Source organism: Papaver somniferum, chromosome 11, assembly GCF_003573695.1.
Source record: "Papaver somniferum cultivar HN1 chromosome 11, ASM357369v1, whole genome shotgun sequence".
NCBI lineage: Eukaryota > Viridiplantae > Streptophyta > Magnoliopsida > Ranunculales > Papaveraceae > Papaver > Papaver somniferum.
Genome location: NC_039368.1, coordinates 4271479 through 4343567, shown reverse-complemented (window position 1 = coordinate 4343567; position 72089 = coordinate 4271479). Strand labels below are relative to the sequence as shown.

The window sequence follows — 72089 nt, the reverse complement described above, 5'->3', positions numbered from 1 at the left end:
CCATTCTTTGCGGCTTCCTTGCGTAATTCCTCCCGGCTTTTCACTACTTTTCTGCTCTATTCCGCTCCGCAATTCATCCAGACTTTATTTATTACCTAAAAATGCAAAATTAAGTAAGAAAAATATTTATTCTTGAAAACAATGAAAATACAGAATATGGGATAAAATGTAGAATTAATGCACAAAAGATGAGTTAAAATGCCAACAAAAAGGGATAAATATATACAATATTAGGCACTCATCAAATACCCCCAAACCTGAATTTTACTTGTCCTCAAGTAAAACAAAACTAAGGAAATCCTAACTATACCACTGTCGCTGGTCTCTCGAATGCATTTAGCGTATGCACTAAGCCTTTTAAACCACTAAGTGTCCCTAGTGGACGAGTTAAGTCTCGTGAAGGTTTGCTTAGAACGTACCTACAAAGTTCTAGGTCAAAATATAAGCTCAGATTCCATCAAATGTGACATGTGCAAAACAGTTAAAGCTCACAACAAAATGGAGATGTCAATCTAGCTATCGAAGGCACAATCCTAGCACTGATAACAAAAATGACATGTGATAAGAGTGTAAAGTGTATCTACACATGTGTAAAGAAAGATCTGAAGTTATGACTACTAATCACCAAGAGATAGTTTCTCAGGCTAAGAACTGAGGTCGAAATCTAGCTAGCTGTCCGGACTTTACGAGAATTGTGAATGAGTTGGAGGTATTTCACAATTACTCGCGTTGTACATCAATGGCATACACCCTTCCTTGCTTACTACAATGAAACAACAAAATGACTATTTACATGACTCTTATTTACATTGACTATTCTCTTTTTATTTTTGGAACAAGAGATGATGGAATTGATAAATACTTGATTTTTTTTGTATTTTTCTGATATATTTTTCTCTCTTTTTTTTTTTTTTTTTTTTTTTTTTTTTTGAACAAGGAAACACTTTTGATACATAACAAAAGGAAACAAAAGATTACATGACACTTTGCAAGAGGTAGCCCTTTTTGATGCACCCAGTTAAATTCGATGGTTGTCTTTCTTAATGTAACCTCCACCTTCTATCCCAACCAACCAAAGAACAAGCTAGTCAAGTTTCGTTCAGTATTCTAAAGTGATTGGCAATCGTAACTTCCTATCAAACACCTTGAAGATCGAGGCCATACATGTATTGGTAGATCGTGCGCGTGCAAATTTCTTATCACTATGTGAATTGTGCTAGAATCAGGGTGCCTAAATATCTAGACTAAGACTCCTAATAATACATATTTGCACAAGAGTCAACATTTCAAGGTAAATGAGCTCCATTTTTATGATTTTTTTTTTAATTTTTTAATTTTTTTAATTTTTAATTTTTTTTTTTTTCAAAAAGAAGGAGTTCGTTTTCAATTATGGCATATTATCGGTATCTACTCTATACCCCCAAACCTAAACTAAACATTGTCCTCAATGTTTCAAAATATGGAAAGAATTAAAACAATATATGAAGAGGAACATGCTGAGTAGAGTAAAAGGAGAGAGAATACCCGATTGTACGGCGAAAGCTCGATTAAAACTCCGTTATTCAAGGCAAAAATCCATCATATTAGGAGTCACAATGGATGAGCACAATAATACAAAAGGAAATTTAACTAACACATTATCTACAAGAAAATTTGGTTTTTAATGGGATTGGACTTTTTGGAAAAAATTTGGTTTTGTTGGGAACATTTGGTTTTGATGGGAAAACGAAAATTTTGGTTTTTAGGGAAAGATTTGGAAAACTTTTTGGTTATTTAGGGAAAGAGTGGACCAGTTTAGTCCACATAGACTGGGTCCTCCAGGTTGGTTGTTTCAATGTCGGGTGGAAATGGCTCAAGGAATGGCTTTAATCTCTGCCCGTTGACTTTGAAAACGTTCTTGTTGGAGACATCCTCCAGCTCTACAGCTCCATGAGGAAAAACTGTGCGTACTAGGTACGGACCCTTCCATCTGGAACGCAGTTTTCCTGGAAAAAGATGTAATCGGGAGTCATACAGCAAGACTTTCTGACCAGGAGTGAAGGATTTGCGCAGAATACGCTTATCATGAAACATCTTCATCTTCTGCTTATATAACTTGGCACTATCATAAGCCTCATTTCTCAATTCTTCCAACTCGTTGAGTTGAAGTTTCCGTTGAATTCCAGCTTCGTCCAGAGAGAAGTTCAGTTGCTTTGATTGCCCAATAGCACGATGTTCTAATTCCACAGGTAGATGACATGGCTTTCCATACACTAGACGATAGGGGACATGCCAATTGGTGTCTTATAAGCTGTTCTATAGGCCCACAAGCATCATTCAACTCAATGACCAATCTTTCCTGGACGGGTTGACCGTCTTCTCCAGAATGTGCTTAATCTCCCTATTAGACACTTCCACTTGTCCACTAGTCTGAGGGTGGTACGGAGTAGCAACCTTGTGAGTTATGCCATACTTGCGTACTAAAGACTCAAAGTACTTGTTACGAAAATGTGAACCGCCGTCACTGATGATAGCTCTAGGGGTACCAAAACGTGCAAATATGTTTTCCTTTAGAAATGAAAGTACCACCTTGTGGTCATTTGTTCTGGTTGCTATGGCTTCTACCCACTTAGAAACGTAATCAACTGCGACTAGGATGTACAACTTGCTGTCAGACATGGGAAATGGACCCATGAAGTCTATCCCCCAAACATCAAAAATCTCCACAATCAAAATGGGGTTCAATGGCATCATGTTTCTCCTCGAAATGCTTCCTAGCTTTTGACAGCGTTCACAAGCAACACAATAATCATGGCAATCCTTGAACAATGATGGCCAATAGAATCCACACTGCAAGATCTTTGCAGCGGTTTTCTTGGCACTGAAATGGCCTCCACATGCTTGGTCATGACAGAAAGATATCACATCTTTCTGTTCAGTGTTGGGGACACATCTCCTAATGATTTGGTCTGGGCAGTACTTAAACAAATATGGGTCATCCCAAAGGAAATGTTTGACTTCAGCCAGGAATTTAGAGCGGTCTTGTCTCGACCAACGTGAGGGCATCCTACCTGTAGCGAGGTAGTTAACAATATCAGCAAACCAAGGAAGGTCTGAGATAGACATCAGCTGTTCATCTGGGAATGATTCTCTAATCAGCTCACATTCATCAATAGACTCTAAAGTTAATCTAGACAAATGATCAGCAACCACATTCTCACAACCTTTCTTATCACGGATTTCGAGATCGAATTCCTGTAATAAGAGTATCCATCGAATAAGGCGAGCTTTAGCATCCTTCTTGGAAAGAAGATACTTCAAAGCCGCATGGTCTGTGTATATGATGATCTTAGACCCTATCAGATAAGATCTAAACTTGTCTAATGCGAAAACGACGGCAAGCAATTCCTTCTCGGTAGTTGAATAATTGAGTTGGGCATCATTAAGGGTTTTGCTAGCATAGTATATCACATATGGTAGTCTATCAACTCGCTGTCCTAAAACAGCACCAACAGCATAATCAGAGGCATCACACATAAGTTCGAACGGAAGCTTCCAATCGGGTGGTCGGACTATAGGAGCGGTGGTGAGAAGGGTTTTTAATTCCTCCCATGCCTTCACACAAGCAGCATCGAAATTGAAGGCAACATCTTTGGAGAGAAGACTGCACAGAGGTCTGGAGATTTTGCTGAAATCTTTGATGAATCGCCGGTAAAAACCAGCATGACCTAGAAATGATCTGATCTCCTTCACAGAGCAAGGTTGTGGTAGATGTTGAATGAGGTCAACTTTAGCTTTATCCACTTCAATTCCTTTTTCTGAGATGATGTGTCCTAGAACTATTCCTGAATTCACCATAAAATGGCATTTTTCCCAATTTAGAACAAGGTTCTTTTCTTTACATCTGGATATCACGAGGGCAAGATGCTTCAAACATTCGTCAAACGAGGAACCAAAAACAGAGAAATCATCCATAAAGATCTCGAGAAAACTATCTATCATGTCAGAAAAAATGCTCATCATGCAACGCTGAAAAGTAGCAGGTGCATTACACAACCCTAAGGCATACGTCTATAAGCCAAACTCCCAAATGGACACGTGAATGTAGTTTTTTCCTGATCTTCCGGAGCAATGTGAATTTGGTTATAACCGGAAAGGCATCTAGAAAACAGTAGTGAATGTGTCCAGACACACGTTCTCATTTGGTCAATGAAAGGGAGCGGGAAGTGATCCTTCCTTGTTACTGTGTTCAACTTCCTGTAGTCGATGCAGACTCGCCATCCTGTGGTTGTACGAGTAGGGACTAATTCATTTTTGTCGTTCTGAACTACAGTAATGCCTGACTTCTGACACAACTTGAATGGGACTAACCCATTTGCTATCGGGAATTGGGTATATGATACCCGCATCAAGTAGTTTCAGGATCTCTCCTTTGACTACATCTCTCATGTTAGGATTAAGTCTCCTTTGCATTTCCCTAGATGGTTTGGCATTCTCTTCAAGGTTAATGTGGTGCATGCAAATGGTGGGACTAATTCCTTTGAGATCTGAGATGGTCCATCCTAAGGCCTCCTTGTGTTCCTTAAGTACTTCTAAAGCTTACTTTCCTGTTCCGTGTCTAAACATGAAGAATAATGACAGGTAAAGTATCAGAAGAACCTAGGAATGCGTACTTCAACGTACTAGGCAATGTTTTCAATTCAAGCTTGGGTGGCTCAACAATGGATGGAATAAGCTTGGAATCAAAGAGTAAGGGTGGTTCCACTTCATATTTCCTTTCAGTGACGTCCATTTGAGGTACAAATTCGAGCAGAGATAGGACGTCACTACAGTATGCATCATCATAGGAATCTGGGTTAAAGTTCTCCATACATGCTTGAAAGGGGTCGACGGATAGAATGTTAGTCAACGAATCTTGCATTAATCCTTCAATCATATTAACTTCATGCACATCATCATCATCAAGATTCACAGGTTGTTGACTAATATCGAACACATTCAATTCTACTAACGTCATGTTACCAAAAGACAGTTTTAAACACTCCATTCCGACAGTTGATGATCGCGTTGGACGTAGCCAAGAAAGGACGTCCTAAGATGACAGGAATGTGACAGTCTGGGTTTTGTACAGGTGAGTGTCTAAGACAATGAAGTCTACGGGAAAATAGAATTTGTCAACCTTGATCAAAACGTCTTCGAACACTCCACGAGGAATCTTGACAGATCGGTCTGCCAGTTGTAGAGTGATAGATGTTGGTTTCAACTCCCCAAGACCTAACTGCTCATAAACAGAATATGGCAGTAGGTTAACACTTGCACCTAGGTCTAATAACGCTTTATTGACCGTGTGTTCTCCTATAGTGCAAGAAATTGTTGGACATCCTGGATCCCTAAACTTGGGTGGAGTTTTGTTCAGAATGATGGAACTCACCTGCTCAGCTAAGAAAGCACGTTTTTGCACATTGAGCTTGCGCTTTTGAGTACACAAGTCTTTGAGGAATTTGGCATAAGCAGGGATTTGCTTGATTGCTTCAAGAAAAGGAATGTTGATGTTGACTCTTTTGAACAGATCTAACATCTCATTGTAATGGGTACTTTTCTGTTGATAGATCAATCTTTGAGGAAATGGGGAAACAGGAGAATGAGTTGGCAAAGGGACATTCACAGCAGTAGAATTGTCAGATTTTCCAACTTGCTCAGGTTCTTTGGTTTTCTGGGGTTGTGGAGACAACGTGGAATTCGTATCAGATTCATTAGGTTCGCCCACGTTGTTCTCGATGACTTTACCACTTCGGAGGGTGGTAATGGCATGGACTTGATCAGGTGAGGTTTCAGTGCAGGATGTTGTGCCTGTTTGAAATATCCTCTTTGGATTTTGTTGGGGTTGGCTCGGAAGTTTACCCTTTTCTCTCTCACACATTTGATCCATCTTTTGATCTAGATTTTTCTGACTCTGCATCAAACTCTGAAACATTTCCTCTAGGGTGGATAATCTCTTGTCGGTATTGTGTTGAGAATATGATTGTTGTTGAGAGTTTGATTGTTGTTGAGGGTTTCTCGGGTGTTGATAACCTTGATTGTTCTGATATCCCTGATTGTTTTGATAGCTCTGATTGGGTTGAGATGGTCCTCCTTGAGTGGGTCCTTTTGACCATGAAAAGTTAGGGTGTTTCTCCATCCTGGATTGTAGGTCTGTGAATAAGGGTTATGCTCTGGTTTTTGAAACATGGCATGTGCCTGTTCAAGCCTAGACTCATAAGAGATTTTCTGTGAATGAGTAATTTAATTAATATTTCTCAAATATATTAATCTAAAAAGTTAGGGTTTTGTGTTAATTTAATTTCAGAAGATATGAAATGATAACTATGCTCAAATTGGTAAATTTCTTAACCTTAATTGTGTTTTTGATTGTAATTGATTTCAAATTTGTTCAAATCTTAATTACAATCTCAGATGCACATGTATATTAATGTTTATATATTTACTATGATTAAAATGATCTTGAGTTCGTCATGTCATGATTTCGCCTAGTTTCAAACTAAGATGAACTTGGTCATCATGTTTTAAATGTGCATATTGATTTATTTTATTTTGGAAATGTAGAGATAGCATATTTTAGAATGACGTGGATTTTGATACTTGAATTGATTGATTTTGCGTTCATGTAATTTGATGTAATTAACTAAGTGATTTTCCTATGTTATCTTTAATTCCTTATTCCTTATGATTGATGAATTTAAATCTAACTGATGAAACCAGTTTCATTTAGGTTTAATTTTTAGTGTATCTTGTTTTAGCACGTTTAAACTAGGATGAAATCAGTTTCATCTAGCTTTAGTATAGTAAAACTAGGAAGAAACTAGTTTGATTTATGTTTGAATTGTGGTGTATATTGTTTTAGCATATCCAGGTTTAATATTGCATAAACTAAGATTAAACCAGCTTCATTTAGGTTTAATTTTTAGTGTATATATTTTTAGCACGTTTAAACAACAATGAAACCAGTTTCATCCAGGATTAATATATTATAAATTAGGATGAAACCAGTTTCATTTATGTATAATTTGTATTGCACATTGTTTCAGCACGTTTTGACTAGGATGAAATTGGTTTCATCCAGGTTTAATATGTGAGTGCATGTTTTTGACTAAATATTATTTTGCGATTTAATGTGTGAGTACTTGTTTTTAACCAAATATTTTTTTTAGGTTTTTATGAGGATAGAAATGGAGATGTTGTTGTAATAGGTGATGGCAAGGTTGGAAAGCTGCAGAACATGGTATGAGAGAAATTGCAGCTGAGATCGCAAGTAGTTGTTCAATGAGATAATGATGCAAACAGTATGAGTTGCAGAGCTGCAGGACATGGTGCTATGTAGGAAAGTGAGTTTGATATGGAATGCCTATAGGTTGTATAAAGCACAGTGGCTTGTGGCAGAGATGGTATTGCTTGAAATGTATGCAATGATATTGATGAATGCTAGGATGTATATATGGAAATGTGCAGGGAAGCAGCTCAGATAAAAGTTTCAACATGTGTTCTAGTTTAATGAATTTTAGTAATCTTGATGTAGTTTAAGCTTAACTTTTTTGTTTGTAAAACTTTTTTTGCATAGATATATGAATGCATATATCTTAATTGCAAATCAATTAAATATGAAATGTTTTTACTTAAACTAGACTGTACTATGAGTCGTCAGTAATTTTAGTAATCTTGTCTTAGAATATGCAGGATGAAACCAGGTACATCTTAGCAGATTTTTTTTTTTTGCAGAATGTACATGATGAAACTGGTTTCATCCTGGAAAAAACATGTTTTTGTAAGTTTCTGCAGGATGAAGATGTTTTTCTTTTTCAGAATATGCAGGATGAAATCGGTTTCACCCTGGCCAAAAAATCTATTTTTTCAAAATATACAGGATGAAACTGGTTTAATCCAAGTCTAATCTTTCTTATACCATGAATTCATTCAAGCTTTTACCATAAAATTGAAAGACATCTATATTTAAGAAACTAACAAAAGTCATTAAGATACACTTTTTTGAATGTGTCAAATAAACAAAAGTTGCAGTACTGACATACAAATTAATATACTCATAAACTTCAAAAAAAAGTCTCTCGTGATTTCTTAATGCACTTCATACACAACCATCGAACCATAGTTATGGTGTAGTCGAGAAGCTGCAACTGTTCATGTTGTTTTGCTTCTTGAACTCGAACAAAACCTCACATACTCAGCCCATTTTGCTGTCAAAATACATTCCACAAACACAAGATCTAAACCTTTTCAGTTGTTTAAACACCACAGACCAATTAGCCGCAACATATGGTGCACTCATCTACAGTTACCCTGTTAATTCAGGAATTTTCTCAAACACTTGCAGGGTGTTACTCTAGTATCGGTGAGATAACTTCTCTGCTGATTTTTATGCTCAACACAACACCTTCCCTGAAATTATTACAATTCAATTCTAACACAACCATTCACAAATCACTAGCCCATTCGGTGATAATCAATTTCATTCATCTTCTCCCGTTGACGACATCAACCACAATACCCATCAGCTCACATCAAAAACCATATATTACATTGAATCAAGAAACACTTGGTCCATTTTCTCTCTTCCAATTCATCTATATCTTTATGGAAACGAGTCCTTCCATGAACTGGTTTCTTCCAATCCAAACTTAAAATCAAACAAAATCTGAATTGGAAAAATCAGTTTTGATTAGATCGAACAAAATCAGGCTACGCATCGGAATCAATTCAAATCAGGCTTAACTATTGAACCAGAGATTAGATAAGAGTTTGATAGTAAATAAAGCGTATATTGGATCGAAAGATTGAATCAACAAACACAAAAACCCGTTACAATAATTAAAACTTCAAACTTACTGATTTGTTGATATGAGATGATTTTTGAAAGTAGAATATTCTAAACTTCGATTCCACAATCGTTAATCACCATCATTGCCCAGTTTGAAAGAGAATTTTCACCTTCGGTGCCTTCGGTGTGAATCGTTTCTGTTGACAGTATCAAAAATGAGGAAAAATTTCAGAAAAAAATCGTTTATAAACGATAAGGGTACTGTAGTCAAAAATGTTTTTTCTATTCAATTTTTTCTAGGTGAAACAGCCAAATTGGCTAATTGAATAGTATATTTCTGATTTTTGGCTATATAAACAGTACCAAAAGCTAGAAATCTATTTCACCCAGGAATTGTTGGTTTTGGTCTTTTTAACCAATTTTGTGATATTTCTTTTACGGAAAATGGGTCATTTGTCCAAATATTTTTAAATCACGGTTCAAATGGACGAGTAAAAAATAGTTTGAGTGAAATGGCCAAAAAAATAATAGTAAGGATGAAATTGGTTTCATCCTAGCTTAAATTTAAAAAATAGCAAGGATGAAACTGGATACATTCTGTGTAAATTAAAAATAAGAAAAAATATTTGAAAATGGGTACGATGAAACTGGTTACATCCTGCCTATTTTTACATTTTTGTCAATTTAAACAGTATCAAAATCTAACTGTCCATTTCACCCAGAAATTGTTGATTTTGGTCTTTTTAACTAATTTTGTGTTTCTTTTTTCCTTTTCTTGTTTAAACTTTTGAAAATTTCCATTTTTAAGAGTGAAAATATATATTTCATAGTCATGTCAATTTAATATCACGGATGATAATGAATTTTTAGCTAATTGTGTTTTGATAATATGTTCCATTTACACTTCATCTACATTCCTATCAAGAGTTTTGCTAATTTTTTTACGACCAAATTTTGTTTTTTCGAAGTTTAATTGGAGAATTACTCAATAAATAACTCACACATCAATCAACCGTGCCCAGGTTACTCCCACTGGCAGAACTTGTTTAAGTGCAGACTTGGTATAGTTTTTCCCATTTTTCACCATCAGTAAAAACCATAGAACTGCCTTGATTTTGCTCCATTTTGCCGGATGGGTTAAATGAAAACCAAACAAAGCTGGGGTATAAAAAAGTGGTAATGAAAATTACATGCTCATGTAGGAATCTGCTGGAGTTTTTTGCTGCAAAATTAAGGTGCTTAAGCACAAATTCAATCCTAGATTTTATTGATGCATATTTCAGAACTTCCAGAAATGAAAAACACATAGAGATGCATAGTAAAAGATGGAACAAACAGCTGAGTTCTAGTCCAAAGAACAGAATATAAACAAACAACCTGCTGAGGATGTAGGGACAAAATATCACACAACACATTTTGTTAGTGCACGAGATTCATTTCATTTCCTTAGCATGCGAGAAGATAGATTATAAGTGTGCAAAAGCATCGCACGTCGGATCCGAAATAAAAGGCTTTGTTAATTGTATCCCATTACATGTTAGCTGTCATCCACTATGTAAGCGCCTATATAAAGAAAAAGGAAGGAGAGAGAAGGAGGGACATATTTTGTAGAGAGACACATTTTTGTAGAGAGACTTTATTTTCATTATCATCTTCTTCCCCAAAAACTAGATTTAGAGAGCTCAAAATACCCATTAATGGGGATTCTAAATGTAACATTCATGTAATTACAACAATCACTAGTGAAGAACCATGGATGTAGATCACAATGATCGAACCATGTAAAAATCTTTGTGTCCATCTTTACAATTTTATCACTCTTATAATCATTTTTATGTTTAGATCTGAAAATTATTAAGGGGTGTTAGTTGTGGGATTTCCTGCAACTACATAGGCTCTTGGAAAACTTGGTATCTCTCCCATAACTTCTTTTTCACTTTTCGCATTTACATAGCGTAACTCAGAATCGCAACGAACACCCATCATTTGGAAAGCTTCTGCATTCTTCAAAATCTGTTTCACCCACCTCAGGATTCCCAACAAATTGCTGAAAGCTAACTGATTTAAGGTGTTGTCTTAGACTGGAGAAATGGGGGATCTCACCGGCTTGTTTGTTTAGTGACTGTAGACTCGGTGAACTGATATTGAGAATGTGGTTGGGGGTTAGAATTGCTTCTCGATTCAGGAAAAGCAGAATTGACTGAGATTCTCATGCGTAAAGAATCCATATGTGTTTTGTTCAAGTTGATGAAGTAATCATGTTTATCACTCGTAAAAACGTTCCACATTCGAATTAATGGCAACCCACTGAAGAAGCTTGAGCCTAGTGAGTTGCATATGGTATGAATGGAGGAATTCTCCAACGTAATGACCAATAGATGGAGTTTAAGCTTTTGCTACTAAATTGAGCATGCCCATCCTTTCAAGTATATTATCCAGTCTAAGACAACACATGGCCTGGAGAGAACTTTGATCCCCTATGACTGTGGACACACGAACTACGCGGGGTCCGAATGCCCACAATCAATCGTTAAAGTCTAAAGAGATTACGATGATGATACCCTGATGTGGATTCATTGGCTCAAAACCCACGGGTTTATCATGGCCTCCTCCAACTTCCCCGTGCGTAGCGATTATGCATGGGGTACAAATATAAAAGGAAAACAACATATATAAGCAGATACATGCGGAACTAAATGAATGTAAAGTGCTGAAATGTAAATAAGACCAAGGTTTACGTGGTTCAGCACTAAGGCCTACGTCCACGGGGTTTGTTGTTCTACTATATTATTCACGGTTACACGAATAGTTGAATGACTTTGGGTTTACATATTTTTCTCCACTATGGGATTAACTTACCTTTGCTATTCTCTCTCTCTCTCTCCTGATGTTTTTTCGATCCCCCTCCCTCTTTGTGGAGATTGGGTATTTATAAGGTTGGAATGTGGGACCCATCTCTGAAGACCGTTGGAACCTTATCTTCTCGTGTCCTTGCGTCCATCACGCGGAGGTCTGCGTTTCCCCCTCGATCCCGCGGAGGCATCTTCGCTCGTTCCATAGGTCGGTCGACACGTGCACTGCTCAGAGTGTTTAATGCGGGTGGTTGAGGGGTCTGCTCGTGTCAGACAAGTGTCTTCTGCCCTGTCAGTCCGTGTCAGCTGACTTTCTCTCCACCGTTGATCTTAGCTCCTCTTCTGGGGATGAGATAAAGCAACTCCTAGGGGTTTATTTGGTGCTTCGCGACGCATCGTGTTTTGATGTCTTGGCTTGCATGCTTTCCACGTACCTTTCTGTATACACGTGTTCGATAGTGAGATATATGTGTACACAATTTGCCCCTTTTCTTCGGGCTTAACTGACTAATGGGTGCCTTGAAGAAAAACTATCGTCGCACATTCTTCTCACTCCTAATAACTTCTCCTAGATACTTGGGCACGTCTTTTATTCGTGCATTAACTGCTTATGTAACGGGCACGTTTTCCTATTTCTCCCTTAATTTCCTCTTTTCTTTCGGGTATTTTAAGGATAGAGAGGAAATTTAATTTCATTCTTCCTAAACACTCTCTCAGTTCATTCTTCCTTTAAATTTCCTGCCTGCCTTCATTAAACCTGTGACCTTAAATTCTTTGTCAGTCTTCATTGCACCTGTGATCTTAAATTCTGTCAGTCTTTATTGCACCTGGGATCTTCCCCTGTTCGTTTCTTCTACTTGCTGTTTTTGCCGGTGAGTTTTTCTTTTCTTGATTTCACTATTTTATGCCGGTGAGTTTTTCTTTTCTTGATTTCACTGTTTTATGCCGTGTTGATTTGTGAATTTTCTGCTATTGTTGTTCCTTGTTTGTGATGAAGAACTTTTTCTGATGATTGCATACTAGTTTGCCCCTGTTCTTCATCTTAAATTAAGGCAGCCATTACTTCGAGGGTGGAGTATTGAGATTGTATCCTAATTTTAGGGTTGCTATATTATCGTGGTTGTATTGCTATGAATGTGTTTTTTGATTTTTGGTTATCGTGTGTAACTTGTTCTTGATTTTATTCTTTCCGCAGCCATGTCTGACCGTCTGCGGCCTTCTTATGAGACTCCTGATTCTAGGTTGTCGAGATCTCCTCAGCGTCGAGAGTCTCAAGATAATGTTCGTCGGAGTCGAGTTTCTTCCGGAGCGAGAGCCTCGTCTTCTCCGGAAGAGATTCCTCCGATAATTCCGTCTGGTTCACGGAGAGTCTTTAATCACTCAATGGTGCGTCCTCGTGAAGATACTCGGAGTACGCAGGCTCCTCCCCGCGCTGTTGCTTTTGACGTTCCTCCTTTACGTTCGTTAGTGCCCGAGCATCATCTACGGTCTTCTCCAACTTTTAAAGGGAAGAATACAAAGGGCGTAGCTCCTAGGGCTGAATCTTCAAAGAATCCCCCCGTGAAGAGAAAAGCGTCTGAAGCGTTTGTTAGTTCGTCCGGCCCCGCCGAGGAGGATGAGGCTGATCCCTTGATACGCAGTGTTTCTGTTAGCAGGAGAAAAGTAACCTTCAAGCATATCGATCTTGAAATATTCAAGGAGAAGCATGAGCTCCAAGCCTTCGGGGTTCGTTTCTATGCCCCCGAGGATGATATTACGTATGAGCTGATCTCTAAGTACGAATTCGATGAATTTCACTTGTTAACGACGGTTGGGTCCTTCGAGGCTGGTCTGATGCTGCCGTTGTACAAATCGGGTGATTCCTTATACTACGACGTGCTCGCTAGTCGTGAGGGTTCTTCCACAAATACTCATATCCGTTCCGTATCCCAACTATCGGGGAATTATCTCCGCGCCCTGAAGGAATGCTATCTGCGGAGTAAGGGGGAAACGTCGATGACCTGCTACGTCCCCAATCCCTTGGAGAAGGAATGGTACACTCCTGAGAATTTCAATAACTCCTTCGGTGATTACGTCAATAGCAGGAATCGCAAGCCGTGGAGTGTCAGCCTTCGGAATCTTCCTGCTCCTCGAGGCGAGATTCGTCTGTTAAATGAGGTCAGCGATGCCAAGCTGAAGTATGTTCCTGGCACGGAGGCGTCCAGTCGTCGGAAACTCTTCCCCGCGCGAGAAAGGATCAAGCGCGATCATGACTACGAGTGGCACGCCAACCGAGAATAGTAAGCCGCGCGAATCTCCTCCCGCTCGCTATGGAGATTTCTGCCCCTGGCGTCTGAACTTTGCGGGCATGAATTTTCCTTATGCACTGGATGTCGTAGAGGGAGACGAGGAACATGGTTCCGGTGCTATACTCTCATCGAAGAATATCTCAGCTGCTCAGGTACGCAGATTCTAGCTGTGTTTCGTTTTTATAACTTCCATCGGACGGGAAGAATAATTCCTTTGTGGTGTCGGTTTCAGGTATTGAAGAAGAAAAAGATTAGGCCGAAGCAGTCTTCTACTATGGTGGTGGGCGAGGTTGAGGCCCAAGAAGAAGTTACTAGTCCCGTGAACGAAGAGTTTGCTGAGGACGAGATTACAGATGGGGAGGAACGTACTGGTACCTCCCCTATCAATGTCGAAGAAGAGGTCTTCGCTGGTCACGCCGGTGATGGAGGAAGGAACAAGGGTGTAGTGGCGGATGATGTTGTCATCGAGGATGTTTCCGTCCCTGCTGGTGATGTCATGGATACCCTTCCCACTTCTCAAGAATTTTCTTTCGCTCGGATGTATTCCACGGGGGAGTTCTTTGACGAAGCCCTCGATTTTCCCGAGGACTTCTCTTTACTTTCCCCTAATGACGATTGGGATGTTCTTGGTGGTGATGGTAATGGTGATGCTGCTGTAGAAGGTGTTGGTGTGGAGGAGCCTGTTGTGCATGTAGGCGCGGAAGAGCATGCCAACGTTCATGCTGAGGGGGTCGAGTCGGAGAAAGGAAAATTTGTTGTTGACGCGCCCGCCGATAGTCTTCCCCAGTCGCCGATGTCTGAGGGTGAGGATGCCATCATGAGTTGGTTTAAGGAGAAGAATCTTCTGTTTGTCTCTCATCCTGCTCCTGTGGTTGTTGGGGAAAAGGAATCAACCGCGTATACCCGTCGCATGATGGATATGTCTTCGGAGGCGCAAGTGTCTGAAGCCTGGGGAAAAAGGTTGACCGTTCCCGAAGCTACCCTCGTGCCGGAGCCTCCTACTTCTGTTGCCGATATGATGGCTATTGCCGAAGGGTATCAATATGGCTTCCCGCAACAGCGTGTGCTGGAGGTAAATTTTCGTACATGCTTGTACGTGAGAATAGGACGCTTCGGTTGAATAATGTTTTGTCATTTTGATGTGTAGATGATGAGGAGCGAGCATTGCAACCACGTGCTGTATCAGTTCTTTAAAGCAAAATCTCTGAAGCTCGAGGCTAAGCTTCGTCATCGGGAAAAGGAATTATCTGCGGCTGAGGTGGAAATAGAAGAGCTGAAGAAAAGCCTTAAGGAGAAAGAAAACTGGGTGAAGCAGAGGCTGATCTTCGTTCAGAACTTATTGCAGTGCGCGCTGAGTTAGAGCAAACTCGTAGCCAAGTTTCCACTTTCACAGGTTTGGTTCTTTTCCCTCGCCGTATGTCGTCATTCTTTTATCTCTTAGTTGTTCTGTCTGAGTCTCCCCACCCTATGTCCAGTGGGTGGCATCCCCGAGCTGATATGGCTTCGAAACGAAAGAGCTCGGCAAAAATCTCGTATTAGAGATTTGGTTGAGAAGATTAAGAGTGAGGCTAGAAATGGGATGCTCGGGCTGAGTATGGCGCGCGCGGCATGTTCAGATGGTCGACATGCAAAATCTGTACAACCATGATCGTGCTTTATTTAATGGCACACTGCTGTGGACCAGTGATAATCTGCGGGAAGCCCGCGAGCGACTTCCTTGTTGGAATCTAGGATTCAGCTATTGGAAGAAGAATTACAGACGGCGCGATCCATTCCTCTTTCAGGGGTCCAAGATAATATGCTTGGTCTTGCCAGGAACGAGATGATGCTCGTGCTGAAGTCTACGCTCTCAGCAATGCTCTTTCCGCGTCTCGTGCCGATGTAGCCGTCTTGCTGAGTCTGAGAGGAATCTTGAAGTGTGCATGTACAGACTCAGCAAAGGGGTCTCAGAGATAAATAAAGAGGTCGACCACCTTCGTCATATGGACTCGATGAAGCAGGTAGAATTAGATGCCTGTCAATTTACTCTCACCAACCTTCAACTAGACTATAAGAAATTATCCGCGGAATATGATCATCTTGATGAAGCGCGAGATGCGGTTGTTAATGAGTATGAAGAGGCTTCGGCTTGTGTCGAAGGTATAATCCCAATTCATCGAGTGTGATCTTGTTTTTTTCTACGCTAACTCCGTGGTGTTGTCTTTTTCAGGCTCGAGGACGCCTTCGCGTCACAAATGAAAAACTTGAAAAGGCTCAATCTTCCTTAGCACAGCAAAGGAACAAACCAATCACTTCAAGAATTTAGCAGCCACCCGCGAGGAGGCCGTTGGTGCTGCTTCCAGAGAAGTGAATCGGCTATCTTCGTTATTATCCCAAGCCCAACAGCGGACAACAGTTATTAAACATAAGGCTCGTTGTCAATTGGCTGAGGAGACGAACAAGATGCTGGAGAGGATAGAACTTGGCCTAAGGAATGAACATGGTCTCGTGAAGAACTATCCTCGTCGTCCCGTTCCTGCTGCATTGCCCAGCTCCTCGGGCCCCTCTTCTGGTGGGAGCGTCCCATCAAGTCTTCGGAATAATCCTGACGACGGGACCGCCACCTAGGTAGAGATCGCAGCGTTCTGTAGGGTCCGCGGCATAATTGTGCTTTTTGTAACATGTAAAAGGAATGTTTTTTGATTGTGTATCCTTGGCTTTGGCCGTTCACTTCTTGTAATCACCCTTTATGAAATGAATCCTCTTCTTGATATACCTACAATGTTTTTGTATTTTAAGTTTGTGAAAAATCAAAACAAAAGTTTTTAAGTGTTTTTGAGTGCGATACGAAGGAAGGTACCTTCGTGATCGTCTTGAGACCTGTCACCCCGCCGCTGGCAATCCTGGGCCAGAGGATTCCCAGACGGTGGGGGCCGGGGAACGTTCTAGGATATGGGTTAAAATATGTACGCACCCATTCCGTCGACCCGTTGCCTTAAGATTGGTTGGGTATCTCTTTCTGCTGGGTGCCTTCCCCCTGGTCCTACACTTATGGACACTGATGGGGGAGCCCTGAGAGATTGTAGATTAACTACTTTCCCCAATATTGTAGGTAGATTCCACAGACTTGATAATTTGAAAGCTTGTTTATTGATAAGTTGAGGTCTGCAATTCCTCTTCCAGAGATAGAAACATGTGGGCGGTCAGGCTCCTTTCTTCTTCTGGTACACTCCCAGCAGATTCAAATCTGCGTTGCTTCTATGGGAAGTATGGTTTGAGCCATTTAGCATTCCAAGGATGCCGGAGGACCTCACCTTTTAGATTACGAAGGTAGTAAACCATTACCCGCAATGTCGTGGATCATAAACGGTCCTCCCCATGTAGGTGCTAACTTTCCCCATTTCTTTTCTTGCTGATATCGTGGGATTGTTCTCAACACATACTGTCCCTCTACAAAATTTCGTAGCTTTACCTTTTTGTTGTACTCCCTTGCTAGTCTTCGTTGATAATTTTCCATCTTTTGCAATGCTACTTCCCTTCTTCCTTCCAAGTCGTCCAACCTTTCTAACATCATATCTGTTGTGAGGTTTTTCTCCCAGCTTCGGTCTTCGTGGTTGGCATGAGGATTTCCGTAGGTATGACTGCTTCAGCTCCATAAGTAAGAAGAAACGGGGATTCCCCGGTAGCGGACTTCGTGTTGTCCTGTATGCCCATAAGACATTGTGCAGTTGTTCGCACCATCTTCCCTTATGCTCGTCTAATTGTTTTTTGAGTATAAGGGCGAGGGTCTTGTTGGTAGCTTCCGCTTGTCCGTTGCTTTGAGGGTATAAGGGGGTGGACTTGTTCTTTCTTATTTTAAAGGTGTCGAAGAGCATGTCTATATTTTTTCCCTGTAATTGCTTGCCGTTATCAGATACAATTTCAGCAGGTATACCAAATCTGCAAATGATGTTCTGGAATATGAAAGTGAACACATCCGCGTCTCTGATCCTGGCCAAGGCCTTAGCCTCCACCCATTTACTGAAGTAGTCCGTGGCTACTATCAAAAATCGTCTCTTCCTGATCCTTCGATGAAAGGCCCGACGATGTCTACTCCCCATTTTGCAAATGGCCACGGGCTATCGACAGAGTTTAACATTGTTGCCGGCGCGTGGATTTTTTTCGCGAAGCGCTGACATTCTTCGCATCGTCGGGACATCCTCGCAGCATCTTGTATCATGGTCGGCCAGTAATATCCTTGCGTTTTTGCCTTGTCAGCTAGTGATCTCATACCGCTATGATTCCCTGCGTCACCATAATGGATATCATTTAGAATTCGATGCCCTTCTTTCCGGGACAAGCAGCGTAGTAATGGTCCGAGGAAGGATTTTCTATACAGGACCCCCTCCCGAAGATCGTATCTTCCCACTTTGGAGAGCGTCTTTCTAGCTTGCTTCCGATCCGCAGGTAGGCTTCCTTTGTCGAGGAAGGCATGTATTGTCACCCTCCAGTCATCTTCGTTGCTGAAATCTTCGTCTTGATTTGCTTTGACAAGATGTTCTTCATCAAAGTCGTTATGGATGTCTTCTCCTACTGGTCTTCGATATATTCTTCCATCGTATCTTGATTGGTAGCGAAGGAGAATTGAGATGCAATCGAAGGCTCGTATACCCTTGCTATTTTAATACCTTCGGCATTTTTATCCCTCAATGGATGATATGTATGCTAGGGCATCCGCATGCCTGAGGTCCCTTCTGCATAAGTGCCGGAACTTAATGTTCGGGATTTGTGATGCCAATGTTTGGACCAATGCCATGTAAGCTGAAAGGGTGTCATCGTACACATTATATCGAGCCCATTTGCCGTATGACCAAGCGAATCACTTGTCAGCCTTACATCGGTTACCCCCATCTCTATTATTATACGTAGGGCATGTACGACAGCTTCGTATTCAACAATGTTATTGGTATGCTCTTTGAATTCCAATCTAAGTGCCTGTATGATCCTTTCTCCAGTTGGGGTGATAATGACAATACCTATTCCTGCCCTTCCTTATTTTTAGATCCGTCGACGAAGACTTCCCATTGTCTATGACTCGCAGGTTCGAGGATATCCATTGGATCCTTGATTGCTTCCTCGGCTTCTGGTATTCCCTTGATCTCTTCGTCGTTGTCTAGAGGGAGGTCTGCTAAGAAATCTGCCAGAACTTGGGACTTCTGAGAATGTTGAATTTCATGAATGATGTTGAATTGGTCCAGATGGGTGTTCCATTTGGCTATTCGGCCCACTTTTCCCGTGCTTTTGAGGACTGCTTCCAATGGTGCTTTGCATGGTACCCTGACGAAGTGAGTTAGGAAGTAGGTTCTCAGTTTTTGGGTAGCCCATACCAGTGCGAGGATGAGTTGTTCAATCTTAGTATAATTTCTTTCCGCGGATTGAGTGTCTTGCTGACGTAATAGATAGGCTGTTCTATCTTTGTATTGGTTTTGACTAATACCGCGCTGACTGCGTCCTCCGTTGCTGCTATGTACAGTGCCAAAACTTCATCAGGGTCTGGCTTCTGCAGGATAGGGATTGAAGCTAGATGTTCTTTGATCTTTTGGAATGCTTCCTCGCATCGGCGGTCCATTCGAACCTGCTCCCTTTTTAAGAATATTGAAGAAATGTTTGCACTTGTCCGAAGACCGTGCAATAAATCTGCCCAACGCTGCTATGGACCCATTGAGCTTCTGCACTTCCTTTAGATTCTTTGGTGACGGCATCTCTACTATGGCTTGAATCTTAGCTGGGTCTACCTCGATGCCCCTTTTCGTCACCAGATACCGAGGAACTTCCCCGAGGTGACACCGAAAGTACATTTCTCCGGATTTACTTTCATGTGATGCTGTCTCATTGCATTGAAATATTCCTCAGGTCCTGGTGGTGATTTTTACGCAGCTTGCTTTTGACGAGCATGTCGTCCACGTAGACTTCTAGGGTTCCTCCAATCCATGGTTTGAAGATAGCATCGACCATCCTTTGGTATGTTGCCCCTGCGTTTCGGAGCCCGAAAGGCATTCTGGTATAGCAATAAAGGCCATGTGGTGTATAGAATGCTGTGTGTGTGCTGATCTTCTTCTGCCAGGGCTACTTGGTTGTAACCAGAGTCCGTCCATAAACGACAGCTCTCGTACCTTCAACTGCTTCAACCAGTTGATCTATGCTCGGCAGGGGATAGCTGTCCTTTGGACAGCCTTGTTGAGATTAGTAAAGTCGATGCATATTCTAACCCCTCCATTTTTCTTAGGAACAATGACCATGTTGGATCCAGGTAGGATACTTGACTTCCTTGATAAATCCTGCGTCTAGTAGCTTCCGAAGTTCTGTTTCTACCGCCTCATGATATTCTGGAGCCACTTTTCGTATTTTCTGCCTGAACGGGGTGTGCCCTGTTTGATGCGTAGTTCATGTTGGATTACTTTTGGGTCAATCCCCGGCATATCTCCTAACTTCCAGGCGAACACATCCGCATATTCCTTAAGTAATTTGGTTAAGGAATGTTCTCTCCCTTCGCCCATGATGGTCCCGATTTTGACCATCTTCGGGTCTTCTTCCGTTCCTATGTTGATTTCCTTATGGGTTCCACTGGTGTGAACATAGGCTTGGGTTTCCGAGGACTGGGGCGCTCTTTAATTGCTATTTGCGTGTTTCTCTGCTCTTTTGATTGTTGAGGTACTTGTTTCCGAGCCTCGGACATTACCCTCTTTCGTCAAGCCTTTTCCTGTGTTTCCTTAAGGAATAGTTACGGCTTTCTCTTTCGTGGTTTCTTGATTTCTTACTCTTCGGATTTTTCGCTGTTCTTCTTGCTCGTTGTTGATATGATCCTGAGTGGCCTGGCATTCTCGTGTAGCGATTCGATCTCCCTTGATCTCCATATTCCCTCAGGTGTTGGAAATCTGAGGTACTGGTGGTATGTTGCCGCAACTCCTTTGAGCTTGTGTACCCATGTCGTCCAATAATGGCGTTGTAGGGGGAAGGGGTATCCACCACACTGAATCGGGTATCCAGTTTCATGGGCCCTGCGTTAACCTGTAACACAATGTCTCCCAAGGGCTTCGTGGCCGCTCCATTGAATCCGTAGATGGTGTGATAAGAGGTCATCAACTGTTCATCATGGAGCTTCATCCGTTGAATGCGTCATAGAATAGGACATTCACAGAGCTTCCCCCGTCTATGAGGATCTTTTTGAGGTTACATCCAGCTATGGTAATGTTAGGACCAAGGGATCGTTATGGTCTTCCATATCTTCTTCGATATCCTCGGCATCGAAGATGACAGGAATTCCATCCATTTTCATGTTCGTCCACTGTTCCCATCGACCTTATATAACTCGCAGCGATCTTCGAATTGCTTCCGTAACCTTTTTCCAATCTGTGCTGTGAGAGGGTCCTGTGGCTTCGGAACACGAGATGGTGTTGATTGTTCGGTTTTCTTCCGGAAGTTGGACTGGTTTGGTTCGTTTGGATCTGTCCTCGGTAACCTCCTTCCGTATGTAATGTTTGAGCTCTCCCGCATCAATTAATTTTTGGATCATTATTTTAAGGTTCTTGCATTTTTCGGTCTGGTGTCCGTTGAAACAGTGATACTCACAGTAATCTTTAGACTTCTCGGATCTCGGGGGCTGCTTTCCCTTAGACCATGGCCATTCTAAGTTTTCCCTCCCTTTGATCTCCGCAGGATACGAGCATAGCTAGCGTTGAGTTTCGTGTAAACTTGGTCTTCGAATTTTCGGTCGCCTGTTCTTCGTTCATCCCTCCGTTCCTTTCTATCTTCGTGAGGTCTCTCATCTGAGCAACCCCTTTTGGCCCCATTGGTTTGTTCTGCTGAATTGGTGCGGTGAGACCTCTGCGGATATGCCCTCGGGTTTTCCCGTTGAATTTCTTCAAGTCGAGCGTGCTTCTCGATAATTATTCGGAGATCGCCTTCTGTCTTGGGCACGCTCCCGTGAATTTCAACAAATAGGGGACTCATTCGGTCCAAGCCCCATTATAGCAATTGATGCTTACCACTGGGTCCACGCTTCCTATGGCTTGGCAGATCCTATGCCATCTGTTTGTGTATTCCCTCGTGGTTTCCTTGTAGCCGATTGCTAGTGAAAAAGCTTATCCATCCCAGGTTTACAGTCTTGTTGTACATGTATGTTCTTAAGAATTTCTCTGCGAGTTGGTCGTATGAGTGTATGGAGTTTGGTGGCAGATTATCAAACCATGATAACGCCGATCCCTTCAAACTTGACGGGAAGTATCTACAGAGTACGGCGTCGTTCTGTCCCCATCTAGCTAGACGCGGTTGTAGTACCGAACATGTGCAGCAGGGTCGCTGGACCCATCATAGCATTCGAACGTCGGGACAGGGCATTTCAGGGGAATAGGGGTGTTGGCCAAGCGATGCGTCAGGGGCGTGGAGTTAGCTTCTCTCATACCTCTTCTAACCTTCCCCCCCTTGTTTATTTTTCAATTGCCTGATCTCTGCCATCATCTCATCTCGTTCCTCCATTGCGCGTTGGTGCTCTAAATTCTTCAGATCATTTCCGTTGACTCTCCATCGTCATAATCCGGGTCGGATACGCTATGTCTCCTTGTCGCGTCTTCATTAGTCGCTAGGACGACTCTACAGTCTTGGTTTGGCTCTGGTGCTTTGGAGCTTGCTTCATCAAGTTGTTGGCTGGTCTTTGTGCTTAGAGCAATCCGCTCCTTTAAATCTTGATTTTCTCTGGCCAAGAGCTACAGCTTCTGCGTAAACCTGTTGGTTCCTTCTCAGTTCCTCGAGCTCAGCCATTAGTTGGTGTGATTGGTTGGACCCCTGATTGGGAGTCCCCGCACGTGCCGCTACAGCCGTGGCGCCGCCCTCCTCCATGGTCTGTACTAAAGGTGGCAGGGGTTCAGCTTCTGTTGCTGGTGTTTCCAAATTGGAGTGAGCGCCCCTCTGCGGTGCCAGAGCCGCCGGTATGGTTTGATTCTGGTTATTTGTTAGCGGCATTCCAAAGGTTAGCAGATGCGCGGGTTGGAATGTTCTGGATTCATCCACCCTTTCCCTTGGTTGGTTAAGTTGACTCATGGCGAAGGTATTGCTAGCCTCCGCAGCCTTCGGGACTACCGCGGCTTCCCCGTATTTTATCGTTGCTGCTCTGAGAGCCGCCATTGCAACAAAATTAGCGTTCATGGGTGAAGTGATTTCAGTGGTATCCTGCCTTCGATTGGTCATTTTAGTTTTATCTCCTTTCTGCTTGCTTCGGGTGATGATCGGGGTTGTCCGGGGTGTTTCTTTTGACAAAGCTTTGGATTTTCCTGCTTCCTGCGTCTTCTCCATCACGTGCCTTTTTGTTGATGACGAAATCTAGCGTAAACTCGCCTCCTTTACTCACAACACGTTCTCTCTGTATAAATTAATTCAAACAGAAACGGGAATATCCGCGTGAAGCGGGTTAGTTGTCGAAATACAATTTTTCAAAAAGGGGATTAACACCCGCAGGCTATAAAATACGGGTTAAAGTTTTATTAAAGGCGATCTTTAGTATAAAAAAAACTATGAAAATTGTAAATCCGACGGATTAGGACAATAACCCATGCTTGGAACACTAACTCTTATCGAAGGCAAAAGGTGGGTTTTTGAATATAATACAGTTGACGAATGATCTATACAGTCAGAGCTGATAAAATCGGAGCAATCATATGCCAAATTAGAATGAAATCACAGGACAAGATAAATCTTTTACCGGGACGAAGTCCCTGTTTCTAGCGCCAAATTGTGGACACACGAACTACGCGGGGTACGAATGCCCACAATCAATCGTTAAAGTCTAAAGAGATTACGATGATGATACCCTGATGTGGATTCATTGGCTCAAAACCCACGGGTTTATCATGGCCTCCTACAACTTCCCCGTGCGTAGCGATTATGCATGGGGTACAAATATAAAAGGAAAACAACATATATAAGCAGATACATGCGGAACTAAATGAATGTAAAGTGCTGAAATGTAAATAAGACCAAGGTTTACGTGGTTCAGCACTAAGGCCTACGTCCACGGGGTTTGTTGTTCTACTATATTATTCACGGTTACACGAATAGTTGAATGACTTTGGGTTTACATATTTTTCTCCACTATGGGATTAACTTACCTTTGCTATTCTCTCTCTCTCTCTCTCTCTCCTGATGTTTTTTCGATCCCCCTCCCTCTTTGTGGAGATTGGGTATTTATAAGGTTGGAATGTGGGACCCATCTCTGAAGACCGTTGGAACCTTATCTTCTCGTGTCCTTGCGTCCATCACGCGGAGGTCTGCGTTTCCCCCTCGATCCCGCGGAGGCATCTTCGCTCGTTCCATAGGTCGGTCGACACGTGCACTGCTCAGAGTGTTTAATGCGGGTGGTTGAGGGGTCTGCTCGTGTCAGACAAGTGTCTTCTGCCCTGTCAGTCCGTGTCAGCTGACTTTCTCTCCACCGTTGATCTTAGCTCCTCTTCTGGGGATGAGATAAAGCAACTCCTAGGGGTTTATTTGGTGCTTCGCGACGCATCGTGTTTTGATGTCTTGGCTTGCATGCTTTCCACGTACCTTTCTGTATACACGTGTTCGATAGTGAGATATATGTGTACACAATGACTTTCAATAAATTGAAACTTTCACGTGACAGTGGTATTTGGTGCGAAAGATCTAACTAATCCATAAGACAGAAATGGATATGTATCGGACATGAATCAAACTGCTGGCTAAAGAAGCATTATGAACATTCTCAAAGAATATCCAAAATTGCAATAATTGAACCTTGCTTTGTGACATGAAATAAAACTTACTAGTTAGAAGAGTAGCTATACAGCCATAACCTAGAGGCACTTCATGTCAGCTGGTTGAGTAATATGTTTAAAATGCTTGATGCAAGTTGACTACCCTCATGTTTTTCTCCACTTTGAAACTGTAGGTCTAAATCCCTTATCATTCGATGTATATTTATTCTCGTATTCCTTTTTGTTTTGTTTTGTTTTCTTTGAGGCTGGCGCATTTCTACTTTTCGAGAGCAGTTTTAGTTTAATTACATTTTCGTAATATTGGCGTTATAACCTAAAGGATTTTTATTTTTTCACCACTCTCTTCTTCTAGTTAGCCGAAACTAGTTAAATGCTCCGTTATCATTCAATGAACTAGATTTTTGAAACACAATTTTGTTTATCTTTTTGTGTGGACTTAGTTAAATGCTCCGTTAAAAGTGGCGGTGCAGAAAGATGATGGTGGAGATGGTCGATGCTCTATTGGCGAGGAGGAGGTTGGTGGAGAATAAACCACGTAAGACGATTCTCACATATATTTTCTTTAAAAATTGTGTAAATAAATACCAAAGGACTCACTTTTTTTTTTCGAGGCCAAGAAAATAGCGGGTGTTTGGTGCCGGTGGTATATGGGATTAAATCTGTGGATTCAATTAAAATAGGTGCTCAACTTTGGTCGACATCGCAAGAATCCAAAGCTTTATTATAAAATCAAAACATGCGAGGCCCAAACATTGTGGGCAAATCATCAGAGAGTGGAGTGCACACAATTCTAAATGTATATAAAATTAAGAAAATCACTGTTACGACGTCTGTTTTTCAAACCACAATGTTAACCGACTGTCCATTGTATAATAAGTCGTCGTCGAAAAACTAACCAATGCAAAAATACAAAAACATATCTCATTGAAATATTTGCTCAAGAAAAATTTACAAATTCATTTGCAGTTGTCCAACTAGATAACACATTATACTAATATTTTAATAAACTCGGCAAGGTTTGAAATTCCAAATCTGTAAATCAATGTGCTATAAATAGAACCAACTAGTGCATGTTAAATCTCACCAATCAACTTAGCAATCATCTTCAGCATCTTTACTTGAGCATAAAAACTATTATCGTTAACAAAAAACATCCTGTTACTAAGTCATGGCTAAGGTGTCTGGATCATCTTTCTTTGGTTTTTTCTTTGTTTTGGCAATCTTATTTGCTGCCGGTAAGTAAAATTTCTTTAGCAAAAATGATACGCTGGTGTATATCTATAACTTTCTAACATAGTCTCGGGAAAACTAATTAAGCTGCATTCGTAGCTACTAAATTTATGTCAACTATATATATTTTTTCAATTTACTTCCAAAACTTGTCTGTGTTCCATTTCATTAATATATGTATGTATATATTATAATGCACCACACTAACTAATCGATATTGTTTTGATGTGTCATCTGTGTGTAGAGATGGCAACAACCGAAGCTCAACTTGTATGTGATGTTGGAAAGCTAGTGATACTAGGTGGTCCTTGCACTAATTGTCCCTCTAAATGTTTGAAGAAGTTCCCACTCCCCCTCATTGTCACAAACCTTTGTGTTCCGGTATTAGGAACATCTGTCTGCGCTTGTTGCGTTGTCGAGCAGTCTGCTTAAAACCAAATCCCTGATGTCGTGTGTAGTTGGATGCAGATCAGCGAGCCAACACAACTTATCTACCATTTAAATAAATTTGGCTACTTGACTCGTCATGTGTCTTGCTTAGCCAATGCTGTTCTTCAGTTTATGAATGGGCTAATAAGACCCATTGTGTGATGTTTTGTGTTTGTAACATGTTTAATGAATGAAATATCTATGTTTACGAATTTAAGTTTGGGAGACATTATACATTGGCTTTTTATATACGAACATGAGCAGAGCATAATTGTCAGCAGACTATCTGAGTTCTGCAACGAGAGGCAGTATTTTTTGGGTTTCTATCACACAAAAATGATATTGTGTCGTATGACGGTTGGTTCCGTGACCACCATTACCATACACAAGCTCTAAATTCTTGATTGAAATGAATGCCTTTAGCTAAGAATTTTTATGATGCCTTTAGCTAAGAAATGCACGCTGTTTTTATCCAAAGCGCCTGCCGTTGCATTTTGTGTCAGAGTACCATGAAAGTGCAGGTCGCCCGAGGAAGTGATGGTAGGATATCCCTGCATTTGAAAGTAGCAAATTTTAGTTTACAGTCAAAAAATATGGATTCCGATTTAGGGATGTCAATAAGTTTCTTACTATCACTCCTGATGTTGACAGAAGATGAACGTTGTCACGTAACCTAGCCATGGATGACAATATCGCAAGGCATGGCAGGGAACGTTTTTGACCTGCAGTCAGTTCTGCAGACATTAATCATCCGTTTCTGACGGGTGTTGGATTTGAACTGTCAACTGTAGTGTGTTGCGGGCTTGGTTCATTAGTCTTTAAGCTGTTGCTTTCGCCTGAAGCCTATTTTGTATTGTTGCTGCAACGGGTTACTGTGTCTCTTGATACTACTTAGTCTCTCTCCTTGCTTTTGCCTGAAGCCTATTTCTCTTGCTTTTGCCTGAAGCCTATGGACTTTTACCGACGTTTAAAAACTGCATACATGATAAGAATAACCAAACTCGTACATAGTAAACTACAATTTGTTGTACCAGAAGTCGTTGGCGCCTTGGTGGTAAATCAACAAATGCAATTTCGAGTGTTTTTGAAATCTTTGCTCAAGAAAAAAGTTACATAATTATATACAAACAAATGGGCAACAAGATGATGCTCGAACTAATAATTTAAAACGAGAGGGAAATTCGGCAAGGTTTGTAAATTCAAGATCATTGCTATAAATAAGGCCAAGGGGTGGATGTTAAATCTCACAAATCCAGTTAACAATCATAATCATTAGAATCATTGTTTCAATCCTACTAAAAAGTGATGGCTAAAATTTCTGGTTCAACATTTGTTAGCTTCTTCTTCGTTTTGGCCATTTTATCCGCTTCCGGCAAGTATATCTTTCACAATAATCATACACTAGCTGCTAGCATATATGTATAACTTTATAGCATCCTTTTGAAACACTAAGCACTAATAAGTTGCATTTATAGCTACTAGATTTATGTCAAAAAATTTCCATATTTCGTCTTATCGATCTACATTGCCGCTAACTGTTCGAGATATTGATTGTTGTTATGACATATATATTTATGGAGAGATGGCAACAACTGAAGCTCAACTAACATGTGATATTGGAAAGCTAGTGATACTTGGTGTTCCTTGCACTAAATGCTCTTTTAAATGTTTGAAGAAGTTCCCAGTCCCGCTCATTATCAAGATTGAGACATATACTATGAAAAAGTTGTCTCTAAAATTATGCGAAGTTTATTCTTCTGTTTTACATTGACTTAAGTCTAAACTGATCGAGCTCCTTAACGCCACCCCTAATTACAGTAGAGACCCAAGAATGAACCCGAGATTCATTCAAGTGGTGATCGCAGAGGAGGTCGAACTTGTCCACATTAGACTAATTATGATTCATTCAAGTGGTGATCGCAGAGGAGGTTGAACTTGTCCACATTAGACGAATTATGACGGTGCAATGTTCCATCCACAAAATCCATGAATTCATCAGTCTCAGAAGAAGTGGGGGATGGAATTGGTAAAAAAATACTCGAAAAACAAAGGGTTGGGACAGTGGTCCAAATGTAGTTCCATCTTTTTGATAATATGCTAGTACGAGCACCATACTTGATGTCAGGGTAGTGAAAAAAGGAAAGGATATAGTGAAGAAGTGAGTCTGGTAAATTACTGATCCTATGTGCCTCTCTGATATTCATATGTTTCCCCTACAAATAAGCATACACGTAAAATAACAGAAAAAAAATATATAAATTAGAATTAATGTTTATAGTTTTGAATGAAAACACAAAATGGAAATTACTCCTCACTTGAAATACAGTTACGATTGTTCATCAACTAAACCCTAAGATAAGTAGAACATTTGATAGTTCAACAATATAAGGTGTTGGAGTCGTATCATATAGTATATCTTTGAAAAACTTAAATTTCATTTGAATTTTTGAATCAGATATGTTGGGATTTTAGTCTACAATATTCAAAACTATTGGAAGTGAAGTAATCCAAACAAAGGAAATAAAGATTGCAGCCAATAGATAGTACCTTAATTCGATCGTCAGAGAGTAGAGTTAAGCTACAAGTAAGAAGCAATCATGAATTTATGATAATTTTAAAAAGATGTTCAGAACCAGAAATAAACAAAAGTCGAATATCAAAGTAAAAAAATTGAAACAAAGCTGATTATAACTTGATTTTACCCATCCTAAGAACTGAATTTAAAGATACAACCTGGTGAGGCTCTTGGAAAACTTGGTATCTCTACCATAACTTCTTTTTCACTTTTCCAATTTGCAAACCGGTAACGCAAATCATAGTAGCAAATAGTCATCATTTGCAAAGCTTTTGCGTCCCTTAAAATCAGTTTCAACCACATCAGCTCCCTTGGATTCCCAACAAATTTCTGGAAGCAAACTGACTTTAGATGTGGAAACAAACTATCATCTTCATTGTTATAGTTGGCTTCACCCTCATCGCTGTTGTCGCACTCAGCAGAATCTGCAACATCTCCTTGGTCTTCATTGTCATAGTTGTTTTCGCCCTCGATGGAGTTGGCACCAATGTCTTCATTGTCATACTTGTCTTCACCCTCATCAGCGCTGCCACAGTCGGCAGCGTCAGAGACATCACCTACGTCTTCATTGTCGTGGTTGCTTTCGCCCTCAACGTAGTCAGCGTTGTTATTTTCATCTTCATCATCACCGTCTTCCTCAGCGTTGTTATTTTCATCTTCATCATCGCCGTCTTCCTCGGCGCTGTCACTGCCATCTTCATCATCACCGTCTTCCTCAGCGCTGTCACTGCCGTTCTCATCGTCCTCGTCACTGTCTTCTTCTATTTCATCATCCATATCCTAGAATTGAAATTGAGACAACATAAAGATATCAAATTATCAGTTATTACAGATATAATAAGTTCTCAAATGTAAGCCCAACACTTAGACTCCAACACGAGTCATGAGTTCTGAACACTTGCCTGCTCAATTACGAGTGACTCCAGATTCGGTACTACTTTGAGCAAAGCAATCAATCCTTCATTGGTGCTTACACTCCCAGATATGCTCAACAGTTTGACATTATGAAATTTCGGCAAATTGTCTGACAGATAGGATGTGATGCAGATATACTATTTATCATGAGGCCATAGCAACAGATAAGTTCAGTTAGAAAGAGATAGATAAACCACAAAAGTAGAAAGAAACACAGATACAAACAATTCTAAATATAAATATATGCAAGCTAATATACCGCAAGGGTTTCGTTGTTGACAGTTAGACATTTTACATGTGCAAGGGAGCAAAGGAACCCACTTAGTCTTTCTTCTAGTGCGCCCATGTAGTCTCCAAAGTAGATTGCAACATTTGCTTCCTCTAGTGCTAGAAAGCTAGGTAAGACAAATTCTGTTGGAACAAAACCACAGTAGGAGAAACTTACAAGCCTCGGTGCATCGACTATGAAAGCACAGTCTTCATCGTCACACAGAATATAAACTTTCAAGAGTGTAGGAATTGAAATACAGAAATTCCCAATATCAAACTTGCAGGGGCCCAGAATCAATTCTTCAAGGACAGGGGAATTTAAAAACAGTTCCCCATTCCAGGACTCATCGCTAATTTCGAATCCACTAAGTTTAAGGTGCTTGAGTCTTGGAAAATTGATACATTTAGGAAGGCGGATATTAGGGTAAGTACTTAGGTCTAACGAAATCAATGACTCACAAGTAAAAAGAGATGGGGGAATAAACACTGACTGGTTTTGTCTTATGTGTAGACTGAGCTCTTTAACGTTACCCATTAATAAAGAAGATATCCAAGAATGAAGCCGAGATTCATTCAAGTGGTCATCCCATCTGAGAGAGAACTTGTTTACATTCGAGAACTTATGACGATGCAATGTTCCATCCACAAAATCCATGAATTTATCGGTCTCGGAAGAACTGGTGATGCGATTGGAAATCGAAAAATCAAGATCAGGGACAGTTATGCAAATGTATTTCCATCTTTTAGATATTACGCTAGTGCGAGCAACATCCTTGATTTCAAGGAAAGAAAGGATCTGATGAAGAAGCGAGTCTGGCAAATTACTGATTCTATCCTTTGCTGCCTCCCTCATATTGATATGTGACCCCTTGAAATGAAGAAAAAATTAGAACAAATCTTTATACTTACACAGTATGAAAAATTCTATAGCTATGATTTTAATTTGATTCTTCACTTAAACCCTAATATCACAAGAATAATTGACTGTTCCACACTATTACAAGAACAAGGATCTTGTTTATTGAAACCCTAGATTGAATTGAACAAGTTGTATTAGGGTTTTTGTTAATGGAAACGAAAAATCAAAATATGGAAATGAAGATTGATGTCATGGAAACCCTAGATTGAATTGAACCAGTTGCATTAGGGTTTCTATTAATGGAAACTAAACAGTTACAACATGGAAATGAAGATTGAAGTCATGGAGAATGAGAAGAAGAAACATACCTTAAATCGCAGCAAGAACAGTCTTGAGAGTGAAGCGAGGAAAGTGGAATGTGAGTGAGAAAAATGAAACGTTCGGCTTTCTCTCTTAAAGAGTGTGCGTCTTACTGGATCTCGTGTGGGTTTTACTCTTAATGGGCCTATTCCAATGAACTCCATCCAAAGTTTTAAGAAGTACCCTGATTTTGGGCATACTGAAATCTTACTAGACATACTGCATAAAGACAAAAAAAGGTTGTCAAATAGCAAAATCAAATTAACCCTTAACCCGAATTTTTTTTAGTGGCAAATCTGCCCTTTACGTATTAGTGTTAGTAATATTGATTAGTGATTAAATATTTTGTTTACTGATTAAGATAATTTTCAGAATTATAAAGGTTGTTTAGATGATTTTTTGGATCATGGTTCGGCGAAACAAGTTGAGGTTCGGCTCATACCTATGAGCCGAATCTACCAATTGATGAACGGTTCGGCTCACTGAATCTGTTTACTGCATGCACCGAACCTATAATTTTCAATTCCAACCCTTTTGCTAGACACTAGTTCGGCTTATATGAAAGTTTCATAGTAAGCTTAACAACATCTTGAATAGCCCGGAAAAAAAAATATTACTGGTTCGGCTTATATTTCGAAAATCGTATGAGCCAAACATCAATTTGTTATTTTTTGGGTTAAAATATTGTTGTTGGTTCGGCACATATTGAGAATATCGTAATAGCCGAACCTCGTAAATGTGCTAGGTTCGGCACATATTATGATTATCGAATACGCCGAACCCCTATGCATCTCTATCTGTGACTAGGTTCGGCTTGAAATTTCATGAAATTTCATGCCGAACTGTTCATATACACTTACAGGAAGTTTTTGTGAAGAACAGTTCGGCTAAAAACGCAACTCAATTTTGAGCCGAACCCAACACTGTAACCGTCATTTAATTGATGAAAAACAGCAAATAGGAGATTGGGTTTGTAGAAATTACTTTCTTATCCTCATTTCCGCAGTTGGAGATGCAGTTGGTTCAATTGGTGGTTGATTTTCAGTTTCTACACGTTCATCTTCAATTGGTTCTTCTTCTTCAATTGATGAATTAGAAGACAATTTGGTTTGCCTAGTCCATGTTTTTCTTTGTACGAGTCATTATGTGGTTGACTTTAATCGACGATCAAATTTTTACGAATCGACAATTAATCACAATGATGAATATTTTTTTTCGCAGGAGGGGGAAGAGTTCGGCTAGAGGAGTAGGAGGAAGAAGAAGAGATGTAAGGGAAACTGATTTTGATTTTTTAGAAAACTGATTTTAGGTTTTTGTATTAAGGGTATATAGGTAATTGAACAACCCATAGGGTACCTCTTATAAGGTCACCCGAGATTGGACTATCGTTTTGTATGCCTAGAAAGATTTAGGTATGGCCAAAATCAGGGTTCTTTAAGAAATGACTGAGATCAATCACCACTGAAGAAGCTAGAGCCTAGAAAGTTACATAATATACTCAGTTTAAGCATTACGTTTCAACTTTGATCCACCTATGACTTTCAACAAAAAGATAACTTTCGTCGTCTAGATTTAACTAATACATAGGCTTGGACAGATTGACCAAAGAAATGGAATGCAAATCAAAGTGCTTGTAAAGAAGCAATTGTGAAGATTCTTAGAAAACTTCCATAATTACAAGAATGGAGCCTTGCTTTGTGTCAAGAAATAAAACTTATTAGTTAGAAGACTAGCTAATAAGCTTAACAAGTACCTGTAATATTGTACTAATAAGTTTATGGAGAAATGGGTATCACTTTTCATACAGCCATAAACTAGACGCACTTCATGTGAACTGGTGGAATAGTTTGTTTTAACTTGGATTAAAGATCCCATTGGTTCAAATTGGAATCAGATTTCAAGCCATGTACAATGTGGATTAGTTGGCAGTCTATCCCCTGCAAAAAAAAAACAAAGCAGAAATCATTGTTCTATTTTAACGTTTTTATATGGTTTACAATTATGTGTCAGGTTTATTTTGAACCAGAAAAAAACGCCTACCATGGTGAAGAACAAACTTTAATCACACACCCTGGTGAAGCTCTTGGAAAACTTGGCATCTCTGCCTTCAGTTCTTCTTCACTTTTCACATTTGCAAAGCGCCAATCACAAAACCAGTAACAAATAGTCATCATTTGCAAAGCTTTTGCATTCCTCAAAATCTGTTTAAGCCAGCTTATCTCCCGTGGGTTCCCTGCAAATTCCTGAAAACAAACTGATTTAAGGTGAGGAAACAAACATCCAGTAGTCGCAAGATCGAGTGCCGTAGTATCATCTTCATTGGCTACACCCTGATCATTGTTGTCGCACTCTGAAGCGTCAGAGACAACTTCTTCGTGATTGTTGTGGTTGTTTTCAGCCTCAACGGAACCGGAATCATCATTCTCATTGGAATCATCCCTATCACCTTCAGCGTCGTTAGTGTCTTCTTCTTCTTCATCAAGCATACACTAGAATTGAAATAACAAACCATAGAAAGATTAGTTAGAAATAACAAACAATAGAAAGATTAGTTATTATCGACAAAATAAGTTAACAACTGTAAACCCAAAACTTATATTTTGTTACTTATCTAATGAAAATATGCAGAATCATCAGTTTTGAACACTTGCCTCACTAAGTACGAGTGACTCCAGATTAGGTACTGCTTTAAGCAAACCAATAAATCCTAGATCAGTGGATAGTACATTTGATATGTTCAATTTTCTGACAATGACATTATGAAATGTCGGCCAATTATTTGAAAGATCGTGATCAGAGTAGATAACCTGTTTATCACAAGGCGACATCAACAAGTCAGTTACAAGGAGTCAGATTAAACCATAGACCTAGAAAGGAATACACAAATTAAGTACTCAGCAAGCAAGAATACCTGTAGGGTTTGATTACAAACATTAAGTTACTTTACATGTGCAAAGGCATGAAGTAACCGACTTAATTCTGCACCACCATATTCTTCAAAGCAGATGTCAATAATTGCTTCCTCTAGTGCTGAAAAGTTAGACAAGAGAAATTCTTTTGCAACAGGACTAGTATATAAGAAAGTAACAAGCCTTGGTGCATCAATTTTTAAAATACAATCACACAAACCATTTCCCTTGGTAATCCAATTATCAATTTTCAAGATTTTCAGTGTAGGAATTGAGATACAAAAAGAACTCATACTAACAGAACACTGGTCCAGAATCAATTCTTCAAGAACACGGGAATTTGAAAAGAGTTCCTCATTCCAGGATTCATCAGTAAAATAAAAAAGATGAAGCTTAAGGCACTTGAGTCTCGGAAAAGAGATATACTTAGGAAGGCAGATATTAGGCTGAATGTGTAGCTCCAACGATACCAGTGATGCGCAAGTAAAAAGAGATAGGGGAATGGAAAAGGGGTACTCTTGGGGGTGTTCTTGGCGTAGGTGTAGATTAAGCTCTTTAACATTACCCCTTATAACAGTAGAAATCCAACAATGAAGCTGAGATTGATTCAATTGGTGATTGCAGCTGAGAACAAACTTGTCTACATTTGACGAATTATGACGATGCAATGTTCCATCCACAAAATCCATGAATTTATCGGCCTCGGAAGAAGTGGGGATGGAATTAATAACTAGATTCCAAAAATGAAGGGTGGTAACAGTTGTCCAAATGTAATTCCATCTTTTTGATAATACGCTAGTACGAGCACAATTCTTGATTCCAAGGAAAGAAAGGATGTGATAAAGAAGAGATTCTGGTAAATTACTGATCCTATCCTTTGGTGCCTCCCTCATATTGATATGTAAACCCTTGAGATATTCATATACAGAGAAGAACAAGAAAAAAGAAAAAAAAATTAGAACTAATGATATTAGAATGAAAATGCTAAATTGAAATTACCCTAACTATGATTTTATTTTTACAAAAATCAAAGAACTCTCACTTATTACAATTTTGATTGTTCTAACTAAACCCTAAATCCAATTTTTTATTGAATCACACTAGAGTAACAACAATGTATGGTGTTTCTGACCGTTGCACTTGTTTTCAAAAACCTAGATTTCATTTGAATTTATGAAACAGATATATTATCGCTAGGGTTTTTGTCTAGAACATTCAAATTTAATGTTAATGGAATTGAAGTAATCAAAACAAGGAATACAGTTTGAAGTATTAAAATGTACCTTAATTCGATCGTCAAAAGCAAAAATACGGATGCGGCTTCAGGAAAATCACTTCAGTCAGTAAAACTCAAAAGAGTGTGTGATGAAAGATAGAGGAGAGAAGCTTGAAAAGAAAAAGAAAGGAAGATTGGTATGCGTACACTACACCAAATTCCCGGATTCGTAACAACAGTTCGTAACGACTACAAGGCCGTTACAAAATTCCGTTACAAATGGCCGTTACAAAATATTCGTAACAGTCTATATTCGTTACTATTGTTTAATAAATTCGTAACACTTCTTAGCCGTGACGAAATTATTTATTGGCGTGCCAGTCACACGCTTGGTCACACTTGGGTCGTAACACCTTTAGGATGTGCGTGTGCCATTCACATGCGTGTTATTGTGTTTCATCTACACCGTTTATGCCTAAACTAATATCTATACCATTCATTTTATTCCCGAGATGCGTCTTAATCATAAATTTCTATCTAACCCTAGTCCTATCTCGAGCCAGAGAGGCGAAAAACAGAAACCTCTTTCCCTTCTCAGTTTCTTCCGTCGATCTCTGGATCAAACCTCCTTCTCTTCTTTTCTGTTTTATCTCCTTCTTTTCGAAAATCATAGAGAAAGTAGAAATTAGGGTTTCAATCTCTATTTTATGACAAATTTGAATCAATGGCGGTTGATGAATTTTGGAGAAATTAGGGTTGGATTTCGGTGAAAAGGGTATTGGTTCCTCTTTACTTCAAGGTATTGATAAATGTAAATAGCTTTTATCTTTCTCCGAAGGCTAGAAATTCGAGCTATAGGTTTTTTTTCCTGTTTTGAATCTTAATCTTCTTTTTCTTCTTTGTTTTATTATGATTGGTGAAGCAGATGTAAGAGAGGGGTGTTGTGATCGATAGATTCTGATGCTGTGAAGAACATAGGATTAGAATTCAGATTTTTTCTGCTGATTCATGGCGAGAAAGAGATGAAGAACTGAAGATTAAATAGAGATTTGTTATGGTGATTGAGTTACAGAGATGGGTTCAATTGATTTTAGGGGTTTGAACTGATTTGGATTGAGCAACTGATGATTATTTAGGGTTTGTAGAAGATGGACCTATGCTCGATTTGTGAGAAGAAGAATTGGCAGTTTATTTTTGCAACTGGGTCATTCTCAGATTTCGGTTAAATCTTAAACCCTGGCTTTTATTTCTTGAATTCTGTTTTGAAACTTTTTTGTTTAATTGTGTGTATTGGTTATCTGTTGATCCAACCCTTGAGCAGTGGGAGAAAATCAGGCAATGAGATCGCAGGGGTGGCTACCTTTCTTTCACAGTGCTTATCAGGTATACTCAAGCTTACCTGGATTTCGACAATTGTTTCATGTCAAGTTGTTTGATTTTGAATAATAATTGTTTCATGTTAAATATTTTATAAAATAAGTCATGATGACAATTCCATATGGGCATTTATTGAAAAATATTTTCGGAAACAGGTTATGACAGCAAGACAAAGGGTTTTGTTTGAGTATCACGGTACCAATTACATCTTCACAGGCTGTTGTAGAAGGGGAAGAGAAATCGAACAACCTCGAGAGAGGGATGATACCAAGTGAAACATATTTTTTCTTTGAAGCATCCAATGCGAGTGGTATCGAGGTTGTGTTTCATTTCCCTTGTAACATGCCCGTTTTCTTACTCTCTCCACATGTATTCTTCCCTACTATTTAATTTAGTAAGTTGTCTTCCGATTGTTTTTACACTTTTTCTGCACCTGGATAAGTTATTAAACTAATGTATTTACTTGGAGATATGCATATTTTCAACCAACGTGAATCCATTATCCGGCATAAGGAGTTCAATCTCCAGTCACTAGGTTTAGGTGGTCTAAGTGCAGAATTTGCTGATATCTTCCAAAAAGCATTTGCTTCCCGTGTTTTTCCTGCCTATGTGACCAATAGGCAATCTCCGCTTAGACGAAATTAGTCTTTTCTTATTTAACTGGTTATATGGGCCTCCTGGTACTGGAAAGACCCTTATGGCTCGTCAAATTGGTCAAATGTTAAATGGAAAGGACCCAAAGGTATATAGTTCACTCTCTTGCTTCTTCTTCTTTTATTCTTTTTTTTTTTCGTACTTATATATAGACTTGAAGGATAACATATTTTGTGTGAACTATGTGGAGATTTTAAAATTATTTCTATTGTTCTTTGGTTTTCAGAAAAAGTATTATGAATAGTTTTTGCGTTTCGTGTCAGTGTTAATCTATATGTTAAACCCACAAATCCTTAAATTGATTTTTATGTATACTCTAGATTGTGAACGGGCCTGAAGTGTTAAGCAAATTTGTCGGAGAGACTGAGAAGAACGTTAGAGATTTATTTTCTGATGCTGAGAATGACCAAATGACTCTAGGTGAGAAAGGAATTATATATAGCAAGTGTACTTAAAGTTTGTCTTTGACAGTGAATAATTCTTAACTTTCTGCTTTCAGGGGATCAAAGTGAGATGCACGTTATCATATTTGATGAGATCGATGCTATCTGTAAGTTAGGTAGCTCACAAACCTGTAGATTGTCTTTTCTTTCTGTTACTTATACATGACTTGTCACCTTAAGGCAAACTTGATAGCAGCAGATCCTCTAACTTTAGGCCACTTGTTTTCTTGTTTTATGCATTTGGTATATGCATTATGCAGTTGATTGGCTTCTTAGTCTAGTCAATTAAATAAGCAAATTTGGGTGCAACTAAGCATATCATATGCCTTTGGTATATGCATTATGAACTTGAAGGTGTTGTTAAAAGTGTCATATCATATGCCTTGAACAGGCAACTAAGCCTAGAATATCTTACTAAGACGTTGGATGAGGAAAGTATAAAAGTAACCATGGATGACTTTCTGCATGCTCTTAAGTAAATCATTCCTGCTCTCAAGGCGTGCACTGTCAAAGTATCTCAGGAAAACTGCAGTGGTGGGATGATGCTCTCAAGGCGTGCACTGTCAAAGATTTCCACGATCCTACATACTTCTAAGAATGGGCGGATGCACCGGTATCCATCGGATTTTAGAAGTGTCACATGTGTATCTCAGGAAGACAGTATCTATGTCAGTTTGGATGTTACATGGCATTCTTACCCTACCGGTCACCGTTTGAGATCGTATCATTTTCTTCTTTCACTTTGATGTTTAACTTAATTATTTTCCTTACAGTTCAATGACGTCAATTAAGGAAAACTGGTGAGGCTTCTCCAAGGAGTACTAAGAAAGATTGGGCATAATGGATGAGGCATTTGGTTATTGATCTTCTTAAAGAATACCCATCTCCATTTTTTTTTCCTTGCCTTTTGCGAGGCTTGCGCAATTTCAGGTGGTACTTAAATATTTTATAAAATTTCTTTTGGTTTCTGTGCATCTGCTTTTGGTCATGAGAATTGACTTTGTAATTGCAGACTTTGTGAGTTGCTGGGCTCATCTGACGATAAATTTTTATGAGAGGCTTCTCGTACCTGGTCTCAAAGTGGATGTGTGAAAGTGAGAATCGATTCTTTAAGTGGCCAGCGCGGGGAAGGAAATGAGAATGAAACTTCTCGACGAATCAAAACAGAACTTCTTGTACAGATGCAGGTATTTGTGATGCTAATTTGTGAAATATTAACTCCTTCCTAGTTTAATATAGGGTATGTGATTGTTGGGCCTGACCTAATTATGTTGCTGTTAACGATTTAGAATTTGAAATTTTGTTGAAGATGCTATACATGTGTTGGTTGCAGTTCTTCTTGAAGCTATGGTACTTGATTATGTACATTGATGTCTTCAATGGCGAAAACGTCAGAGGTCCAGTTTTTGTAAGAAACTTGTTAGAGATTGGCCATTTTCGCCTTTGAAGACATCATTGTAAATGGTTTTTTTGTAATAAGTTGCTGAAAATTAACACCATTATGCTGCAAGCCTGCAAGGATAAATTCATAACTTGCTGTGTTACAGAAATTTTGTGTTCAACGACGAAATTTTGTGTTCAAGGATAAATTCATTACTTCCAACATCTAAGTTTACTTGTCATAATAATGCAGCCTGTTGTATTTTGCGGGATTGCCTACATCGAGTTTTCTGATGCCCAAGCTTTCAACAAAAGCAATCCTGCAAAGGATATAACGCTTAGTTGCGGTTATTTGAATGATGCTCTATTTCATCAAAAAGGGTGGAGAACAAAGCAACTAAGATTTGAGTTCCATGTATTCAAGTTTTATAGGCAGTTAGTAAGTTTTTATGTGTTTCCATGTATTCCTTTAGAAATTTGATACTTAACAAAAAAAAACAAAGTTTGGTACTTAGAGAAATTTCAATTCTTTTGTAATTTATATCTGTTCAGTTATTTTGTAATATAAATCTGATATGAATTGAGTGAATGTGATATAAATAGATTGAAGAAGTTGTTGTTGAGTGTGGATGATGAATGTACGCAGGTATTGAATTTAGAATTCCGGCTTATTTCCGGCAGAAAAAGAACTGCCAGTCAGCCTTGACCCGGTCAAGGTTGACTGGCAGTAATTTTTTTCTGTTACGAAAAAATTCGTAACAGCTAGGAACTTTTTCAATTTTTCACGTAGAACGGATACAGCACGTTACTAATGTGCCACTTAGTAACGGCTCCAGGATGATACGACCATGTTGTTACAAAAAATCGTAATGGCCTTCAGCTATTACTACGTATCGTTTCGTAACATCCATGAAATGTTACTAACAGGGTACAACCAAGAATTCGTAACGGCTTTATTGCAGTTACGAAAAAATGTAACACCCACTTTTGAAACAGGCGACGGCCGTTACAACGCCGATTTGTAACGGCTAAGTTCTATAACGAATCCCAGGATTTGGTGTAGTGTAGTCATTCGCTATGGGTGAACATTATCTTAGCCTCCCGAATCACCTACTAGCCTGTCCCAATTTTCTATATCCCTGGATTCCCTCCATGCATGTCTCACTAACAAGAGAATAATGCTTAAGATTTCCTCGATCATTTGGTTGTTCAACAGTACAATAGCAACAATATATGGCGTTTCAGGTTGCACTAGCTTGTTTGTTATTTGGAGTCGCCCTTTCAAAAACCTGGATTTTCACTTGAATTTTTGAATCTAATTAAATTAATGGAAGTGAATTAATCAAAACAAGTAACTAAATATCAAATTCATGTGCTGGTAGTTGAAATAACCTCAACTCGATCGCTAATAGCAAAAACACAAATACGTGGGTTCATAGAAATCATTTCGGTTCAGTAGAGGAGTGAATTTGATTTAGAAAGAAAAAAGAATCCATTGATTGGGCTTTTATCATTTTTTTGTCAAAATTTCATGTGGCCTTGAGCCAAGAAACCCACTCATTTCTCTACCATTGCTTGTGTATGGTGAATCTAAATGGTCATATATGACAAGAACATTTCATAATTTTCATTAGACATGCATTCATTAGGCAAAAAAACACTTTAGCATGCATTTCCCAATCTAAATGTGTAGTGGTGACGTTTCAAATTGAGATACGAGCATATCAATAAAATAGAGAAAAAGAATCATAATGAGATAATTGTTGGATTCTTCTTGCCACTTGATCATACAATCTTAGAGAAAGGAATTTTTGTAAAACACTTTGAACTGTCACTCACGAGGCTACACTGATATGCATTTGCCAGACAATCTTTAACTTCCGGTACTTTTGGTTTTCTCTGATATCTTACTCTCTCTAATACAATAGCCTTATACAAATACCATTAGATCGCTCTTAGATATAACAACATCTATTTCCCCAAGTGTGTAGGTGCAGTTCATTCAACCTTTACACCAAATTTAACAACAGGAATACGATGTTGCAAAAGGGGGTTGTAACACTTCTCAGCCGTCACTGTGAAATCCAATCTTAATGTAAAGTGGTGATCTTTGAAATTAAGATATGAGATATATCAATCGCATATAAAAAAAGACTTATAGTGAGATAATTGTATGGATTCCTTTCTTGTGACTTGATCACATATCCCGGAGAAAGGATTTCTTGTGAAACATTTTGACGGGCCACTCACGGTGCTAGACCACCTGGATGAAATAAATTTATAACCTCTGTCGCATTCAATTCGAAAATAACCTTTCTCACATCCTTTAATCATTTAAAACACAAACTGTCATTCCCAATTTTTGGTTTTCCTCTAGTATCTCACTCTCTCTCTCTCTCCATATTATTTTCGTTAACACGGTAATCTTGTCCATAGATCAGTCTTTAGATGTATCATCTGTTTCCTAAGGTTTTAGGTGTAATCCTTGACTCAATATAAGCCTTTTTTTATATGGAAAACATTGATTGGGTGACCTAGTAGTCTTTTTCTTTAACAGGATCAGGATAGGCATGAGTTTTGAACTTTCATGTCTTGTGAACTCTATTGTGAACGAAAAATGCGTTTATAAGTGTTCTCACATTGAGGATAAAAAGCACATGGCTATACTTATACATTTTAAAATTTCCAAGTTCTAGTAAATTAATAAATAAATAAATGATCGTTTATCGAAGAACGTCATCTTAAGAGTGCGGGTCTTATACAAATTTCCATTTTTGTATGGGCACCGTACAAGATCTTAACAACAAGTTAACTCTTATGTACTGATGAAAAACTAAGAATAATGGAACAAATTAGAGGGTAAAATAAGTTGGTGCAAGGTTTGACAGAGTTTTTACAAGGATAGAAAAATTCTAACCCTGTAGTATCCTTTGGTAGTTGCTCTTCCTATCAAGTTCTTTGCGGAGATGATATACGAAGCTTATCATACCATTTTTAGTTTTGAGTTTAGTTCCTCTAGTACCTTAACGCTTTTGCCAATGTATATTTAAGAAATAATTTTCTCTCATAACCTATTTCTTTGGTATTACTCACCCTACAAGAATCCGAGTTTAATAAGTTATAAATTGACAGAAAATTAATGTATAAGTTAGAGATTAGTAAATTATACTAATAATTATGAATTATAATTATATGTTAAAAAAAGTGTTTTCATATCCATTCTCTAAAAGAGAAGACACATAAACATCTCTTGCAAAAGAATGCCTATCATGCGGAATTTTCCCTTAACCACCTCTGCAACACAAAGATTTAATTGTATCATATTTTGGTTCTCTAATTCAAGAGATTTTTATTAATCTACGGTAATAAATTAAAATTCCGTTGAGCTATTTATAGTTATACATACTTAGCTTACAAGTATTATTGGGTCACACATATACTCAACCTAAAATCTATACAAACTTAAATTACTAATAATAACTCAAAAATCCCCCTCTAGGTGGCGCATAGATATCACACATGCCCAGATTGACGATAGAATCACAAAAGGATGTGTTTGACACTGCCTTAGTTCAGAAGAACGACAAATTGGTACTTCAATAATCTTATGCTATAATTTCTCATAGATGAAATTTCGAACAATCTCAACATGCTTGGTTCTATCACGTTGAACAAGACTTTGTGCAATCTTAATTGCTGACTGATTATCACAAAATAACTTCATAGGACATTCAGCGAATAAACCAAGCTTTCCCCATGAGATGTTTAATCCATAGTAATTCACAGATTCCTTTAACCATTGCCATATATCCATCCTCATCACAAGAAAAGGAAACAACTTTATGCTTTTTACTTCTCCAAGTAACAAGGTTACCTCCAACAAATGTAAAATAACTTGTAGTTGATCTTCTTTTATCTCCGTTTTCACCCCCATCTGAGTGAGTATACCCACAAATATCCAGATTTCCATGATTTGAAAACATCAAACCTCTTCTAGGTGAAGATTTTAAATATCTAAGTATTCTTATGACACCATCCATATGTTGTTTACCAGGATTATGCATAAACCTACTAACAACACTTACTGCATAAGCAATGTCAGGTCTAGTATGGGAGAGATAAATCAAACGTCCTACTAATCTTTGATATAGTTCTTTATCCGTTGGTAATTGATCAAAAATTTCGTCTAGTTTATGATTTTGCTCAATAAGAGAACTAATAGGTTGCAAACCTAGCATACCTGTTTTCTTGAGTAAATCAAGTACATATTTTTGTTGAGATAAGAAAATACTTTGATTATATCGAACAACTTCAATTCAAAAACAATATTTGAGAGACCCAGATCTTTTACCTCAAACTATAAAGATAAATATGTCTTTAAGTTTCGCATCTCATCTGCATATAAGTGTTGTCAATTTACTTCAAGATTTCTTTAAGAACAAGGGATCTTCATTACTTTTTTTTGTACCCAGTTTTAGTCATCGTATCTCGAAATTTCCCAAATCAAGCACGGGGTGATTACTTCAAGGCGTACAAAGCTTTATCCAATCTACATACAACATTAGGATCTGAATCACCAAATCCTGGTATAAAAGAATGTAAACTTCTTCCTTTAAGTCTCCATGTAAAAATGCATTTATACATCATATTGTTGCAGTGGCCAACCCAAATTTGCTGCAATAGACAACAATACACGAATGACGTTCATTTTTGCTACAGAAGCAAAAGTCTCATGATGATCTATACCATAAGTTTGAGTAAATACTATTGCAACAAGTCTTCCCTTATATCTTTCAGTAGAACCGTCAAGATTAATCTTCACAAAGAATACCCATCTGCAACCAACTGGTTTGTTTCCTCTTGTAGTATAACTTTTCTCCATGTCTGATTTTTCATAAGTGCTCGCGTTTCTTCAAACATAGCATTAGCCCATTTAGGATTGGATAATGCTTCTCAAACACTGGTAGGACTTGCAATACCTGGCATTTGACTAGTATTAGTAGTTTATACCTGTGATACTCCGCGATTGCTCCTTGGTGGTAGTTGATACATGTCAGCTTCAACAACTTCACAATTCCCAGTATTAGTATTAGTGGTATCACTACTTACCTCAATAGCAGAACTAGAATTGACATGAATGGGTACTGTAGTAGTAGAGTGGTTATCATCTTCAATAAGGATTTGAGTTTCATCTCCGTCTTTATTTATATTTTCTCTATCAACATTGCCAATTGATGAATCTTTTTTTGCAATAAATTATTGACCTTCTTCAGCCTTATTTTTTCCAGTAGACAAAACTTATGTCTGATCGGTAGATTCCATCATTGATTCATAATTATTTGGAAACAATTCTATCGAATTGAAATCTTCTTTCAAACTCTTTCCAAAATGAGAGACATTAGATTCAGCCGAAGAAAAATACATTTCATGTTTAGAGAAAGTCACATCCATGGTGACATACATTCTTCTAGTTGGTGGATGATACCACTTGTAGCCCCTATGAAACTAATTGTATCCAAAAAGTACATATTTAAGAGCACAAGGGTCAAGCTTTGAACGTAAATGCTTTTGTATATGTATATTAATTAGCTACACAACCAAATACTCGTGGTGGAAGTGTAAGGTTATAAGGAATAGTCACAAATGAAGCCAGTTTCTCCACTAGTGTCTGAAATTTCAGAATTCATCTAGGAACATGATTAAGTAGAAAGACAACACTGATAGAACCTCGGGTCTGTATATGGTAATCTTGCAACCTCAGTTCAGTGATAGGTTGCAGTTTCATTCAATCTGATATATTTGACACCTAGAACCTCGCCCGGACCAGAACATCGGGTCTGTATATGGTAATCTTACTACCTGAGTTAAGTGATAGGTTGCAGTTTCATCCAATCTGATACATTTGGCATCTCGAACCTCGCCCCGACCAGAACATCGGGTTTGTATATTGTTATCTTGTTACCTGAGTTAAGTGATAGGTTGCAGTTTCATCCAATCTGATATATTTGACACCTCGAACCTCGCTCGGACCAGAACATCGAGTGTGTATATGGTAATCTTGCAACCAGAGCTATGTGATAGGTTGCAGTTTCATCCAATCTGATACATTTGACACCTCGAACCTCGCCCCGACCATAACACCGGGTCTGTATATGGTAATCTTGCAACCTGAGTTATGTGATAGGTTGCAGTTTCATCCAATCTGATTAATTTGACACCTCTAACCTCGCCCCGACCAGAACATCGGGTCTGTATATGGTAATCTTGCAACCTGAGTTAAGTGATAGGTTGCAGTTTCATCCAATTTGATATATTTGACACCTCGAACCTCGCTCAGAAGAGAACATCGGGTATTTATATGGTAATCTTGCAACCTGAGTTAAGTGATAGGTTGCAGTTTCATCCAATCTGATACATTAGACACCTCGAGCCTCTCCCCGACCAGAACATTGGGTATGTATATGGTAATCTTACAACCTGAGTTCTGTGATAGGTTGCAGTTTCATCCAATCTGATATATTTGACACCTCGAACCTCGCTCGGACCAGAACCTCGGGTCTGTATATGGTAATCTTGCAACCTCAGTTCAGTGATAGGTTGCAGTTTCATTCAATCTGATATATTTGACACCGAGAACCTCGCCCGGACCAGAACATCGGGTCTGTATATGGTAATCTTACTACCTGAGTTAAGTGATAGGTTGCAGTTTCATCCAATCTGATACATTTGGCATCTCGAACCTCGCCCCGACCAGAACATCAGGTTTGTATATTGTTATCTTGTTACCTGAGTTAAGTGATAGGTTGCAGTTTCATCCAATCTGATATATTTGACACCTCGAACCTCGCTCGGACCAGAACATCGAGTGTGTATATGGTAATCTTGCAACCAGAGCTATGTGATAGGTTACAGTTTCATCCAATCTGATATATTTGAACCCTCGAACCTCGCGCCGACCAGAACATCGGGTCTGTATATGGTAATCTTGCAACCTGAGTTCAGTGATAGGTTACAGTTTCATCCAATCTGATATATTTGACACCTCGAACCTCGCTCGGACCAGAACCTCGGGTCTGTATATGGTAATCTTGCAACCTGAGTTCAGTGATAGGTTGCAGTTTCATCCAATCTGATATATTTGACACCTCGAACCTCGCCCCGACAAGAACATCGGGTTTGTATATTGTTATCTTGTTACCTGAGTTAAGTGATAGGTTGCAGTTTCATCCAATCTGATATATTTGCACCTCGAACCTCGCACGGACCAGAACATCGAGTGTGTATATGGTAATCTTGCAACCAGAGCTATGTGATAGGTTGCAGTTTCATCCAATCTGATATATTTGAACCCTCGAACCTCGCGCCGACCAGAACATCGGGTCTGTATATGGTAATCTTGCAACCTGAGTTCAGTGATAGGTTGCAGTTTCATCCAATCTGATACATTAGACACCTCGAGCCTCTCCCCGACCAGAACATTGGGTATGTATATGGTAATCTTACAACCTGAATTCTGTGATAGGTTGCAGTTTCATCCAATCTGATATATTTGACACCTCGAACCTCGCTCGGACCAGAACCTCGGGTCTGTATATGGTAATCTTGCAACCTCAGTTCAGTGATAGGTTGCAGTTTCATTCAATCTGATATATTTGACACCTAGAACCTCGCCCGGACCAGAACATCGGGTCTGTATATGGTAATCTTACTACCTGAGTTAAGTGATAGGTTGGAGTTTCATCCAATCTGATACATTTGGCATCTCGAACCTCGTCCCGACCAGAACATCGGGTTTGTATATTGTTATCTTGTTACCTGAGTTAAGTGATAGGTTGCAGTTTCATCCAATCTGATATATTTGACACCTCGAACCTCGCTCGGACCAGAACATCGAGTGTGTATATGGTAATCTTGCAACCAGAGCTATGTGATAGGTTGCAGTTTCATCCAATCTGATACATTTGAACCCTCGAACCTCGCCCCGACCATAACACCGGGTCTGTATATGGTAATCTTGCACCTGAGTTATGTGATAGGTTGCAGTTTCATCCAATCTGATTAATTTGACATCTCTAACCTCGCCCCGACCAGAACATCGGGTCTATATATGGTAATCTTGCAACCTGAGTTAAGTGATAGGTTGGAGTTTCATCCAATTTGATATATTTGACACCTCGAACCTCGCTCCGACGAGAACATCAGGTATTTATATGGTAATCTTGCAACCTGAGTTAAGTGATAGGTTGCAGTTTCATCCAATCTGATACATTAGACACCTCGAGCCTCTCCCCGACCAGAACATTGGGTATGTATATGGTAATCTTACAACCTGAGTTCTGTGATAGGTTGCAGTTTCATCCAATCTGATATATTTGACACCTCGAACCTCGCTGCGACCAGAACCTCGGGTCTGTATATGGTAATCTTGCAACCTCAGTTCAGTGATAGGTTGCAGTTTCATTCAATCTGATATATTTGACACCTCGAACCTCGCTCGGACCAGAACATCCGGTCTGTATATGGTAATCTTCCAACCTGAGTTAAGTGATAGGTTGTAGTTTCATTCAATCTGATATATTTGACACCTCGAACCTCGCTCGGACGAGAACATCGGGTCTGTGTATGATAATATTGCAACCTGAGTTAAGTGATAGGTTGCAGTTTCATCCAATATGATATATTTGACACCTCGAACCTCGCTCGGACGAGAAAATCGGGTCTGTATATGGTAATCTTGCTACCTGAGTTAAGTGATAGGTTGCATTTTCATCCAATCTGATACATTTGACACCTCGAACCTCGCCCCGACCATAACATCGGGTTCGTATATGGTAATCTTGCAACATGAGTTAAGTGATAGGTTGGAGTTTCATCCAATATGATACATTTAACATCTCGAACCTCTCCCCGACCAGAACATCGGGTTTGTATATGGTAATCTTGCAACCTGAGTTCAGTGATAGGTTGCAGTTTTATCCATCCTGATATATTTGACACCTCGAACCTCGCTCATACGAGAGCATCGGGTATTTATATGGTAATCTTGCAACCTGAGTTAAGTGATAGGTTGCAGTTTCATCCAATCTGATACATTAGACACCTCGAGCCTCTCCCCGACCAGAACATTGGGTATGTATATGGTAATCTTACAACCTGAGTTCTGTGATAGGTTGCAGTTTCATCCAATATGATATATTTAACACCTGGAACCTCGCTCGGACCAGAACCTCGGGTCTGTATATGGTAATCTTGCAACCTCAGTTCAGTGATAGGTTGCAGTTTCATTCAATCTGATATATTTGACACCTCGAACCTCGCTCGGACGAGAACATCGGTTCTGTGTATGGTAATATTGCAACCTGAGTTAAGTGATAGGTTGTAGTTTCATCCAATCTGATACATTAGACACCTCGAGCCTCTCCCCGACCAGAACATTGGGTATGTATATGGTAATCTTACAACCTGAGTTCTGTGATAGGTTGCAGTTTCATCCAATCTGATATATTTGACACCTCGAACCTCGCTCGGACCAGAACCTCGGGTCTGTATATGGTAATCTTGCAACCACAGTTCAGTGATAGGTTGCAGTTTCATTCAATCTGATATATTTGACACCTCGAACCTCGCTCGGACCAGAACATCGAGTGTGTATATGGTAATCTTCCAACCTGAGTTAAGTGATAGGTTGCAGTTTCATCCAATCTGATTAATTTGACACCTCTAACCTCGCCCCACCAGAACATCGGGTCTGTATATGGTAATCTTGCAACCTGAGTTAAGTGATAGGTTGCAGTTTCATCCAATTTGATATATTTGACACCTCGAACCTCGCTCATACGAGAGCATCGGGCATTTATATGGTAATCTTGCAACCTGAGTTAAGTGATAGGTTGCAGTTTCATCCAATCTGATACATTAGACACCTCGAGCCTCTCCCCGACCAGAACATTGGGTATGTATATGGTAATCTTACAACCTGAGTTCTGTGATAGGTTGCAGTTTCATCCAATCTGATATATTTGACACCTCGAACCTCGCTCGGACCAGAACCTCGAGTCTGTATATGGTAATATTGCAACCTCAGTTCAGTGATAGGTTGCAGTTTCATTCAATCTGATATATTTGACACCTAGAACCTCGCCCGGACCAGAACATCGGGTCTGTATATGGTAATCTTACTACCTGAGTTAAGTGATAGGTTGCAGTTTCATCCAATGTGATACATTTGGCATCTCGAACCTCGCCCCGACCAGAACATCGGGTTTGTATATTGTTATCTTGTTACCTGAGTTAAGTGATAGGTTGCAGTTTCATCCAATCTGATATATTTGACACCTCGAACCTCGCTCGGACCAGAACATCCGGTCTGTATATGGTAATCTTGCAACCAGAGCTATGTGATAGGTTGCAGTTTCATCCAATCTGATATATTTGAACCCTCGAACCTCGCGCCGACCAGAACATCGGGTCTGTATATGGTAATCTTGCAACCTGAGTTCAGTGATAGGTTGTAGTTTCATCCAATCTGATATATTTGACACCTCGAACCTCGCTCGGACCAGAACCTCGGGTCTGTATATGGTAATCTTGCAACCTGAGTTCAGTGATAGGTTGCAGTTTCATCCAATCTGATATATTTGACACCTCGAACCTCGCCCCGACCAGAACATCGGGTTTGTATATTGTTATCTTGTTACCTGAGTTAAATGATAGGTTGCAGTTTCATCCAATCTGATATATTTGACACCTCAAACCTCGCTCGGACCAGAACATCGAGTGTGTATATGGTAATCTTGCAACCAGAGCTATGTGATAGGTTGCAGTTTCATCCAATCTGATATATTTGAACCCTCGAACCTCGCGCCGACCAGAACATCGGGTCTGTATATGGTAATCTTGCAACCTGAGTTCAGTGATAGGTTGCAGTTTCATCCAATCTGATACATTAGACACCTCGAGCCTCTCCCCGACCAGAACATTGGGTATGTATATGGTAATCTTACAACCTGAATTCTGTGATAGGTTGCAGTTTCATCCAATCTGATATATTTGACACCTCGAACCTCGCTCGGACCAGAACCTCGGGTCTGTATATGGTAATCTTGCAACCTCAGTTCAGTGATAGGTTGCAGTTTCATTCAATCTGATATATTTGACACCTAGAACCTCGCCCGGACCAGAACATCGGGTCTGTATATGGTAATCTTACTACCTGAGTTAAGTGATAGGTTGCAGTTTCATCCAATCTGATACATTTGGCATCTCGAACCTCGCCCCGACCAGAACATCGGGTTTGTATATGTTAATCTTGCAACCTGAGTTTAGTGATAGGTTGCAGTTTCATCCACTCTGATATATTTGACACCTCGAACCTCGCTCAGACGAGAACATCGCGTCTGTATATGGTAATCTTGCAACCTGAGTTAAGTGATAGGTTGCAGTTTCATCCAATCTGATATATTTGACACCTCGCTCAGACGAGAAAATCGGGTTCGTATATGGTAATCTTGCAACATGATTTAAGTGATAGGTTGGAGTTTCATCCAATCTGATACATTTGACATCTCGAACCTCTCCCCGACCAGAACATCGGGTTTGTATATGGTAATCTTGCAACCTGAGTTCAGTGATGGGTTGCAGTTTCATCCACTCTGATATATTCGACACCTCGAACCTCGCTCGGACGAGAACATCGCATCTGTATATGGTAATATTGCAACCTCAGTTCAGTGATAGGTTGCAGTTTCATTCAATCTGATATATTTGACACCTAGAACCTCGCCCGGACCAGAACATCGGGTTTGTATATGGTAATCTTACTACCTGAGTTAAGTGATAGGTTGCAGTTTCATCCAATCTGATACATTTGGCATCTCGAACCTCGCCTCGACCAGAACATCGGGTTTCTATATGGTAATCTTGCAACCTGAGTTCAGTGATAGGATGCAGTTTCATCCACTCTGATATATTTGACACCTCGAACCTCGCTCGGACGAGAACATCTCGTCTGTATATGGTAATCTTCCAACCTGAGTTAAGTGATAGGTTGCAGTTTCATCCAATCTGATATATTTGACACCTCGCTCAGACGAGAACATCGGGTTCGTATATGGTAATCTTGCAACATTAGTTAAGTGATAGGTTGGAGTTTCATCCAATCTGATACATTTGACATCTCGAACCTCGCCCCGACCAGAACATCGGGTCTGTATATGGTAATTTTGCAACCTAGAGTTATGTGATAGGTTGCAGTTTCATCCAATCTGATATATTTGACACCTCGAACCTCGCCCCGACAAGAACATCGGGTCCGTATATGGTAATATTGCAAACTGAGTTCGGTGATAGGTTGAAGTTTCATCAAATCTGATATATTTGACACCTAGAACCTCGCCCGGACCAGAACATCGGGTTTGTATATTGTTATCTTGTTACCTGAGTTAAGTGATAGGTTGCAGTTTCATCCAATCTGATATATTTGACACCTCGAACCTCGCTCGGACCAGAACATCGAGTGTGTATATGGTAATCTTGCAACCAGAGTTATGTGATAGGTTGCAGTTTTATCCAATCTGATATATTTGAACCCTCGAACCTCGCGCCGACCAGAACATCGAGTCTGTATATGGTAATCGTGCAACCTGAGTTCAGTGATAGGTTGCAGTTTCACCCAATCTGATATATTTGACACCTCGAACCTCGCTCGAACCAGAACATGCGGTCTGTTTATGGTAATCTTCCAACCTGAGTTAAGTGATAGGTTGCAGTTTCATCCAATATGGTATATTTGACACCTCGAACCTCGCTCGGACGAGAACATCGGGTCTGTGTATGGTAATATTGCAACCTGAGTTAAGTGATAGGTTGCAGTTTCATCCAATATGATATATTTGACACCTCGAACCTCGCTCGGACGAGAAAATCGGGTCTTTATATGGTAATCTTGCTACCTGAGTTAAGTGATAGGTTGCAGTTTCATCCAATATGATACATTTGACACCTCAAACCTCGCCCCGACCATAAATCCGGGTCTGTATATGGTAATCTTGCAACCTGAGTTAAGTGATAGGTTGCAGTTTCATCCAATCTAATTAATTTGACACCTCTAACCTCGCCCCGACCAGAACATCGGGTCTGTATATGGTAATCTTGCAACCTGAGTTAAGTGATAGGTTGCAGTTTCATTCAATTTGATATATTTGACACCTCGAACCTCGCTCAGACGAGAACATTGGGTATGTATATGGTAATCTTGCAACCTGAGTTAAGTGATAGGTTGCAGTTTCATCCAATCTGATACATTAGACACCTCGAGCCCCTCACCGACCAGAACATTGGGTCTGTATATGGTAATCTTACAACCTGAGTTCTGTGATAGGTTGCAGTTTCATCCAATCTGATATATTTGACACCTCGAACCTCGCTCGGACCAGAACCTCGGTTCTGTATATGGTAATCTTGCAACCTCAGTTCAGTGATAGGTTGCAGTTTCATTCAATCTGATATATTTGACACCTAGAACCTCGCCCGGACCAGAACATCGGGTCTGTATATGGTAATCTTACTACCTGAGTTAAGTGATAGGTTGCAGTTTCATCCAATCTGATACATTTGACATCTCGAACCTCGCCCCGACCAGAACATCGGGTTTGTATATTGTTATCTTGTTACCTGAGTTAAGTGATAGGTTGCAGTTTCATCCAATCTAATATATTTGACACCTCGAACCTCGCTCGGACCAGAACATCGAGTGTGTATATGGTAATCTTGCAACCAGAGCTATGTGATAGGTTGCAGTTTCATCCAATATGATATATTTGAACCCTCGAAACTCGCGCCGACTAGAACATCGGGTCTGTATATGGTAATTTTGCAACCTGAATTCAGTGATAGGTTGCAGTTTCACCCAATCTGATATATTTGACACCTCGAATCTCGCTCGGACCAGAACATCCGGTCTGTATATGGTTATCTTCCAACCTGAGTTAAGTGATAGGTTGCAGTTTCATCGAATATGGTATATTTGACACCTCGAACCCCGCTCGGACGAGAACATCGGGTCTGTGTATGGTAATATTGCAACCTGAGTTAAGTGATAGGTTGTAGTTTCATCAAATATGATATATTTGACACCTCGAACCTCGCTCGGACGAGAAAATCGGGTCTGTATATGGTAATCTTGCTACCTGAGTTAAGTGATAGGTTGCAGTTTCATCCAATCTGATACATTTGACACCTCGAACCTCGCCCCGACCATAACACCGGGTCTGTATATGGTAATCTTGCAACCTGAGTTAAGTGATAGGTTGCAGTTTCATCCAATCTGATTAATTTGACACCTCTAACCTCGCCCCGACCAGAACATCGGGTCTGTATATGGTAATCTTGCAACCTGAGTTAAGTGATAGGTTGCAGTTTCATCCAATTTGATATATTTGACACCTCGAACCTCGCTCAGACGAGAACATCGGGTATGTATATGGTAATCTTGCAACCTGAGTTAAGTGATAGGTTGCAGTTTCATCCAATCTGATACATTAGACACCTCGAGCCTCTCCCCGACCAGAACATTGGGTATGTATATGGTAATCTTACAACCTGAGTTCTGTGATAGGTTGCAGTTTCATCCAATCTGATATATTTGACACCTCGAACCTCGCTCGGACCAGAACCTCGGGTCTGTATATGGTAATCTTGCAACCTCAGTTCAGTGATAGGTTGCAGTTTCATTCAATCTGATATATTTGACACCTAGAACCTCGCCCAGACCATAATATCGGGTCTGTATATGGTAATCTTACTACCTGAGTTAAGTGATAGGTTGCAGTGTCATCCAATCTGATATATTTGACACCTCGCTCAGACGAGAACATCGGGTTCGTATATGGTAATCTTGCTACCTGAGTTAAGTGATAGGTTGCAGTTTCATCCAATTTGATATATTTGAAACCTCGAACCTCGCTCAGACGAGAACATCGGGTATGTATATGGTAATCTTGCAACCTGAGTTAAGTGATAGGTTGCAGTTTCATCCAATCTGATACATTAGACACCTCGAGCCTCTCCCCGACCAGAACATTGGGTATGTATATGGTAATCTTACAACCTGAGTTCTGTGATAGGTTGCAGTTTCATCCAATCTGATATATTTGACACCTCGAACCTCGCTCGGACCAGAACCTCGGGTCTGTATATGGTAATCTTGCAACCTCAGTTCAGTGATAGGTTGCAGTTTCATTCAATCTGATATATTTGACACCAAGAACCTCGCCCGGACCATAATATCGGGTCTGTATATGGTAATCTTACTACCTGAGTTAAGTGATAGGTTGCCGTTTCATCCAATCTGATACATTTGGCATCTCGAACCTCGCCCCGACCAGAACATCGGGTTTGTATATGGTAATCTTGCAACCTGAGTTTAGTGATAGGTTGCAGTTTCATCCACTCTGATATATTTGACACCTCGAACCTCGCTCAGACGAGAACATCGCGTCTGTATATGATAATCTTGCAACCTGAGTTAAGTGATAGGTTGCAGTTTCATCCAATATGATATATTTGACACCTCGCTCAGACGAGAAAATCGGGTTCGTATATGGTAATCTTGCAACATGATTTAAGTGATAGGTTGGAGTTTCATCCAATCTGATACATTTGACATCTCGAACCTCGCCCCGACCAGAACATCGGGTTTGTATATGGTAATCTTGCAACCTGAGTTCAGTGATAGGTTGCAGTTTCATCCACTCTGATATATTTGACACCTCGAACCTCGCTCGGACGAGAACATCGCATCTGTATATGGTAATATTGCAACCTCAGTTCAGTGATAGGTTGCAGTTTCATTGAATCTGATATATTTGACACCTAGAACCTCGCCCGGACCAGAACATCGGGTTTGTATATGGTAATCTTACTACCTGAGTTAAGTGATAGGTTGCAGTTTCATCCAATCTGATACATTTGGCATTTCGAACCTCGTCCCGACCAGAACATCGGGTTTGTATATGGTAATCTTGCAACCTGAGTTAAGTGATAGGTTGCAGTTTCATCCAATCTGATTAATTTGACACCTCTAACCTCGCCCCGACCAGAATATCGGGTCTGTATATGGTAATCTTGCAACCTGAGTTAAGTGATAGGTTGCAGTTTCATCCAATTTGATATATTTGACACCTCGAACCTCGCTCAGACGAGAACATCGGGTATGTATATGGTAATCTTGCAACCTGAGTTAAGTGATAGGTTGTAGTTTCATCCAATCTGATACATTAGACACCTCGAGCCTCTCCCCGACCAGAACATTGGGTCTGTATATGGTAATCTTACAACCTGAGTTCTGTGATAGGTTGCAGTTTCATCCAATCTGATATATTTGACACCTCGAACCTCGCTCGGACCAGAATATCGAGTGTGTATATGGTAATCTTGCAACCAGAGTTATGTGATAGGTTGCAGTTTCATCCAATCTGATATATTTAAACCCTCGAACCTTGCGCAGACCAGAACATCGGGTCTGTATATGGTAATCTTGCAACCTGAGTTCAGTGATAGGTTGCAGTTTCACCCAATCTGATATATTTGACACCTCGAACCTCGCTCGGACCAGAACATCTGGTCTGTATATGGTAATCTTCCAACCTGAGTTAAGTGATAGGTTGCAGTTTCATCCAATATGATATATTTGACACCTCGAACCTCGCTCGGACGAGAACATCGGGTCTGTGTATGGTAATATTGAAACCTGAGTTAAGTGATAGGTTGCAGTTTCATCGAATATGATATATTTGACACCTCGAACCTCGCTCGGACGAGAAAATCGGGTCTGTATATGGTAATATTGCTACCTGAGTTAAGTGATAGGTTGCAGTTTCATCCAATCTGATACATTTGACACCTCGAACCTGGCCCCGACCATAACACCGGGTCTATATATGGTAATCTTGCAACCTGAGTTAAGTGATAGTTTGCAGTTTCATCCAATCTGATTAATTTGACACCTCTAACCTCGCCCCGACCAGAACATCGGGTCTGTATATGGTAATCTTGCAACCTGAGTTAAGTGATAGGTTGCAGTTTCATCCAATTTGATATATTTGACACCTCGAACCTCGCTCAGAAGAGAACATCGGGTATTTATATGGTAATCTTGCAACCTGAGTTAAGTGATAGGTTGCAGTTTCATCCAATCTGATACATTAGACACCTCGAGCCTCTCCCCGACCAGAACATTGGGTATGTATATGGTAATCTTACAACCTGAGTTCTGTGATAGGTTGCTGTTTCATCCAATCTGATATATTTGACACCTCGAACCTCGCTCGGACCAGAACCTAGGGTATGTATATGGTAATCTTGCAACCTCAGTTCAGTGATAGGTTGCAGTTTCATTCAATCTGATATATTTGACACCTCGAACCTCTCTCGGACCAGAACATCCGGTCTGTATATGGTAATCTTCCAACCTGAGTTAAGTGATAGGTTGCAGTTTCATTCAATATGATATATTTGACACCTCGAACCTCGCTCGGACGAGAACATCGGGTCTGTGTATGGTAATATTGCAACCTGAGTTAAGTGATAGGTTGCAGTTTCATCCAATATGATATATTTGACACCTCGAACCTCGCTCGGACGAGAAAATCGGGTATGTATATGGTAATCTTGCTACCTGAGTTAAGTGATAGGTTGCAGTTTCATCCAATCTGATACATTTGACACCTCGAACCTCGCCCCGACCATAACACCGGGTCTGTATATGGTAATCTTGCAACCTGAGTTAAGTGATAGGTTACAGTTTCATCCAATCTGATTAATTTGACACCTCTAACCTCGCCTCGACCAGAACATCGGGTCTGTATATGGTAATATTGCAACCTGAGTTAAGTGATAGGTTGCAGTTTCATCCAATTTGATATATTTGACACCTCGAACCTCACTCATACGAGAACATCGGGTATTTATATGGTAATATTGCAACCTGAGTTAAGTGATAGGTTGCAGTTTCATCCAATCTGATACATTAGACACCTCGAGCCTCTCCCCGACCAGAACATTGGGTATGATATGGTAATTTTACAACCTGAGTTCTGTGATAGGTTGCAGTTTCATCCAATCTGATATATTTGACACCTCGAACCTCGCTCGGACCAGAACCTCGGGTCTGTATATGGTAATCTTGCAACCTCAGTTCAGTGATAGGTTGCAGTTTCATTCAATCTGATATATTTGACACCTAGAACCTCGCCCGGACCAGAACATCGGGTCTGTATATGGTAATATTACTACCTGAGTTAAGTGATAGGTTGCAGTTTCATCCAATCTGATACATTTGGCATCTCGAACCTCCCCCAGACCAGAACATCGGGTTTGTATATGGTAATCTTGCAACCTGAGTTTAGTGATAGGTTGCAGTTTCATCCACTCTGATATATTTGACACCTCGAACCTCGCTCGGACGAGAACATCGCGTCTGTATATGGTAATCTTCCAACCCGAGTTAAGTGATAGGTTGCAGTTTCATCCAATCTGATATATTTGACACCTCACTCAGACGAGAACATCGGGTTCGTATATGGTAATATTGCAACATGATTTAAGTGATAGGTTGGAGTTTCATCCAATCTGATACATTTGACATCTCGAACCTCGCCCCGACCAGAACATCGGGTTTGTATATGGTAATCTTGCAACCTGAGTTCAGTGATAGGTTGCAGTTTCATCCACTCTGATATATTTGACACCTCGAACCTCGCTCGGACGAGAACATCGCATCTGTATATGGTAATATTGCAACGTCAGTTCAGTGATAGGTTGCAGTTTCATTGAATCTGATATATTTGACACCTAGAACCTCGCCCGGACCAGAACATCGGGTCTGTATATGGCAATCTTACTACCTGAATTAAGTGATAGGTTGCTGTTTCATCCAATCTGATACATTTGGCATCTCGAACCTCGACCCGACCAGAACATCAGGTTTGTATATGGTAATCTTGCAACCTGAGTTCAGTGATAGGTTGCAGTTTCATCCACTCTGATATATTTGACACCTCGAACCTCGCTCGGACGAGAACATCGCGTATGTATATGGTAATCTTGCAACCTGAGTTAAGTGATAGGTTGCAGTTTCATCCAATCTGATTAATTTGACACCTCTAACCTCGCCCCGACCAGAACATCGGGTCTGTATATGGCAATCTTGCAACCTGAGTTAAGTGATAGGTTGCAGTTTCATCCAATTTGATATATTTGACACCTCGAACCTCGCTCAGACGAGAACATCGGGTATTTATATGGTAATCTTGCAACCTGAGTTAAGTGATAGGTTGCAGTTTCATCCAATCTGATATATTAGACACCTCGAGCCTCTCCCCGACCAGAACATTGGGTATGTATATGGTAATATTACAACCTGAGTTCTGTGATAGGTTGCAGTTTCATCCAATCTGATATATTTGACACCTCGAACCTCGCTCGGACCAGAACCTCGGGTCTGTATATGGTAATCTTGCAACCTCAGTTCAGTGATAGGTTGCAGTTTCATTCAATCTGATATATTTGACACCTAGAACCTCGCCCGGACCATAATATCGGGTATGTATATGGTAATCTTACTACCTGAGTTAAGTGATAGGTTGCAGTTTCATCCAATCTGATATATTTGACACCTCGCTCAGACGAGAACATCGGGTTCGTATATGGTAATCTTGCTACCTGAGTTAAGTGATAGGTTGCAGTTTCATCCAATTTGATATATTTGAAACCTCGAACCTCGCTCAGACGAGAACATCGGGTATGTATATGGTAATCTTGCAACCTGAGTTAAGTGATAGGTTGCAGTTTCATCCAATCTGATACATTAGACACCTCGAGCCTCTCCCCGACCAGAACATTGGGTATGTATATGGTAATCTTACAACCTGAGTTCTGTGATAGGTTGCAGTTTCATCCAATCTGATATATTTGACACCTCGAACCTCGCTCGGACCAGAACCTCGGGTCTGTATATGGTAATCTTGCAACCTCAGTTCAGTGATAGGTTGCAGTTTCATTCAATCTGATATATTTGACACCTAGAACCTCGCCCAGACCATAATATCGGGTCTGTATATGGTAATCTTACTACCTGAGTTAAGTGATAGGTTGCAGTGTCATCCAATCTGATATATTTGACACCTCGCTCAGACGAGAACATCGGGTTCGTATATGGTAATCTTGCTACCTGAGTTAAGTGATAGGTTGCAGTTTCATCCAATTTGATATATTTGAAACCTCGAACCTCGCTCAGACGAGAACATCGGGTATGTATATGGTAATCTTGCAACCTGAGTTAAGTGATAGGTTGCAGTTTCATCCAATCTGATACATTAGACACCTCGAGCCTCTCCCCGACCAGAACATTGGGTATGTATATGGTAATCTTACAACCTGAGTTCTGTGATAGGTTATAGTTTCATCCAATCTGATATATTTGACACCTCGAACCTCGCTCGGACCAGAACCTCGGGTCTGTATATGGTAATCTTGCAACCTCAGTTCAGTGATAGGTTGCAGTTTCATTCAATCTGATATATTTGACACCTAGAACCTCGCCCGGACCATAATATCGGGTCTGTATATGGTAATCTTACTACCTGAGTTAAGTGATAGGTTGCAGTTTCATCCAATCTGATACATTTGGCATCTCGAACCTCACCCCGACCAGAACATCGGGTTTGTATATGGTAATCTTGCAACCTGAGTTTAGTGATAGGTTGCAGTTTCATCCACTCTGATATATTTGACACCTCGAACCTCGCTCAGACGAGAACATCGCGTCTATATATGGTAATCTTGCAACCTGAGTTAAGTGATAGGTTGCAGTTTCATCCAATCTGATATATTTGACACCTCGCTCAGACGAGAAAATCGAGTTCGTATATGGTAATCTTGCAACATGATTTAAGTGATAGGTTGGAGTTTCATCCAATCTGATACATTTGACATCTCGAACCTCGCCCCGACCAGAATATCGGGTTTGTATATGGTAATCTTGCAACCTGAGTTCAGTGATAGGTTGCAGTTTCATCCACTCTGATATATTTGACACCTCGAACCTCGCTCGGACGAGAACATCGCATCTGTATATGGTAACATTGCAACCTCAGTTCAGTGATAGGTTGCAGTTTCATTCAATCTGATATATTTGACACCTAGAACCTCGCCCGTACCAGAACATCGGGTTTGTATATGGTAATCTTACTACCTGAGTTAAGTGATAGGTTGCAGTTTCATCCAATCTGATACATTTGGCATCTCGAACCTCGTCCCGACCAGAACATCGGGTTTGTATATGGTAATCTTGCAACCTGAGTTCAGTGATAGGATGCAGTTTCATCCACTCTGATATATTTGACACCTCGAACCTCGCTCGGACGAGAACATCTCGTCTGTATATGGTAATCTTCCAACCTGAGTTAAGTGATAGGTTGCAGTTTCATCCAATCTGATATATTTGACACCTCGCTCAGACGAGAACATCGGGTTCGTATATGGTAATCTTGCAACATGAGTTAAGTGATAGGTTGGAGTTTCATCCAATCTGATACATTTGAAATCTCGAACCTCGCCCCGACCAGAACATCGGGTTTGTATATGGTAATCTTGCAACCTGAGTTCAGTGATAGGTTGCAGTTTCATCCACTCTGATATATTTGACACCTCGAACCTCGCTCGGACGATAACATCGCGTCTGTATATGGTAATCTTGCAGACTGAGTTAAATGATAGGTTGCAGTTTCATCCAATCTGATATATTTGACATCTCTCTCAGACGAGAACATCGGGTTCGTATATGGTAATCTTGCAACATGAGTTAAGTGATAGGTTGGAGTTTCATCCAATCTGATATATTTGACACCTCGAACCTCTCCCGGAACAGAACATCGGGTCCGTATATGGTAATCTTGCAAACTGAGTTAAGTGATAGGTTGCAGTTTCATCCAATATGATATATTTGACACCTCGAACCTCGCTCGGACGAGAACATCGGGTCTGTATATGGTAATTTTGCAGCCTAGAGTTATGTGATAGGTTGAAGTTTCATCCAATCTGATATATTTGACACCTCGAACCTCGCCCCGACAAGAACATCGGGTCCGTATATGGTAATATTGCAAACTGAGTTCGGTGATAGGTTGAAGTTTCATCAAATCTGATATATTTGACACCTAGAACCTCGCCCGGACCAGAACATCGGGTTTGTATATTGTTATCTTGTTACCTGAGTTAAGTGATAGGTTGCAGTTTCATCCAATCTGATATATTTGACACCTCGAACCTCGCTCGGACCAGAACATCGAGTGTGTATATGGTAATCTTGCAACCAGAGTTATGTGATAGGTTGCAGTTTTATCCAATCTGATATATTTGAACCCTCGAACCTCGCGCCGACCAGAACATCGAGTCTGTATATGGTAATCGTGCAACCTGAGTTCAGTGATAGGTTGCAGTTTCACCCAATCTGATATATTTGACACCTCGAACCTCGCTCGAACCAGAACATGCGGTCTGTTTATGGTAATCTTCCAACCTGAGTTAAGTGATAGGTTGCAGTTTCATCCAATATGGTATATTTGACACCTCGAACCTCGCTCGGACGAGAACATCGCATCTGTATATGGTAATATTGCAACCTCAGTTCAGTGATAGGTTGCAGTTTCATTCAATCTGATATATTTGACACCTAGAACCTCGCCCGGACCAGAACATCGGGTTTGTATATGGTAATCTTACTACCTGAGTTAAGTGATAGGTTGCAGTTTCATCCAATCTGATACATTTGGCATCTCGAACCTCGCCTCGACCAGAACATCGGGTTTCTATATGGTAATCTTGCAACCTGAGTTCAGTGATAGGATGCAGTTTCATCCACTCTGATATATTTGACACCTCGAACCTCGCTCGGACGAGAACATCTCGTCTGTATATGGTAATCTTCCAACCTGAGTTAAGTGATAGGTTGCAGTTTCATCCAATCTGATATATTTGACACCTCGCTCAGACGAGAACATCGGGTTCGTATATGGTAATCTTGCAACATTAGTTAAGTGATAGGTTGGAGTTTCATCCAATCTGATACATTTGACATCTCGAACCTCGCCCCGACCAGAACATCGGGTCTGTATATGGTAATTTTGCAACCTAGAGTTATGTGATAGGTTGCAGTTTCATCCAATCTGATATATTTGACACCTCGAACCTCGCCCCGACAAGAACATCGGGTCCGTATATGGTAATATTGCAAACTGAGTTCGGTGATAGGTTGAAGTTTCATCAAATCTGATATATTTGACACCTAGAACCTCGCCCGGACCAGAACATCGGGTTTGTATATTGTTATCTTGTTAACTGAGTTAAGTGATAGGTTGCAGTTTCATCCAATCTGATATATTTGACACCTCGAACCTCGCTCGGACCAGAACATCGAGTGTGTATATGGTAATCTTGCAACCAGAGTTATGTGATAGGTTGCAGTTTTATCCAATCTGATATATTTGAACCCTCGAACCTCGCGCCGACCAGAACATCGAGTCTGTATATGGTAATCGTGCAACCTGAGTTCAGTGATAGGTTGCAGTTTCACCCAATCTGATATATTTGACACCTCGAACCTCGCTCGAACCAGAACATGCGGTCTGTTTATGGTAATCTTCCAACCTGAGTTAAGTGATAGGTTGCAGTTTCATCCAATATGGTATATTTGACACCTCGAACCTCGCTCGGACGAGAACATCGCATCTGTATATGGTAATATTGCAACCTCAGTTCAGTGATAGGTTGCAGTTTCATTCAATCTGATATATTTGACACCTAGAACCTCGCCCGGACCAGAACATCGGGTTTGTATATGGTAATCTTACTACCTGAGTTAAGTGATAGGTTGCAGTTTCATCCAATCTGATACATTTGGCATCTCGAACCTCGCCTCGACCAGAACATCGGGTTTCTATATGGTAATCTTGCAACCTGAGTTCAGTGATAGGATGCAGTTTCATCCACTCTGATATATTTGACACCTCGAACCTCGCTCGGACGAGAACATCTCGTCTGTATATGGTAATCTTCCAACCTGAGTTAAGTGATAGGTTGCAGTTTCATCCAATCTGATATATTTGACACCTCGCTCAGACGAGAACATCGGGTTCGTATATGGTAATCTTGCAACATTAGTTAAGTGATAGGTTGGAGTTTCATCCAATCTGATACATTTGACATCTCGAACCTCGCCCCGACCAGAACATCGGGTCTGTATATGGTAATTTTGCAACCTAGAGTTATGTGATAGGTTGCAGTTTCATCCAATCTGATATATTTGACACCTCGAACCTCGCCCCGACAAGAACATCGGGTCCGTATATGGTAATATTGCAAACTGAGTTCGGTGATAGGTTGAAGTTTCATCAAATCTGATATATTTGACACCTAGAACCTCGCCCGGACCAGAACATCGGGTTTGTATATTGTTATCTTGTTACCTGAGTTAAGTGATAGGTTGCAGTTTCATCCAATCTGATATATTTGACACCTCGAACCTCGCTCGGACCAGAACATCGAGTGTGTATATGGTAATCTTGCAACCAGAGTTATGTGATAGGTTGCAGTTTTATCCAATCTGATATATTTGAACCCTCGAACCTCGCGCCGACCAGAACATCGAGTCTGTATATGGTAATCGTGCAACCTGAGTTCAGTGATAGGTTGCAGTTTCACCCAATCTGATATATTTGACACCTCGAACCTCGCTCGGACCAGAACATCCGGTTTGTTTATGGTAATCTTCCAACCTGAGTTAAGTGATAGGTTGCAGTTTCATCCAATATGGTATATTTGACACCTCGAACCTCGCTCGGATGAGAACATCGGGTTTGTGTATGGTAATATTGCAACCTGAGTTAAGTGATAGGTTGCAGTTTCATCCAATATGATATATTTGACACCTCGAACCTCGCTCGGACGAGAAAATCGGGTCTTTATATGGTAATCTTGTTACCTGAGTTAAGTTATAGGTTGCAGTTTCATCCAATATGATACATTTGACACCTCGAACCTCGCCCCGACCATAAATCCGGGTCTGTATATGGTAATCTTGCAACCTGAGTTAAGTGATAGGTTGCAGTTTCATCCAATCTGATTAATTTGACACCTCTAACCTCACCCCGACCAGAACATTGGGTCTGTATATGGTAATCTTGCAACCTGAGTTAAGTGATAGGTTGCAGTTTCATCCAATTTGATATATTTGACACCTCGAACCTCGTCAGACGAGAACATCGGGTATGTATATGGTAATCTTGCAACCTGAGTTAAGTGATAGGTTGCAGTTTCATCCAATCTGATACATTATACACCTCGAGCCTCTCCCCGACCAGAACATTGGGTATGTATATGGTAATCTTACAACCTGAGTTCTGTGATAGGTTGCAGTTTCATCCAATCTGATATATTTGACACCTCGAACCTCGCTCGGACCAGAACCTCGGGTCTGTATATGGTAATCTTGCAACCTCAGTTCAGTGATAGGTTGCAGTTTCATTCAATCTGATATATTTGACACCTAGAACCTCGCCCGGACCAGAACATCGGGTCTGTATATGGTAATCTTACTACCTGAGTTAAGTGATAGGTTGCAGTTTCATCCAATCTGATACATTTTGCATCTCGAACCTCGCCCCGACCAGAACATCGGGTTTGTATATGTTAATCTTGCAACCTGAGTTTAGTGATAGGTTGCAGTTTCATCCACTCTGATATATTTGACACCTCGAACCTCGCTCAGACGAGAACATCGCGTCTGTATATGGTAATCTTGCAACCTGAGTTAAGTGATAGGTTGCAGTTTCATCCAATCTGATATATTTGACACCTCGCTCAGACGAGAAAATCGGGTTCGTATATGGTAATCTTGCAACATGATTTAAGTGATAGGTTGGAGTTTCATCCAATCTGATACATTTGACATCTCGAACCTCGCCCCGACCCGAACATCGGGTTTGTATATGGTAATCTTGCAACCTGAGTTCAGTGATAGGTTGCAGTTTCATCCACTCCGATATATTCGACACCTCGAACCTCGCTCGGACGAGAACATCGCATATGTATATGGTAATATTGCAACCTCAGTTCAGTGATAGGTTGCAGTTTCATTCAATCTGATATATTTGACACCTAGAACCTCGCCCGGACCAGAACATCGGGTTTGTATATGGTAATCTTACTACCTGAGTTAAGTGATAGGTTGCAGTTTCATCCAATCTGATACATTTGGCATCTCGAACCTCGCCTCGACCAGAACATCGGGTTTCTATATGGTAATCTTGCAACCTGAGTTCAGTGATAGGATGCAGTTTCATCCACTCTGATATATTTGACACCTCGAACCTCGCTCGGACGAGAACATCTCGTCTGTATATGGTAATCTTCCAACCTGAGTTAAGTGATAGGTTGCAGTTTCATCCAATCTGATATATTTGACACCTCGCTCAGACGAGAACATCGGGTTCGTATATGGTAATCTTGCAACATTAGTTAAGTGATAGGTTGGAGTTTCATCCAATCTGATACATTTGACATCTCGAACCTCGCCCCGACCAGAACATCGGGTCTGTATATGGTAATTTTGCAACCTAGAGTTATGTGATAGGTTGCAGTTTCATCCAATCTGATATATTTGACACCTCGAACCTCGCCCCGACAAGAACATCGGGTCCGTATATGGTAATATTGCAAACTGAGTTCGGTGATAGGTTGAAGTTTCATCAAATCTGATATATTTGACACCTAGAACCTCGCCCGGACCAGAACATCGGGTTTGTATATTGTTATCTTGTTACCTGAGTTAAGTGATAGGTTGCAGTTTCATCCAATCTGATATATTTGACACCTCGAACCTCGCTCGGACCAGAACATCGAGTGTGTATATGGTAATCTTGCAACCAGAGTTATGTGATAGGTTGCAGTTTTATCCAATCTGATATATTTGAACCCTCGAACCTCGCGCCGACCAGAACATCGAGTCTGTATATGGTAATCGTGCAACCTGAGTTCAGTGATAGGTTGCAGTTTCACCCAATCTGATATATTTGACACCTCGAACCTCGCTCGGACCAGAACATCCGGTTTGTTTATGGTAATCTTCCAACCTGAGTTAAGTGATAGGTTGCAGTTTCATCCAATATGGTATATTTGACACCTCGAACCTCGCTCGGATGAGAACATCGGGTCTGTGTATGGTAATATTGCAACCTGAGTTAAGTGATAGGTTGCAGTTTCATCCAATCTGATTAATTTGACACCTCTAACCTCACCCCGACCAGAACATCGGGTCTGTATATGGTAATCTTGCAACCTGAGTTAAGTGATAGGTTGCAGTTTCATCCAATTTGATATATTTGACACCTCGAACCTCGTCAGACGAGAACATCGGGTATGTATATGGTAATCTTGCAACCTGAGTTAAGTGATAGGTTGCAGTTTCATCCAATCTGATACATTATACACCTCGAGCCTCTCCCCGACCAGAACATTGGGTATGTATATGGTAATCTTACAACCTGAGTTCTGTGATAGGTTGCAGTTTCATCCAATCTGATATATTTGACACCTCGAACCTCGCTCGGACCAGAACCTCGGGTCTGTATATGGTAATCTTGCAACCTCAGTTCAGTGATAGGTTGCAGTTTCATTCAATCTGATATATTTGACACCTAGAACCTCGCCCGGACCAGAACATCGGGTCTGTATATGGTAATCTTACTACCTGAGTTAAGTGATAGGTTGCAATTTCATCCAATCTGATACATTTGGCATCTCGAACCTCGCCCCGACCAGAACATCGGGTTTATATATGGTAATCTTGCAACCTGAGTTCAGTGATAGGTTGCAGTTTCATCCACTCTGATATATTTGACACCTCCAACCTCGCTCGGATGAGAACATCGCGTCTGTATATGGTAATCTTACAACCTGAGTTAAGTGATAGGTTGCAGTTTCATCCAATCTGATATATTTGACACCTCGCTCAGACGAGAACATCGGGTTCGTATATGGTAATCTTGCAACATGAGTTAAGTGATAGGTTGGAGTTTCATCCAATCTGATACATTTGACATCTTGAACCTCGCCCCGACCAGAACATCGGGTTTGTATATGGTAATCTTGCAACCTGAGTTCAGTGATAGGTTGCAGTTTCATCCACTCTGATATATTTGACACCTCGAACCTCGCTCGGACGATAACATCGCGTCTGTATATGGTAATCTTGCAGACTGAGTTAAATGATAGGTTGCAGTTTCATCCAATCTGATATATTTGACATCTCTCTCAGACGAGAACATCGGGTTCGTATATGGTAATCTTGCAACATGAGTTAAGTGATAGGTTGGAGTTTCATCCAATCTGATATATTTGACACCTCGAACCTCTCCCGGAACAGAACATCGGGTCCGTATATGGTAATCTTGCAAACTGAGTTAAGTGATAGGTTGCAGTTTCATCCAATATGGTATATTTGACACCTCGAACCTCGCTCGGATGAGAACATCGGGTCTGTGTATGGTAATATTGCAACCTGAGTTAAGTGATAGGTTGCAGTTTCATCCAATCTGATTAATTTGACACCTCTAACCTCACCCCGACCAGAACATCGGGTCTGTATATGGTAATCTTGCAACCTGAGTTAAGTGATAGGTTGCAGTTTCATCCAATTTGATATATTTGACACCTCGAACCTCGTCAGACGAGAACATCGGGTATGTATATGGTAATCTTGCAACCTGAGTTAAGTGATAGGTTGCAGTTTCATCCAATCTGATACATTATACACCTCGAGCCTCTCCCCGACCAGAACATTGGGTATGTATATGGTAATCTTACAACCTGAGTTCTGTGATAGGTTGCAGTTTCATCCAATCTGATATATTTGACACCTCGAACCTCGCTCGGACCAGAACCTCGGGTCTGTATATGGTAATCTTGCAACCTCAGTTCAGTGATAGGTTGCAGTTTCATTCAATCTGATATATTTGACACCTAGAACCTCGCCCGGACCAGAACATCGGGTCTGTATATGGTAATCTTACTACCTGAGTTAAGTGATAGGTTGCAGTTTCATCCAATCTGATACATTTTGCATCTCGAACCTCGCCCCGACCAGAACATCGGGTTTGTATATGTTAATCTTGCAACCTGAGTTTAGTGATAGGTTGCAGTTTCATCCACTCTGATATATTTGACACCTCGAACCTCGCTCAGACGAGAACATCGCGTCTGTATATGGTAATCTTGCAACCTGAGTTAAGTGATAGGTTGCAGTTTCATCCAATCTGATATATTTGACACCTCGCTCAGACGAGAAAATCGGGTTCGTATATGGTAATCTTGCAACATGATTTAAGTGATAGGTTGGAGTTTCATCCAATCTGATACATTTGACATCTCGAACCTCGCCCCGACCCGAACATCGGGTTTGTATATGGTAATCTTGCAACCTGAGTTCAGTGATAGGTTGCAGTTTCATCCACTCTGATATATTCGACACCTCGAACCTCGCTCGGACGAGAACATCGCATCTGTATATGGTAATATTGCAACCTCAGTTCAGTGATAGGTTGCAGTTTCATTCAATCTGATATATTTGACACCTAGAACCTCGCCCGGACCAGAACATCGGGTTTGTATATGGTAATCTTACTACCTGAGTTAAGTGATAGGTTGCAGTTTCATCCAATCTGATACATTTGGCATCTCGAACCTCGCCTCGACCAGAACATCGGGTTTCTATATGGTAATCTTGCAACCTGAGTTCAGTGATAGGATGCAGTTTCATCCACTCTGATATATTTGACACCTCGAACCTCGCTCGGACGAGAACATCTCGTCTGTATATGGTAATCTTCCAACCTGAGTTAAGTGATAGGTTGCAGTTTCATCCAATCTGATATATTTGACACCTCGCTCAGACGAGAACATCGGGTTCGTATATGGTAATCTTGCAACATTAGTTAAGTGATAGGTTGGAGTTTCATCCAATCTGATACATTTGACATCTCGAACCTCGCCCCGACCAGAACATCGGGTCTGTATATGGTAATTTTGCAACCTAGAGTTATGTGATAGGTTGCAGTTTCATCCAATCTGATATATTTGACACCTCGAACCTCGCCCCGACAAGAACATCGGGTCCGTATATGGTAATATTGCAAACTGAGTTCGGTGATAGGTTGAAGTTTCATCAAATCTGATATATTTGACACCTAGAACCTCGCCCGGACCAGAACATCGGGTTTGTATATTGTTATCTTGTTACCTGAGTTAAGTGATAGGTTGCAGTTTCATCCAATCTGATATATTTGACACCTCGAACCTCGCTCGGACCAGAACATCGAGTGTGTATATGGTAATCTTGCAACCAGAGTTATGTGATAGGTTGCAGTTTTATCCAATCTGATATATTTGAACCCTCGAACCTCGCGCCGACCAGAACATTCGGTCTGTATATGGTAATCGTGTAACCTGAGTTCAGTGATAGGTTGCAGTTTCACCCAATCTGATATATTTGAAACCTCGAACCTCGCTCGGACCAGAACATTCGGTCTGTTTATGATAATCTTCCAACCTGAGTTAAGTGATAGGTTGCAGTTTCATCCAATATGGTATATTTGACACCTCGAACCTCGCTCGGACGAGAACATTGGGTTTGTGTATGGTAATATTGCAACCTGAGTTAAGTGATAGGTTGCAGTTTCATCCAATATGATATATTTGACACCTCAAACCTCGCTCGGACGAGAAAATCGGGTCTTTATATGGTAATATTGCTACCTGAGTTAAGTGATAGGTTGCAGTTTCATCCAATATGATACATTTGACACCTCGAGCCTCTCCCCGACCAGAACATTGGGTCTGTATATGGTAATCTTACAACCTGAGTTCTGTGATAGGTTGCAGTTTCATTCAATCTGATATATTTGACACCTAGAACCTCGCCCGGACCAGAACATCGGGTTTGTATATGGTAATCTTACTACCTGAGTTAAGTGATAGGTTGCAGTTTCATCCAATCTGATATATTTGACACCTAGAACCTCGCCCGGACCATAATATCGGGTCTGTATATGGTAATCTTACTACCTGAGTTAAGTGATAGGTTGCAGTTTCATCCACTCTGATATATTTGACACCTCGAACCTCGCTCGGACGAGAACATCTCGTCTGTATATGGTAATCTTCCAACCTGAGTTAAGTGATAGGTTGCAGTTTCATCCAATCTGATATATTTGACACCTCGCTCAGACGAGAACATCGGGTTCGTATATGGTAATCTTGCAACATGAGTTAAGTGATAGGTTGGAGTTTCATCCAATATGATACATTTGACATCTCGAACCTCTCCCCGACCAGAATATCGGGTTTGTATATGGTAATCTTGCAACCTGAGTTCAGTGATAGGTTGCAGTTTCATCCATCCTGATATATTTGACACCTCGAACCTCGCTCGGACGAGAACATCGCGTCTGTATATGGTAATCTTGCAACCTGAGTTAAATGATAGGTTGAAGTTTCATCCAATCTGATATATTTGACACCTCTCTCGGACGAGAACATCGGGTTCGTATATGGTAATCTTGCAACATGAGTTAAGTGATAGGTTGGAGTTTCATCCAATCTGATATATTTGACACCTCGAACCTCTCCCGGAACAGAACATCGGGTCTGTATATGGTAATCTTGCAAACTGAGTTAAGTGATAGGTTGCAGTTTCATCCAATATGATATATTTGACACCTCGAAACTCGCTCGGACGATAACATCGGGTCTGTATATGGTATTTTTGCAACCTAGAGTTATGTGATAGGTTGCAGTTTCATCCAATCTGATATATTTGACACCTCGAACCTCGCCCCGACAAGAACATCGGGTCCGTATATGGTAATATTGCAAACTGAGTTCAGTGATAGGTTGAAGTTTCATCAAATCTGATATATTTGACACCTAGAACCTCGCCCGGACCAGAACATCGGGTTTGTATATTGTTATCTTGTTACCTGAGTTAAGTGATAGGTTGCATTTTCATCCAATCTGATATATTTGACACCTCGAACCTCGCTCGGACCAGAACATCGAGTGTGTATATGGTAATCTTGCTACCAGAGTTATGTGATAGGTTGCAGTTTTATCCAATCTGATATATTTGAACCCTCGAACCTCGCGCCGACCAGAACATCGAGTCTGTATATGGTAATCGTGCAACCTGAGTTCAGTGATAGGTTGCAGTTTCACCCAATCTGATATATTTGACACCTCGAACCTCGCTCGAACCAGAACATGCGGTCTGTTTATGGTAATCTTCCAACCTGAGTTAAGTGATAGGTTGCAGTTTCATCCAATATGGTATATTTGACACCTCGAACCTCGCTCGGACGAGAACATCGGGTCTGTGTATGGTAATATTGCAACCTGAGTTAAGTGATAGGTTGCAGTTTCATCCAATATGATATATTTGACACCTCGAACCTCGCTCGGACGAGAAAATCGGGTCTTTATATGGTAATCTTGCTACCTGAGTTAAGTGATAGGTTGCAGTTTCATCCAATATGATACATTTGACACCTCGAACCTCGCCCCGACCATAAATCCGGGTCTGTATATGGTAATCTTGTAACCTGAGTTAAGTGATAGGTTGCAGTTTCATCCAATCTAATTAATTTGACACCTCTAACCTCGCCCCGACCAGAACATCGG

General features: G+C 40.3%; 2 protein-coding genes and 2 long non-coding RNA genes across 8 annotated transcripts; 2 read left to right on the top strand and 2 right to left on the bottom strand.

The window, feature by feature from the left end:
• Positions 1–25785: 25785 nt before the first annotated feature.
• Positions 25786–26564, top strand: LOC113321616. Its single transcript, XR_003346800.1, has 2 exons — positions 25786–25923; positions 26163–26564. It is a non-coding gene; the product is annotated as an uncharacterized LOC113321616 (long non-coding RNA).
• A 2356-nt stretch (positions 26565–28920) lies between these two features.
• LOC113320895 (F-box/LRR-repeat protein At4g14103-like) lies at positions 28921–31391 on the bottom strand. 3 transcript variants are annotated; one of them, XM_026568791.1, is made up of 4 exons: positions 31335–31391; positions 30097–30975; positions 29825–29974; positions 28921–29702 (listed from the first exon to the last, which is right to left on the bottom strand). In XM_026568791.1, the coding sequence occupies exons 2-4, from the start codon at positions 30958–30960 to the stop codon at positions 29055–29057; spliced, it is 1662 nt and encodes a 553-aa protein (XP_026424576.1). In that variant the 5' UTR covers positions 30961–30975; positions 31335–31391; the 3' UTR covers positions 28921–29054. The 3 variants fall into 3 exon arrangements, with proteins under 3 accessions (XP_026424576.1, XP_026424577.1, XP_026424578.1); XM_026568792.1 differs by having other exon boundaries at positions 30133–30975; XM_026568793.1 differs by having other exon boundaries at positions 30283–30975.
• A 1797-nt stretch (positions 31392–33188) lies between these two features.
• On the bottom strand, positions 33189–35128 carry LOC113323955 (F-box/LRR-repeat protein At4g14103-like). The gene is made up of 4 exons (XM_026572298.1): positions 34274–35128; positions 33978–34133; positions 33384–33815; positions 33189–33263 (listed from the first exon to the last, which is right to left on the bottom strand). Exons 1-4 carry the CDS (start codon positions 35126–35128, stop codon positions 33189–33191), a joined length of 1518 nt encoding a protein of 505 aa, XP_026428083.1.
• A 904-nt stretch (positions 35129–36032) lies between these two features.
• Positions 36033–39939, top strand: LOC113321587. 3 transcript variants are annotated; one of them, XR_003346777.1, is made up of 9 exons: positions 36033–36250; positions 36377–36672; positions 36773–36834; positions 36984–37570; positions 37803–37902; positions 37982–38032; positions 38699–38855; positions 38938–39112; positions 39559–39939. It is a non-coding gene; the product is annotated as an uncharacterized LOC113321587 (long non-coding RNA). The 3 variants fall into 3 exon arrangements; XR_003346776.1 differs by having other exon boundaries at positions 37982–38041; positions 39559–39938; XR_003346778.1 differs by having other exon boundaries at positions 36984–37146; positions 37982–38041; positions 39559–39936.
• Positions 39940–72089: the final 32150 nt, after the last annotated feature.

Bases quoted from the DNA above. Each gene is read 5' to 3' on its own strand.
- LOC113320895 (XM_026568791.1), bottom strand. From the start codon at position 30,960: ATGAGGGAGGCAGCAAAGGATAGAATCAGTAATTTGCCAGACTCGCTT. The intron at 29,975-30,096 runs GTATATTAGCTT...CATGATAAATAG, and splicing joins TCAACAACGAAACCCTTGCG to TATATCTGCATCACATCCTA. The intron at 29,703-29,824 runs GCAAGTGTTCAG...TTTCAATTCTAG, and splicing joins AGTCACTCGTAATTGAGCAG to GATATGGATGATGAAATAGA.
- LOC113323955 (XM_026572298.1), bottom strand. From the start codon at position 35,128: ATGAGGGAGGCACCAAAGGATAGGATCAGTAATTTACCAGAATCTCTT. The intron at 34,134-34,273 runs GTAAAGTAACTT...TGTGATAAACAG, and splicing joins TACTTCATGCCTTTGCACAT to GTTATCTACTCTGATCACGA. The intron at 33,816-33,977 runs GCAAGTGTTCAA...TTTCAATTCTAG, and splicing joins AGTCACTCGTACTTAGTGAG to TGTATGCTTGATGAAGAAGA.